General features: G+C 48.4%; 1 long non-coding RNA gene across 1 annotated transcript; it reads right to left on the reverse strand.

Annotated features, from left to right (window-relative positions):
* Positions 1 to 14,334: 14,334 nt before the first annotated feature.
* Positions 14,335 to 39,407, reverse strand: LOC127688381 (uncharacterized). Its single transcript, XR_007978688.1, has 3 exons — positions 39,278 to 39,407; positions 37,854 to 38,017; positions 14,335 to 16,622 (listed from the first exon to the last, which is right to left on the reverse strand). It is a non-coding gene; the product is annotated as an uncharacterized LOC127688381 (long non-coding RNA).
* Positions 39,408 to 71,896: the final 32,489 nt, after the last annotated feature.

Here is a 71,896-nt window from a genome sequence, read left to right on the forward strand (position 1 = left end):
TGTCCTTCCTGCTGCCCAGCAGAACCCACTCAGGGTAGAGAGATTAGAAGCCCACTCCTGCTTCCCGCCCAGTTACTCTTTGAAGTCTCTTTTCTGTGTTCTCAGGTGGCCCCAGAGCCCCTGTCATCTCTAATCTGACTGTCTGTCCTTCCCCATTGTCACTGGCCCCAAGTGTTCTTGATGGAAAATGTACTCCTTTGATAACCCCCACATGAGAAGGACCACAGGAGTGAAGGCTTGGGGGTGGGACGGTGACACATGCTCTACCAAGAGTGTCCCTGGGATCAAATGGCAGTTAGAAGGGCAGAACGGTAGTGTTTGCCTGCCTAACATACATGAGGTCACATGTTCCATTCCTAGCATCCCACAGGCTGAGGGCAGAGGTGCACAGCTGAGATCTGAGCAGTACAGAGGTGGAGGCAGGAAGATCAGGGGTTCAAGATCACCTTCTGCTACATAGAAGTTTGAATCTAGACTGATCTCAAATAACAAAGCCTGTCTCAAATAACAAAGCCTGTCTCAAATAACAAAGAGGGTGGAAGAGAGACAGAGACAGACAGATGCACAGACACACAGGAGAGAGGGGGGGAGAGGGTGAGGGAAAGGGAGAGAGTGGGGAGAAAGCATGTGAGAGAGGGAGGGAGGGAGGGAGGGAGGGAGGGAGGGAAGGAGGGAGGGAGGGAGGGAGAAAGTGTGCTTTATGAAGGGAGGGGGGCTTGGGAGTCTTCCCGCTCCCTGAGGGAGGATATTATTTATATAAGCAGTAAAAGTCTTCTATAGGGAGGAGGCTCTTCAGTAGTGTAGCTCTCAGGAGCTTTGGAGAAGCTGGGTGGGGCTTTGCAATGCCACAGCTATCCACGCTCCCTCCTGTGTTTCTGCAGGTGCCTGGGCTTAGACGGGGTGGCTTCTTTGTCTGGGGTGAATAGGCATCCTGAGGGGAAAGGCACACATGCTGTGTCATCAGAGAAGTGGCTGAAAGGCACACCTCAGAACTGCTGGCCCCGCCCTGGATGCCTTCCTGACTCCTTCACTTTCTCCCCAAGAGAGTATGAGCAGCAGCATCTTCTTGCCCTGAGTCAGGCAGAACCTCTCACTGGCAGAGCTCGCCAGTCTGGTCTACAGTGTATTCCTTCTCTTTCTTTCTGAAAAAAAAAAAAATGTTTATACTACTTTATTTATTTGGGGGGAGAGGCCCACCTTGTGGGCCCTGGGGATTGAATTCAGGTTGTCAGGCTTGGCAGCAAGCCCCTTTAAGCACTGAGCCATATCGCCAGCCCTTCCCCATTTTCTTCTATATCTTCCATTAGTACTGGAATCACTGCTTCCAAGTAGTCAAGATACTTTTTTTAAGTTTAAAAAAAGAAGCATTAAATGAAAAATAAAATCTGACACATGCAATAGTCTCATTCCTGAGACACAACTGGATTCTCACAGCAGTGTACGTAGGTCAAGATCTAGCCTCAATCCAAACACAAATGTTGTCAGAGCCTGAGCCATTGGCTACCATTCCGGAGAGGAAGTGGCTGGACATTTCCAGGGATTCCCTTGGTGAGTCCTGCAGAGGCACTGCCTGGAGGAGACTGACCCCAAATATAGCAGGTGCAGCTGGCCCCAGGCTGAAATGCAATCCACACCTGTTCCTCACCCCAGGCCAAGAGGGGCTCTGCCTGACTGTCCTCTTTTCTGCTTTCTGGACCATCAGGGTGACATATTCCAAATCATCTCTCCCACTTTGTTACAGAAAATTACCGAATGACCTCACTGTCCACCTCCCCTGACGACTGCCAAGGACACTTTGGGCTCTTTTTCCGTTAAGTCTGATCCATGCTAAATACACTAAAAATCCAAGCAGAGAGCTGCCGTCCCGAGAGCCTACCAATTAAAGTCTGTACTCAGGGCCTCTGAGGGTAACTGTCACGGAAGACCTCTGCTGCGCAGATGAAGAAGGACAGAGCGGGCCTCCGAGGATGCCCCTTCCGTCGCTTCCGCGGCGCCTTGGGCATGAACCTTAGTAAAGGAAGCAGCAAGAGCCCGCGGTCAGTCAGCCATCAACGTAGTTAGCATTGACGCATGCGCTGGAAGTTCAGACGTGAGGCCAGGGCCGTGCGTCAGGGGCTCCACGTGTGCGTCCTGCTTATCAGGCTTTCCTGAGAAATAGACAAAGATGGATCAGGTCCGGAAAGGATAATAGAGAGAAATGGCTTTGTATGTTCACATCACGAACCTAACTACAGAATTACAAAGACAGTCCCACCAAACACAGCATAGTCTGATTTAATAACAGCAACGACACTTCCTTGGATGGGCTTGGAGACATCACAGACACGGGTTCTATGTTTTCTTTTCTTTTTTTTCTTGTTTTTGTTTGTTTGTTTGTTTGTTTGTTTGTTTTTCTGTTTTTTAAGACAGGGTTTCTCTGTATAGCCCTGACTGTCCTGGAACTCACTCTGTAGACCAGGCTGGCCTTGAACTCAGAAATCTGCCTGCCTCTGCCTCCCAAGTGCTGGGATTAAAGGTGTGCACCACTACTGCCTGGCTCTGTTTTCTACCTACAAACAGATCTGACTGCCATTTGACGGAGTACTACTGGCTGTACAAAATTACCCACGACGTTTGGACGTAGCATGTGTGACTTTACCCTTGTGTGAGCCTTGCCCAGCTCTTTAATCTGATTTTCACGTTTCTTACAATATAGGATAAAATCACAGGAGATACTCAGCGTCTCACACAGCTGCCTGCTAAAATAAACACTTGAGCATATTGTCCAGCTCGAGCTGTGCTGTTTGGTGGCATGAATATATTCGATTAAATTTTAACATGAGGGCTAGAGAATCAGCTCAGCAGTTACAGCTTGCTGCCCTTGACAAGGACCTGAGTTCAGTTCCCAGCACCCACATCTGGCAGCTCAAAACCTGTAAATCCAGCTCCAGGGGATCTAACGCCCTCTTCTGTTTGCTTCAGGCACTGCACACATATATGGTATGTGCCAGTCAGTCTCAACATTCCTAACAATGCAACCCTTTAATACAGTTGCTTCTTTATAGCTGTAATGTAGCTGTTATGAACTGCAATGTTAATATCTGTTTTTTAGATGGTTTCACATGTGAAAAGGTCATTTGACCCCTCCCCCAAAGGGGTAGTGACACATAGGTTGAGAACCACCGGCTTATACAGGCTTATACAGGTGGGGGTGGGTGCGCGCGCACATACACATAAAATTAAAATAAATATTTAAGAAGAAAATTTCAACTTACAGTATTTCAAGTATAAAAGATGGTTGCTCAGAATGTAGCCCCCATTGAAAGCCAAAGAGCATCTTCAAAAGTCATGGACATTAAAATTAAAAGCAGCATTTTAAAGGAAGTGGCAGTGCACACCTTCTAGTCCCAGCAAAAAGAATGGAGAAGGCAGATCTCTGTGAGTTCAAGGCTAGCCTGGTTTACAGAGAGTTCTAGGACAGCCAGAGCTACACAGAGAAACCCCGTCTCAAAATAACACCAAACAAAACAAAGAAGAAAAAAAGCAGCATTTTAAATACCAAAGTGTAAAAATATTTTAGGTACCAATTATGCAAAATATATCCAGAATATGTATGCTAAAAACTACAAAACACCAATGTAATAAAGAATTCTAAATAAAAAGATATATCATGTCATGAACTGAGGCTGGGTTTAGTTTACACAAAAATTCTCTCCAAATTGATCTGTGCATACAATGCAATTCCAGCTGAGAAAATGATCTCAAACTGTATTTTTAAATGTAAGAGACCAGAAAAGCCAAAATTATTTGCAGAGGATTGAGACCTGTCAACCCGCCCCCCAGATCCCAGCGCCTCTGCAGCTCTGTTCTGCCACTGTGACAAAACACTCAGGCCACAAGCACGGAACAAAGGGACTTTTGTCAGCTCCACTCACAGCTCATCGCTGGGGGAAGCCATGGCAGGAACCTCAGACAGGAACCAGGAAGGAACTGAGTGCTGCCTCCCTCACAGACACCAGCTTCCCTGTAGAGCCCAGGACCACTGTCTAGGGACTGCAGGCACCAGAGTGGGCGGGGCCTTCCTGCCTCTACTAACTCACAATCAAGACAATACCCACAGACTGGCCTGCAGGCTGATGAGGGCAGTCCCTCAGCCGAGACTCCCTTCTCAGCAAACTTCGTGAAGCATCAAGTCGACAGGTAAAGCTAATTAGGACAAACTGTGATTAGGAAACCGATTACATTGTATGTTTGGGAATATATAAGCGTGAAGATAAGGGGAACAGAAATATATCCAAACATGATTTTCAACAAACTTAGCAGTCTTCTCAGCCAAGGATGTCGAACCATTGGGCGTTCCCCTCATAAGCAAACCATGAAAGCCTCCGAGCCACGCCCCACCCCACAAATGAAGGAACCTTCAATAGATCTCTGATCTCAACTGTAAAAGATAAAACTGAAGAAAAAAGTCCAGGCCCATCAAGTGCATGCAAATAAATCTATGCCCAGACATTTGGGGGGCAGGGAGGAGCATGTGGGCTAGACAAAAATACTTCTTAAATCCAAACCCAGCCCAGATCTGGAAAGACAAAGGATCGCACTGCTCTTGTGGAAAACCCGTGTTCTCCTTGGGCACCTGCACACACATGCATTCCTACATACAAACACATACATATATGCATAATTAAGAATTAAAATCCCATTTTTAAAGTGAGGGATAAAACAGGCGTGGAACAGGACACAGCACACTCGCTATAACAGTCACTCATCAAACAGGCATGCGGCTGGGATTTCATCAACTCTGCTCACACTAGAGTCACTTGAGAGGCAGGAACTTCTGCTGGGGAGCTGCCTCCGTCAGATGGGCCTGTAGCATGTCTGTGTGGTATTTTCTTGATTGTCAGTTGATGTGAAAGGGCTGAGTCCCACTGAGGGCTCTGCATGGGATGTGGGCACAGGTGTGTAAGCAAGCAGACTGAGCAAGCCATCGAGGAATGTTCTTCTACGACCGCTGTTTCTGTTCCTGCCGCCATGTTTCTGCCTTGAATTCCTGTCCTGACTCCCCTTTATGAAGGACTATAGCTGTAAGATGAAATAAACCTTTTCCTCCCAAGCTTCTTGTCATGATGCTTATCACGATAGAAACTAGGACACAGGATAAAAGGAATCCAGAGTGCCTATGGATACTACGGGGTAATTTGGCAAGATACACAAAACAAGCTTTTATGCGTTGTCTTAAAACAGGCAATTCTGTGTCTGGGAAGGTGTCTTGTGGGCACTCACCCAAGAGCACATACATAAAGGTAGTTGGGAGTTTGCAGATTGCTGTGGATGTCACATTTGCTGTGGATATTGGTGACAGACACCACAGGTGGCCTGGATGTCCTCTACTATGTGCACACCTGCCAGACCAGGTTTTCTCCAGCCTTAAATAAGATGCAGATTTCAAGTGTGGCCTCTATACTTGTCCCTCATTACGTCTGACTCTGAGTTTCTTATTGGGATTAAAAGTTCAGCTGGCAAGAATGGTGGTAAGCTTTATGACACAGGTATCATTCAGTACTTTCCAGTGGAATTTAGTTTCCATTATCAGCTTGATGGTCTTGGAATTACCTAGGAGACAGAAGGTGTTTCCAGCAAGATTTAACAAATTGGGCAGACTACTGGATGGCTCCTTCCAGCAGTTAGCTCCGAGACACGGAGGTCTAAAATCAACATGACCTTACTGGCGGGTTTTGTGTATCAACTTGACACAAACTAGAGTCATCAGAGAGGAAGGGGCCTCAGTTAAAATAAATGCCTCCGTGAAGTCCAGCCGTAAGGCATTTTCTCAATTTGTGATCAAAGGGGGAGGCCCAGCCCATTGTGGGCGGTGCTATCCCTGAGTTGGAGGTCGAGGGTTCTATAAGAAAGCGGGCTGAGCAAACTGTGGGAAGTCACTAAGCCACACCCCCCATGGCCTCTGCATCAGTTCCTGCCTCCCGGTTCCATCCCTGCTTGAGTTCCTGTCCTGACTTCCTTCAATGATGGATCTGGAAGTGTAAGCTGAACAAACCCTTTCCTCCCCAACTTGCTTTTGGTCATGGTGTTTCCTCGTAGCAATAGAAACATGACTAAGATGAGTTGGTATCAGTATAGTTGGGTATTGCTGGAACAGACCTGACCATGTTTTGGTTAAGATTGTAGTGCCACTGAGTGTTGAGACCTCAGTGTGATGTTCCGTAGGAGCTTTGAAGATAAGAATATTGTACAAGTAGTGCAGAAGACAGAGGCCTGGCTTGTGAAATTTCAGAGGGAAAATTGAAGACTTTATCAGGGATGTCGCTATTTTGATTTAAGGCTCTGTGGTTCTGATTTGCAGGGGCTGAACACTTCTGCTGTGATTGATAAGATACCAGAACTACTGAAGTGAAACCTTTACAGTACTGGCACATTTGATACTGGTTAGCTGGAGCTAAGAAATTAGCAGTGATTAAGAAGAAACCAAAATCACTGAGGTAAAATCTTCTGGGAAGTGTTTTCTGAAAGCACAAAGAGACTGTGTTCCAGAGGTGGCCAAGGTTGTACCTCAGGCTGGCAGCCGGACTTGGTAATGTGTAAGAGTCACCCAGGTGGTACTGGTTTTGAAGGCACAAAGGAGAGCAGCTGAGACTTGGCACTGTGAGAGGCCAGGCAAGGCCACAGGTGACGGTGCAGCCTCAGTTGTAGTTGACGGCCCAGGGCTGAACAAGACAAGGCCGAAGCTTAGCACCAGGAAGGGAGGCTATGAGAAGCTCTTGGAGAAAGTACCGCCAAGTTACAGCAGAAGACACCAGCAGTGTAGGAGATGCCAGTACTATGGGATGACCACCAACCAAGAACAGCAGGAGCAGGGAGTGGAGCCAGGCAGAACCTAGAAGTTGAACTGTGTGGTACAGACGGCAGAGCTGGAGAAGTGACCAAGCCCTTTGGAGGAGTCTGGAGGATCATGGGTGGATCCCCGAAACCAGACATTGAGTTATTTATACTATTGGGGTTTGGTTTTGCTTTGTTCAGATTTTGACTGCCCTGGTTCTTCCGACTTGAAGAAGGTATTTAATTCAATTTTGATTTTTCTTTTTTTACAAGTGCTCACAGCTGAAAGAACTTGAAGAGAGTTTGGATTTTTAGAAAGACTGTATATTTTAAAGAGATTGAAATTTTAATGTGTTTGAATTTGTAAAGACTTGAGACTTCTAAAGTTATGTGTGTTTTTAATGTGAGATCTTGGGGAGAAATAAGAAAGGAAGGGTTGCAGCTTGATTGTGATGTGTTTGTGCGTCAAATTGACAAGGGGTCTGTCATTGAAGAAGAAACCTCAGTTTCTTCTCAGTTGAAGAAAATAACTCTATAAGATCCAGCTGTAATGCATTTACTTAACTAGTGATCAGTAGTGGGGAGGGCCCAGCTCATTGGCGGTCCTAGTCTCTAGAAGAAAGTTAGCTGAGCAAGCCAAGAGGAGCCAGCCAGTAAGCAGAACCTCTCCATGGCCTCTGTGTCAGCTCCTGGCTCCAGGTTCCTTCTCTGCTTGAGTTCCTGTCCTGACTTCTTCCAATGATGAACAGCGATATGGAAGTGGAAGCTGAATAAACCCTTTTCTCCCCAACCTGTTTTTCGGTCATGGTATGTTATTGAAGTAATAGAAACACTAAGACAATTACTATGTCACTAAGGGTTTCTTTTGGCTCAATGAAACACCATGACCAAAAGCATGTTGGGGAGGAAAGGGTTTATTTGGCTTCCACTTCCATATTGCTGTTCATCATTAGGAGAAGTCAGGACAGGAATTCAAACAGGGCAGGAACCTGGAGGTAGGAGCTGATGTAGAGGCCATGGAGGGGCTCTGCCTACTAGACTGCTCAACTTAGCTTCTCAGTCTGTTTGCTTCCACACCTCATACCTACCTGTCCAAGGCTAGTCCCGTCCACAACGGGCCAAGCCCTCCTCCATCAGTTACTGCTTAAGAAAATGCCCCATAGCTGGATCTTACGAAGGTGTTTTCTCAGCTGCTCAGAGAACGAGCTTGTGTCAGTTTGACATGGTCATCAGCCCAGTCACCTGCTGGCCTTTACTTCTTCACCAAAAGTGTTGTTGCTACTGCTGTTGAAGCCACCATCCTTTCCTGATACCAGACTCTGATATCTTCATTCTTCCAATGTGGACCAAAGACCAGAGCCTCCCTGGGAAATGTTCAAGCCTTCCATGCCAGGTTGGGAATACAGAGGCATCCAGATTTGTGGACAGAGCAGCTACAGTATTCTTGTCACATCATGTGTATGCCCACTGTTGGACTGACTATCCCCTCTTGTATGAGCCAGTCTAGTAAATTCCCCTTAAATATATAATTATTAAATATAGAATATATATTCAAACACACACTACTGCTTCTGTTTGAGAGAACCTTCTCTAAGCCAATACTTCCTTCGCTGCTTGATTCTTTATTCCTGGGATTCTCTCTTTGATAAGGCAGCTTATAATTTGAGGCTCCATCATTGTAAGTCAAGGCAGGAACTTCAAAGAGCTAAAGCATCGGCTCCATAGTCGGGAACATGGCGTGCAATTGCTTGGATGTGCTCCGCTCAATTTCTCTGCCTTTATACAGTTCAAGACCCTCTTGCCTAGGGAATGGTGCTTCCCACAGTGGGCTGGATTTTCCCATATCCGTTAACTTAAAACAGCGTCCTACAGACACACTCATAGGCCAACTGAATGCAGACAATCCCTCATGTGAGGCTGTCTTTCCCAGGCGACCCTACATTGTGTCAAGATGACAAATCTACCACAGAACCATAGATGGGGGAAAATAATGATCAGGCATGTATGTGGAAGAGCAGGGTATAAGCAGGTCTTGCCACTGGGATCTCAATCATTGTCATAGAGTACCTACTCTGTCGACATGGCTGCTGGTTCTCACTGTCCCTGCCCTACATTAGATAAAGACCTGTCGGCTCTCCCAGGCACCAGCAGTCCTCGCTCCAGGATTGAAACTTCACATTGGAATCGCAGCTTATGAGCAACTGCCTCAGGTTGGAGATTAATAATTTGTGCCCATTCTAGGACCACAAAAAGAAACCAGAGGAATTGCTGCTTAGGTTGTGAATTTTAGAACATGGTGGGTCAATTTATCTTCTAGAGACACTTGGTCAGAGCAGCTGCTGTTTGCAACATGGAAGATAAGATTTTTTTTTTTCATAACCCATAGTAGACTTGGCTCTAAAGACACACCACAAGTTTTCAACATATGTACGTCTTGATTTCAAACCTTAGTCTTCCTAGACCCTGCGGGACTGGTTTAGCATGGGTTGTGGAGGTTCCTGAGTTAGAAGGGTATGGCAAGGTCAGTGTTGTAGGGACAGGTATTGGCTCAGGATACCCCCAGACTGAGTTCTCAACACAAAGATTTATTTGCTCCAGAGGAGCAAAGGGCAGAGAATAAGAGACAAAGAGAAGGGAGAAAGGGAAGGGAATGGGGAGGAATAGGGGTGAAGAGGTACTTGTCCTAGAGGACCAATGGCTGCCTCTGGATAGAGAGGAGACCAATGTAGCCCATAGGAAAATGGCAGTTTGTACAGGGAAAAGGGGAAACCCCATGTTAGGATGAGGCTTAATTTTAATTGGGCATGTTAATTAGCCAACTGGGCTTTTGATTACTAGACTCAATGCTTTGATAGCTGAACCTAGGTGGTCAGCCTCAGGAGGAGGAAGTGGCCAAATAAGGGAATAGACCTTGGTGGCTAGGATTAGGAAGGTAATCTAAAAGTTTCTTAGCAAGGCAGAGGGAATGGGGGAGAAAGTCAAGTCTTCCAGAGGCATGTTTGCAAAGTTCCAGCCTGCTAGAGTCCCTTCAAGTGTGGTCGTGGAAGACACTGAACAACCACTGTGTTGACACTGTGTCCTTACCACCAGCCACTTGTAGTGGAGAGGTCTGTCAGAGGTTGTCTATTAAAGGTGGACTTGTCCTAGTTGAATGGAATGTCACCAAACCACCTGCCGTGCCATCCCGTGGAACAATTAATGAATACTGTTAACCGTGTGGCTTGACACTAGAGGCTGTGAGGGCTGAAGGCAGCTGTCACAAGGTGGGGTGGGTGGCAGGCGCTTGTCTCAGACACTCAGTTTATTCATGAGCTTCAGTAACGAGTTGTCCTGAAGAATTAACTTGAAAGAGAAACTCTGATTATAGGAGATCATTTCTGTGACACATTGGCCCCATGTTACCCAGCTGTGGGCCACCTGATAACAAGCTCAGAGTTTGGAATAATTTTTGCAACATGTGTCTTGAAAGAGTCTTAGTCACGGGGCCACACACGTTTTTTTGCAGAATGAGTCCCTGTAGAACGCTGATCAATACAAATCTTGCACACGTATCAGTTGCTGTGGTTTGAGCACACACTCTCACTCATCCACATGTCAGAAACAATCTCAGAAGCAAGTGTGTTGGGGGTGGATGGGAGGGTATCTCTGACTGGCAGGTGGGGCCTCTGAGAGGTGCTTACCTCTCCTGGGCTCTGCCCACATGGACATATAAATGTCCGTGTTATGAAAATGAGTAGACACACGCACACACACCCCTGTGCACTGACATGCAGGGATACGTACCCCATAAGCCACCGGACTTTATCACCTTTGCATGGTGGGCTCTTCTACCCAGGCTGCTGCTCCCCAGGGTGTCTCACCTTCCCCACGGTGTGGGCCCTGTATTCCTTGACGGTTGTACCAGCTGCCTCTCTCAACAATCATAAAGCACTAGGAAGGTGGAAATTTACTTACTGACATTGTATCTTAACATATAGGGCCAGGCTTGGTACAGAGAGATATCTGCTCATGAAATTGTTGCTGGGTGGACGGATAAAGGCAGGCTGTCCACATCTATCATACACTGTGAGCAGATGAAGGGGCCACACCCTCACCCTCCTAGGGCTCTACCAGGCCAGGTAATGATATGGAGTTGCCTGAAATTGCCAGTGGGGCAAAGGGAGCAGCCAAAGCCTCTGGGAAACCCTTGCTGCCGAATGTGAGGGGAGATTTGCACTGAGAGAGCCTTGCTGGTCTCTCCCCAGCTGGTTCTCACCTCCTGAGATGGTGGCAGCCATGATGACAGAAGCACCCAGACCTTCGGCAGAGGGTCCCGGGCAGGTCTCCATTTCCAGAACTTTCCCCCTTTAGGATTGCCCTTCATTTACTCAGGGAAGAGCTGTTCAACTTTCACGGACTCTGTTTTTACCTGAGCAATATTTACATAGCTCCAGATACATAGGTACAGAAAACAGTATCAGTCAAACACTCACCAATACGAAGTCATAAATTTATCTCAAAGGAATTATTTAGTACATGTATCATCTTATCATTTATTAAAGATGAAACCAAATTTGCGTTCCAATGAGATGGATGAGCAAGGTTATTTTTACATAGGATTTAAATCTTGGCTGAATCTTGACCCTGCAGGATATAGTATATCTTCAGTGCTCCCTCGGAGTTAATCAATATTTTGATTTTATAACTGTCAAGGCCAAGAATGTTTGTTCACATAAACCCCATAGTACAAAATGTTTGAAGCATATTTAGGGTCATTTCAGAAACAGTTGGAAATTCGGTTGTCATCTCAAGTCAAGTTTCATTTAACATTTTTTTAAAAATAAAATCAAACTCAAATCATCAAACAAATTTGAACAGAAGATTTAAAAGTCAAACATTCTAATGCAACCCAATCCAAAACAGACTCATTTGATACATGCTGGGGATCGAAGCTGGGAAGATTAAAAGCCTTAGTTTTTTTGTATCTAATCATTGTGTTTCTGTAAGAGCAGAAAACTTTGTATGGTGAAAACGTTGCTGCTCGAGACCTGACGTAGTCTTGAGAATGAGGTTTTCCCAGCAGCCATCATCAGTACTGCAGGATGCGCGCTTTGTATGACGCATGCGTGTTCAGAACCAAGGCCGCAGTGAGGCAACACGGGTGACCACGGCCAGAAGCACTTTGTGTGCCTGATTCTGAGTTAGCTTTGGTCACTGCACATCTGGAAACCTTTTATGGTGCTACGTTTTCGTGAGTCCTGCATGTAGTCATCTGTGCGCTGTACCCCGTCGTTGAAGAATCTTGGATTTAGGAAGCCGTAGTGACCAGCAAGAACAGCAGCTTCAGCTAAGGTATCAAGAAGCTATTTGAATGTGAAGGTGGTTTGATGAGTTATTGGAGAATTTGGAAATGGAAATTATGCTTCTAATTATAAGCATAGGAAGCTGAAACCATCCGGAGCAAAAAGGCTCATCATGAAAAATGGAATCAGGGAGTGAAATAAAACTCTCTGCTCAACATGGAAAAAACACCATTGATATGGGGAAGGCCATAGAGAGCTAACTATGCGGTACGTGCTCATAAGCCAGGCACATTCGAGGCTGAGGCAGGGGGATAAGGATTTTGAGGTCAGTTTGAGCCACTTAGAGAAACCCTGTCTCAAAAAAATTTTTCTTTAAAAATGCACAAATTAACAAAGAAACAAAAAGAAAAAGGCACACGCTTAGAAATAGCCTGTCAAATTCAGATTATTTTTAAGAACAAGGGAAGAAATTGCAAGTCATTACATGGATAAAAATAAACAAAGTTGATCACAGCGACAGCTTGCTTTTTTTTTTTCCCTGAGACTCTAAGGATCAAAGGAAAATGGAACATGGTTACTGCTTCCAGGGAAGGTAAACGAAGAGATGAAGAGATGTTTCCAGAAAGACAAGGCTTTCTGAAGAATAGTTCCCACTTCTGTTCTTCATTCTGGTTTCTGAGACCTGCAGTCTCAGAACACCACAGTTAGATGTAGTGACTCACATCTGTATTCCCAGTACTTGGGAGCCTGAGGCAGGAGGGTTGCTAATCTTGGGTATAGAGTGAGACCCTGTCTCAGTCACTCAGGTCTACCCAGGGAGGAACAAAGGAAGGACAATCAAGGCCACCAGGGTACTTCCCTCCCATCCTGTTCTGTGCAATAAAGAGCCCTGGGTGGGAGGAGCCCTGGGTGGGAGGAGCCCTGGGTGGGAGGAGCCCTGGGTCGGAGGTTCCCCAAAGTGACACCAGGAGTGCTTGGGGAACCTGAAAAGGGCCTGTACCAGGTCCGGGGACACCTGTTCAAAGACAGAGCCACGACATCAGGAATGAGCAGGAGTGAACTTGCATGTGTTTGGGTGTGTCCTGAGGTCTCCACATCTGCACAGTCATTGTGTCACATCTACATGGGACACGGGTGTGTTTCCTTCAACCAGTGGTGACCATCAGCTATGTTCCAGGCATTTATAGCATATGCTTCAGATTGGGATTCTGTGTATTACATCTGTGTATGTGTGTATACATGTACAGAGTGTGTGTATGTGTGTGTGTGTGCACGCGTGCATTTACAGACAATAAACCACAATAGAATATATGTATGTATGAGTATATGTAGAGTGTATGTGCATGTACATACAAAGTGTATGTGTATGTGTGTGTACATACACACAATGTATATGTATGTGTACATAGATATCAACTGTTGAATAGCTTCACAATGATTACAGTCCCTCCACTCCTTGTAGCTCCTCCCAGATCCCTCTCACCTCCCTCCTTCCCCTCAACTTTCTGTCTTCATTTTCCCCATCAAGTCCAGTTTGTGCTGTCCATATCCCCCTGGGTGTGGTGCCATCCCTGGAGTGTGGCCACCTACACGGGACACACCCTAAGGAAAACTGATTCTCCCCCCCCCCCCAAAGCCATTGACTGTCCATAGCTCCTTTGTCAGGGTGCGGGCTCATGCGCCCCTCCCCCAGTTGGCCTAGAATGTGAACTGGCTTTACCTGTTCAGCTGCTGTGAGTTCACCAGTACAGGGCCCTGGCATGTGCAAAAGGCAGTTTCCACCCTGTGCCCCCCTCCCCAGCCTCTGGATCTCACAATCCTTCTGCTTCCTCTTTCTTGAGGGTCTCTGAGCCTTGGGTATGTGTGTGGTGGGTTTGAGGGTGGGGGTGTGGAGTGGAGGGTGAGGGGGTGTAGAGGGTAGGGATGGGTTAGAGGTAGGGAGGAGTGTAGGGGATGAGGGTTGGGGAATGTGGAGTAGAGGGTAGGGGGTTGGGGAGGGGAAGTGGGGTTGGAGTGTAGAAGGGTGGGGGTGGGAAGGAGTGGGTGAAGGGTGAGGGTGTGAGGAGGTGAGGGGTGGGAAGAGTGGGAGGGTAGGGGTGGGGGGATTAAGACTTCTTGAAGTTCTCCCACTGATGATGACATCTTTTCTCCCAAGAACTATGTGACCCCAGGTTAATATGTCCATGAAATAGATAGATATATAAATGAAACATTTACAGACAATAAACCACAAAGCGATTTATTTTAAAGCAACTTGTCATACATTTAATCTAACGTGTTGGAGAGGAAAGCAAACTTGCGTATTCATGAGACAGAGGGCCTGCTTGTCTAATACAATACAATCTAAAGATGTGCTTATGTGCTTAGGAATGACTGAAGATGCTGAAAGTCCTTGTTCTCCATATGCAAACCCTTCTGTGAGGGCAGAGAACTGTTGTGTGTAAGTGTACACCCCTTAGTTTACAACGCGCAATCTTCTAGGTGTCATGTGGTGTGCATGGTAAGGACTCCCCATGTCACATGTTCATGTCACCTGTTTGTGTCACGTGTTCAAGGCTGCTGTGACCTCAGCCTTGAGCTGGGGAGCAACACAGAATGAAGACCCGGTGCACTGTGGATTTGCACTATGTTTAGATTTTTGAATTAATGTTTGTTTATTGGACACTCTGAAGCCATTCACCGGGTGTGGCTCAGCTTCGTGACCCACCACGGACCTCACATAAACACGAGTGTAAGGGTTTGTGTCAGATCAAGAGTCATCAAACCTTTTCTACAGAGTCAGATAGGAGATATTTTGGCTTGTGGGCCATGCAGTCTGTTGTAGCTACAGAGTCCTGCTAGACCAAGAAGTTACAGAAGACATGTAAACAAGGAGGTGTGGCTGTGTCTCAATAAAACTTTATTTAAACAAGTGGTGACCTGGATTTGGCCCGTGCTCCATCCACTGTTTCAGCTGATTCGTATGTGCTGGAGACTCTGAAGGAGTTCACTTTCCAGGCTCCTACAGGGAACCTCCCATTACCCTCCACAATTCAAATTATCTTTTCTTATTTTCATTCAACGCCTGTAAGTTTTGTGGTGTGGATGCTGGTGTTTGGGGCCGGCACTCACACAGCTGGGGTTCAGCTTCCAGCAGTAGCAGTGCTGGCTGCAGACCGGACCTGTATCTTGAAGCCTGTGCCCACACATGCGCTTCACGGGACCACAGGCATCATGGCTCTCACAGGACCTTCTGCTAATGACAATCTTCTGCTACAGTGCTGGTGGGAATGTGCGCCGGGCTGCCTGACCACATTTCAGACATTCCCCAGGGAGTGAAGCTCCTGCAACCGGGCAGTAACACAAACACCAGCTCATTTAACACATTTCCTGTGCACACAACAGCCAGTTTCACATTGTGGGTGGGAAAGGAAGGCGCGGACAATTGGAGGAAAACAGCAAGGCATGAGGTTGGGAGGAATCCCACAGTAGAATAGCCTAATTATAGAGTCTCCTCTCCAGGCCTGAGAATCCACTGAGGCAGGAAGTTAGAGATGCCAGACTGGTTCTAGGGAAGAGCAGTGCACCCTTGCAGCAGGGTTCCCTAATATGGCCCCACTGAGGCTCCATTAACTGTGGAATCTCAGTGGGGCCAGAGATTCTGAGTTAGCCAGATTGCACTGTCTCGCCTAGCCTGAGGGACATGACAGACCACCGCCTACTGCAAAGCTCAGGCCCCTGGGGGGGTGGGGGGGTTAAGTCATGTGTTGCCACACACACACAGCTTCTTAGGCAAGCCTGGAGGATGCCTGGACCTCATGCTCACAGCAAGCACCTTAGCAACCGACTCCTCTGCCCAGTCCCTCCTGCTTGTCTGACATGGTGGTTGTCCTGAGACCGTGGAGACCAGGCAGCTGCTTTGGGCTACGAGGAGGTCTAGGGTTGTGGCAGGCTCTTCCCTTGGACACTTCATGTCATTGTGCTCTCAAGGAAATGCAGCAGACGTTTCCATTTCTGTTCCTCGGGTCCTGAGGTGGACTGCACTGGTGACCGTCTGTCACTGACACGGATGAGCGTTGGTAAGACGGACGTTGGTAAGGAGGAAAGGATGCAAAAGGCAGAGGGGAAGAGCCGTGGCATCAGAACAATCGTGGTTTGTTTTGGCTTTTTTCCCCCAATACTGAAAGAAAACAGCGGGATTTCGTCCTCTCACCCACTCTCCCTGCGTCCTCTGTTAGGCCAGCTCTGCTCTGGGAAGGATGTGGCCAGTCCTCCCATCTTCCTCACCCACGACTTCAGGCTGATGTAAGAATAGCTGTGCCCACTCAGGGCCCAAGTGTCTGGGGTTCAGGGTTTGTCTGCCCTTTTGGCCCGAGTGCCAGGGCTGGAAGCCTCCTGCACGTCTGTGTGTCCGCTGTTCTCCATTCCTCTAGCTTTTCTCTGGCCTAGTTTCCTGTTCACCTCTGTCCGGAGCTGTCTAGCAGGCTTGAGTCACAGGAAACCACAGCCAAGTCACCTGGTGGCCTGAGTCACTCTCCCGTGCAGCATCTTAAACAATAATAAAAGTCAAGTAAGGAGGGAGTTTTGCAATAGATGGAGTCAAGTATCTCTGTGCACAGTTGTTCTGGGAATTCCTGTGTGTGTCAGGTGACTGTGACACAAGCCAATTGCTTTATCTCCTGACAACTGCCTCCTCTCCCCCATTCCCTTTCCCTCACTCCTTTGTTTCTACAAATACTTGCTGGCTCCCAGACAGGACCTTTGACCCTGTGAATAAACTAAGCATATAGTTCTGTCCTGTGCAAGCTCCTCTGCACAGAAGGGCATAGCAAACAGATAAAAACAAGTCGGGCAAGCTTAGGGGATCTGGTAACCCAGGGAGGCACTGAACTCAGCTGGGGAAATGTCTTGCTGGCCTGTGAGTCAGGGGAGACCCACAGAAAAGATTCCAGTGAGATGAGGTGACCATTTGTAGTCATCTTCAATGTTCCTTGTGTGTGTGTGTGTGTGTGTGTGTGTGGTGAGTGTGGCTCTGTCTCTCTGTCTCTCTCTCTCTCTGCCTCTCTGTCTGTCTGTCTGTCTCTCTCTCTTTCTCTCTCTCTTTCTGTGTGTGTGTGTGTGTGTGTGTGTATGTGGTAGGTGTGTGTGTGTGTGGTGGATGTGTAGGTTCTTCTCTGTCACCTTCTGGTCAGCAAATCCAGTGATCCTCCTGTCTCTGCTACCCACAGTCCAGGCTAGCACTATGGGCCGGTGTGTATGAAACCAGGCCTGGCTTTTTATGTGGGTGCTAGGGATTGGAACTCAGGTTCTGGTGCTTCTGCAGCAAATGTTCTTACCCTCTGAGCTATCTCTGCAACTGTAATGTGGGCTAGGAGAAGTGCCTTCTTCTGGGTCATTTGAGGATACAAAGTATCCCTCAGCACAGGCCTCTGCAGAGGGAGGGGGTAGGCAGGCTAACAGGCTAGAAGGAAGATGGGAAGTGGTCCATTTCTAAAAGTCTCCATCCTCTGGCTTAGGCTGCATTGAGCAGATCATCCACCTGGGAGCACCACCCAGGAGCACCACCCGGGAGCACCACCCTAGGCAGGAGAGGGACAGAGGACTCAGAAGCACTACTTGCCAGTAGCTTTCCGCACCTGTAACAGAGTTGCTCACCCCTGACTTTGTTACATCTGTGGTTTGCACATTGGTCTAGTTCTCAAACACAAAGGCCCTTCCTTGACCTCAGTTTATTCTCCTTTCTGAAGCGAGAAGCTCACTCAGACACCCAGCCTCCATTCTCTGGATGGAATATTCTAGAAGACAAGAGCCAGAGGTTGGGATGGAGACAGGAGAAAGATGTCTAAGGCTAAATCAGTGAACTGTGGGAAGAGGGGGAGACCTGGATCAATATAAAATAAATAAGCAGAGGATGATACAGACTTTCGATGTTGACCTTTGACCTCCATGTGTACACATGTGTTTAGGGAGCCGTGGGAGGGGGGCTGTTTGGCAGGAATCTGACATTAGGCCACGACAAGAAATTAAGCTCAGGCAGGAATGACATTAGGGCCTGACAAGAAAGTAAGTTCAGGCAGGGATCTAATTTTAGGCAGGGAAGTCAGTTCAGGCAGGAATCTTTTTTTTTTTTTAAGATTTATTTATTTATTATATGTAAGTACCCTGTAGCTGTCTTCAGACACACCAGAAGAGGGCATCGGATCTCATTACGGATGGTTGTGAGCCACCATGTAGTTGCTAGGATTTTTGAACTCAGGACCTTTAGAAGAGCAATTGGTGCTCTTAACCCCTGAGCCATCTCCCCAACCCCCAGGCAGGAATCGTAATCTTGGGGTGGAACAAAAGAAGCAGGCTTCAGGCAAGAATGATTCTGGGCTTGGACGTGGAAGTGGCTCAGATATTTCAGTCCTTCTGTCTGGGGAGTGATCAGGGCACGCTGATCACCACCTTGCTTTTCTCACTGTGCTGTTCACCCTAATACTTGCATGTGATTAAAAGGGGGAAAAAATAAACCTGCCTTCAGTCTGAGGAGTGACTGGGGTCATGCTACAATGTTGTCTGTCTTTTTTCTTTTTAATCCTCACTCCTGTGCTGGATAACCTGTTGACTGACTGAGCTGATGAGCTGGCTTGGTCACACATGTGCACATGCTTCTGCACACACATGAACTTGCACATGCAGACACACACACACATAAATACTGATAATAATAATTCTCACTGCTTACCCCAAACCTGCAGCAAATCCTACTATCCACACATCGCTGTTCTTTAAGCAATGAGAACAGAAAAATCAACCACAGGCAGCTGCTGTGACAGCGGGGGTGGGGCAGGGCCATGAGGCCAGCAGAAGCAGAGGGGACTTGAGAGAGTTTGGAGGAAGAGGATGTGCTAACAATTCTCTGCTTTTAGAAATCCAGGAAGGGGACTGGGGCTCAGTGGTTAGGAGAACTGACTGCTCTTCCTGAGGTCCTGAGTTCAATTCCCAGCAACCACATGGTGGCTCACAACCATCTGTAATGGGATCTGATGCCCACTTCTGGGGTGTCTAAAAACAGTGACAGTACACTGACATACATAAATTAAATAAATAAATCTTTTAAAAAAGAAATCTGGGAAGAGGTCTTGAGATTTCAATTTTGTTTCTATGGGTCTGTGTTCCTGGATTTTATAAGACACCAACACTTAGCAAGGGTAGGAGCAACATGACATAGTAAGATACTAGATAGTTGGCAAGAAGAGTTCACAGACACGTCTGGAACTCACTGTGCTTTGAGCCAGCAAAGAGCCCACCAATTTGGGGAAGCTTTTTAATTCAAGTTTATCAGAGAAGTAGCAATTAAATTTTAAGTATTGCTCTTTTTTAAAAATCCATCACACTTTTTAAGATTTTTTAATTTTTGAAAAGAATAATTTTTAATTAAAAGTTAAAAATTATTTTTTAGGGGATAGAGAGATGGCTCAGCGGTTAAGAGCACTGACTGCTCTTCCGAAGGTCCTGAGTTCAAATCCCAGCAACCACATGGTGGCTCACAACCATCTGTAATGAGATCAGACTCCCTCTTCTGGAGTGTCTGAAGACAGCTACAGTGTACTTACATGTAATAAATAAATAAATCTTTAAAAAAAATTATTTTTTAAAGGTTTTTAGTTTATGTGTGTGTACAGGAGTGAATACCATGTGAATACAGAATCACAGGGATCAGAAAAGAGGACTGGGAGCCCTGGAGTTAGAGTTAAAAGCTACTGTGAGCCGTCATGTGGGTGCTGGGAACCAAACTCAGGTCCTCTGCAAGAGCAGCAAGTGGTCTTAATGGCTGAGCCCTCTCCTCTTTCATTGCTCTTAAAATGCAGAAGCTTCTGTAAATGAACATGTGAGTGGAAGCAAAATAGTGGAAGAGGGTGTCCCAGGATCAGACTCCATGTGACAGTTTGATAGTCATTCACAGACAAAGTGCTCTTGTGTCAACCTTGGGACTAAGGTCTGAGATTGTAAGGCACCTGGGAGACCAAGACAGAGATGGCAGGCCACTAGCCTACACACATACACACACACACACACACACACACACACACACACACACATATGCACACACATGCACACACGCATGTATACACACACATGCATACACACACATGCACACACATGTATACACGCATGTGCGCATGCACACACACATACACGCACACATGTACATACACACACTATTAAGGTCATTAATCATTAAGAAACTGCAAGCAGCCGGGCGGTGGTGGCACACGCCTTTAATCCCAGCACTTGGGAGGCAGAGGATTTCTGAGTTCGAGGCCAGCCTGGTCTACAGAGTGAATCCCAGGACAGCCAGGGCTACACAGAGAAACCCTGTCTCAGAAAAAAGAAAAAAGAAAAAGAAAAGAAACTGCATGCTACAAACAAGAGTCAGCTCTGTAGACATTAAAACAGCTCAAAGAAGAAGTAGTAAAAATACCAATGCCATCAAAGTTTGCTGATTTGTGAGAACAGCTGTTATACAGTGTTGTAGGAATGGAAACCAGAACTGTCGCTCTGGAAAATGTTTGGCTTTGTCATCCAAAACTAACCATGCACTTGCCACGTGGCCCCGAAATTGCATTTCCAGACTTGTCAAAACCAACACCCATCCCCCAAACGTCAGCGATATAGAATTCGTATAATCAATCATAGCAGAGGTATTTGTAAAGGCCCCAAATGGGAAACAGTGCCTCTCCACGTAGAAATAAACTAACGGCAGCCCTCCATCTACTGCAGTCTCAACCAATAAAAAGGAATCAAATATTAATTCACACAGCAGCCCAGATGGGCGCTCACTCAGGGTGTATATTGTGGGTGAAGGAAGCCAGACTCAAAACACCAAGTGTGGTTTGATTTCACGAACATCTCTGCCTTCAACTGAGTAAATACTGAAGGTGAAGCGGCTTAGAGTGGAAAGAGGGCAGACGGCAGGACGGGCGCAGGGGTCTACATATGTGACAGAAAGACACACTGAACCAAAGTTGCTTTCCTGGTCTTTTCCTTGCGATGGAATACGTGGCTGGAGGCCCTGGTGAAAATGGTTCCCTCTCTGCACTCTGCAGTTTCCTGTGACTATAATCAGTTCAAAATGATTGGTTTGGTTGAGCCCGGCGGTACCGGCTGTAATCCCTGAACTGTCTCTCTGGCTGAGAGGCTGAGACAGGACTGAAAGTTCAAGTGGGAGCGGGGGCAGGGGCCAGAGGGGGGAGTATAGCGGTTAAGACTCACCTAAGCAAATTATTTGAGACCTGTCTCAAGTTTTAAAGATACAAAAGGATTTGGTGCTTTTCCAGAAAGCAGGAGGGCTAAGCTCATCCCAGTTTGTGGTGGTTTGAGGGAGAAGTGTCCTCCACAGGCTCAGGGGTTCAACACTTGGTTCAGTTGCTGGCGCTAGTTGAGGAGTTGCTGTACCCTTGCTCTTGCTGGAGGAAGTACATCACCAGGGGTGGGCTTTGGGAGGTCATAGCCTCATTCCACTTCCGGTCCACACTCTCTGCTTCAAGCTTGCCCGCCTTTGAAAAGGCCATCTCTTTGCTTCCTGCAGCAGCCACCTGCCACCATTTCTTGGGGCTTTTAAGGACTCTGATCCCCTCTGAAACCATAAGCCCTAAGAAATCCTCTCTCCCTTAAGTGGCCTTTGGCTACAGTGTTGTATCACAGAGATAGAAAGTAACTATCTCCCTGACCTGCAAAAGAAAAGAAAGGGAGGAGGGGGTTGTTTGTTTTTTGTTTGGTGATAAGCCAAACTCACTAGGAGAATTGAAGAGAGAGCCTCAGAAATCACCTTAAGAGTTGTGGCTTAGGAGTCTCCACGCAGTGAGTCTCTGTACTGAGCAAGTACCGGGCCCCTAAGATTAAATACTTTGTTCGTGCTCCTTGGTCCCCAGACGTGTTTAGAGTGTCTGGATTCCACGGAAAATTCAAAGTTCAGCAAACTTCTGCTTAGAAATGGCACACCTGTGGCCAACACACACACACACACACACTCACAGGTCCGCAAGACACTGGCCTCCTGTGACACTCCTGGTCAGTAACACATGACCAGCGCTTGAGAAAACTCCCCACATTAGAGGAAAACAATTTCTCACAAATCAAAACTGAAGGAGGGGTCCGGGGTGATTGCGGCTTCCCCAGGGGGGAAGAGGTACTGCCCCCTCCCCACCAGCCATATCTCACTCTCCTTCCCCAGAGCCACTTGAACTTGCAAGCTGTTGAGATGCTGTTTCTCCTCTGGCTCCTGAAAGCCACAGTCTGAAATGTTATAGCCTCCAAACCTAGGGATTTGTGGCCATCCCCGAATGATCGGAGGGCTGGGCCAGGGAGGCAGCTTGCGGGCAGAGCACCCTTTACGATCTTGAACTGGAAGTGAGTGAGAAGCTGGTATTTATTTAGCCTGGTTCTCTTGACACTCAGTTATTGGGCCCAACTTATTCTCCACCCTGGCCATCCTGTGCAAGGCTTGCACTCTTTGTCCCTTCAAAGACTGTGTTGGGGAAAACAGACCTTAAATAAATAAATACACACAAACCTTTGCCTTCTAGAAGTTCCTGCCAAGGTACCAGTAGCAGAAAAACAAACATGGAAGCAGAAGGGGGCCAAGAAACTCCTGCAGGGTGGAGCCCAACAGACCAAATGCCAGGAAGGACAGCACTGAACAGGGTTGAAGCCACCCTTGGTGAGGTTGGGTGCGAGGAGGGACTTGGTGCTTTGAGGGTCAGAGGGCGCTGGTTCCCTGGAGCGGGAGCCTAGGGACGGTGCTGAGATTTGCCCGCTGCCTCCCAGCACAGCTCCAGTGAGCAGGCTGTTCACAGGCATCTGCACAGACCCCTCAGGCAGAGCCATATTTTGTGGGGGTGTGGCGTAATGTTTGAGCCCTGCCCATAGGGAATTCCCAAACCACAAATGAAAAGCACAGTGGACTTCAATGGGGAGTGCTGTTTTCAATCTCTGAAGGGGGGGGGGGGCTGCCGCTGGAAGAGCCGACTGGGGTCTGCAGCTGTGAGACATTAGTGGGGTCTGGGGGTCTATCCCTGAATGTCTCCCCTCTCCCTCTTCTTCTACCCACTCCTCCCCCTTCCTCCTCTCTCTTCTCACTCCCTTCCCCTTACTCTGCCCCCTCTCTTCACATTAAAACAGAGAGGAAACACACATACACACACACACACACACACACACACACAAAACCACCCTTAAAAACAATCTTGTTTACTCCCTGAGATTAGAGAGCTTGAACCGTCTTGGACAGCACGAGCAGATCTTTTAAATACTTTGTGGACAAAGTGCCTCTAATTGCTAAAATGTGAGGCGTGTTCTCTGTGATTCTGCACAGAGCAAGTGTTGTCTGGCTTTTCTTATTTATTTTCTCTGTTCGAGGTCAGATTTTTTACTTCTAAAACTATGGATTAAGACACATTCTCTAGCTCCACGCATGGCTCGGGCAGTGGTCTTAAACTTCCTTCCTGCAGCAGGCCGGTCCAGCGCCCAGCAGCATCTCTGTCATGGCAGGTTGCATGGTAGGAGACCTGGTGATTCCCAACCGGCCCTGGGTGGCAGGGCAAGATGAGCGAGTCTCGGGGACACAAACAGCCGAAGGGAGAGCTGGAAGCATCAGCTGTGCCTCTCTCTTCCGTTCACTGACATGCGCAGGTGTGTGTGTGTGTGTACACGCGTGCGCGCACGCATGCACAGGTGTTCTGTGTATGAATGTGCTTGAGCACATCTGTGCAGGTGCACATGCGTGTGTCTGTATGTGCATAAGGAAGCCAGATGCCAACATTCCACATCATTCTCTATCATTCCATGATAGAGAATAATGCTTTTATCTGGGGGAGGAGGGGAGGAATAGACACAGCCTCGCTAGGTAGATTTGACTAGATTTGAGCTTGTAGCTATCCTCCTGCCTCCACCTCCCATGATGGGGTTGTAGGTCTAGGCCATCATGCCTGGGTCATCTCTTCCTCCAATGTTAAGTTCTGAAGGCACTGCACAAACTCGCCTTCCATGCTGTGGCCATGACTTTTTGCAGTGTGGATCCTTGAGCTCTGGCTGGAAGTCAGGGACAGGGTGTGAGGGGAGAGAAGCCTGGCGGACATATGCTGTCTGCCCCGAGAGAGTCCAACATGTCGGCATTCATTCTCCAGCCCAGAGTCCTCATTGGTGGGTCCTAGCTCCCGATATATTTTCAGAAGTAACTCTCTTACACTGCATGCATTAAAAATGTATGCGTGAACAATGACCGTTCCCCGTCCCAGCCTCCTCCCATTCATCTCTAGAGGATCTGATGCTCCCTCCTGTCTCCTCTGTCACCTGCACACATACATTCACATACACACAAACACACACATGTGCACACATACATGCACACATGTGTATATACACACATGTACACACATACACATATACATGCACACACATGCATGCATGCATAAACATACACACACAGTTAAAAATAAAATCTTGATATTTATAATCCTAGGTTGAATTATAATATTTAAAATAACTACTTTTTTATTAATAAATTGATTTTGTCTTTTCAAGACATGGTCTGAAGCTGACTATGTAGCCCAGGTTGGCCTTATACCCATGGAAAACCTCCTGCCTCAGCCTCTCGTGTCCTGAAATTACAAGCATATACCATCCCTCCCATCTGAGATAACTTTAGGTTCAATGTATTTATAAATTTAATATTTTAAACAATGAAAATCATTGCTTCTCAGGAACGTTTTGTTTTTAAACTCAGAAAGTTTTTTATTTAAGTAGGAAACTAAATATGTTGCATATCAAATTAAGACTATCTGAGAATGTCCAATGAGTCCTATGCTGTTTGTAAATGGGACCAAACACAGCATCATTCCTAGGCCCTGTCTAAGATCCCGAGACTTGCAACAGGATCATAACATTTCTAAATCAACAGTATAAGGAGGAGATGGATGCACATAAGCCAGGACCAGGTGGTCCCACGCTGCGCAGAAGGGAGAAACTGAGCTGAGCCCCAGCCTTCCTCTCTCTGCTTCCTGGGGGCAGATCCAGCGTGACCAGCTGCCCCATGCCCTATGGCCATGCCTTTCCCAACATGATGGACTGACTGTACCTTCAGACTCTGAGCCAAATGGACTCCTCCTTAAGCTGCTTTTGGCAGGGATTTGGTCACAGCAATGAGGAACGTCACTAATACCATCAGGCTGGGTAGCGTTGGTTAGCCAAATGCTCTGGCTCCCGGCGGGTCACACATACACATCTTCCCACGAGCTCTTTGGATTCATGAATGAAAGACACACACACACACACACACACACGTGACTTGCTCAAAGGTCAAAGGCTGGGCACTCCTAAACCTTCCCCTGGTAGTAAAAAGGCCAGTGTCTACTTACCTGAATTCTTACATAGTTGGTTGGTTTTTTCTCTTGCAGTCCTTCAGTCTTATCCTTCTTCCCACCCTGCCCCATCCCCTAATCACAGTAATTCTCTGTCTTCCTTTTTCCCAGTTTCCCCCAAATCTAAAGGTCCCGCCTCAGTTTATCTGCCCAAACATTGGCCATAGGCTCTTTATTGATCGATCAAAAACCAATTGGGGACAAGGATCTTCAGAGTTCAGACGTGCAGATTCCTGATTTGGGAGCCCAGATTAACCAATCCCCAGCAAGGCTGCATTCTAGAAAAGAGATAAACCAGGAACTAATAGAAACCAGGAAAAAAAAAAGAAATGTGAAAGCATGTGCCTTCATCAGTGTCTGTGTGGAACTGTCTTAATAGTTAATGGATTCACGCCCACTGTGGGCGGCAGCACTCCCTGAGCAGGTAGTGCTGAACTGGGTAAGAAAGTGCACAGCAGGTGCTTGAGGAGGAGCCAGCCAGCAAACACAGGCCCTTCATGGTTTCTGCTTTGAGCTCCTGTCTTGGGTTCCTGCCCTCATTCTCACAGGTGATGGATTGTGACCTGGAAGTATAAACCAGATAACCCTTTTCTCTCCTAGTTGCTCTTGGTTGAGATGTTAATCACAGCAACTGAAAGGAAACCAGTACACTACTTAATCCAAGAATTACAAATGAGTTGCCTTTAAAACCAAGGCAAGAGACTCTAAGTAAACAAAATTTGCATCTGCATAAAGTTCAAACACACTCAAAACCAAATAGTGGCTAACTGTTGTTTCTGATGATGTTCATTCAAACATGCACCAGGGAAATAGAGGCAATTAAAAACCAAGGCAAATAAAGCATCACTTTAGAACTGAATTCAAGACCCAAGCTGTGAAATGAAGAAAAGACTGAGCAAAGGTAGTCTTTGGGGCTTAAAGCACAGCAGAGCAAAGGGGGAGCACTCAAAGGGGAGCACCAAAAAGGGGGAGTACTCAAAAGGGGAGCATTCAAAAAGGAGAGTACTCAAAATGGGAGCACACAAAAAGGTGAACACTCAAAAGGAGGAGCACTCAAAGGGGGAGTGCTCAAAAGGGGAAGTACTCAAAAGGGGAGCACTCAAAAGGAGGAACACTCAAAAGGGAGAAAGCTCAAAAAGGGGAGCACTCAAATCACAGCAGCTGCAGGTTCCTTAATCTTCCATCATCTGACGTCATCAAGGAGCTAAAAAGCTTTCATAGTGAAAAGGTTTCAACAATAGCTGGTTTAGTAGCTCTATGTGATTGTATTCTACCCTGAAAAACATGTCTCAAAATTAATATACAGTCTTGGTGTGTCAGCTCAGACAGTCAAGTGCTTCCTGAATAGCATTCAGTCTTGAGTTTTGTCCCTAGTTCTGGGCATGTGGCGTGGCCTGAAGGTGACACAGGAGGGTCCTTGGCCTGGAGGTGACACAGGAGGGTCCTTGGTGGCCTGGAGGTGACACAGGAGGGTCCCTGGTACTGGCTGGCCAGACAATCTAGTCTGAGCCATGAGCCTGAGTCTCAGGGAGAGAGCCTGTGTCAAAGAACATGGTAGATGACTCCTAAGAAACCACGCCCAACGGTGACCGCTGACCACCACAGGCATGTGTGTGCACATGCACATACACACATGAACACACATGCACACATTCCAGAATGTCAACATATGTGTTGTCTTAGGGTTCTACTGCAGGGAAGAGACACCATGGCCGAGGGCAGTGAATTGAGGGCTCACTTACAGTTTCAGAGGTGTAGTGCATTATCATAGTGGGTAGCGAGTGGCCCTGGAGAAGTAATTGAGAGCTCTGCACCCTGACCCTCAGGCAGCAGGCAGAGAGCCACTGGGGCTGGCATGAGCTTTGGAAACCTAAAGGCCCACCCTTAGTGCCACACTTCCCCCCCACCCCCGCAGGGTCACGCCTACTCCAATAAGGCCACACCTCCTAATCCTTCCCCGGCAGCCCATCAGCTGGGAACTAAACAGGCAAATATAAGAGCCTGTGGGAACTGCTACGCCTGTCCACAGGGAAACTCCCACAACTTAAGAGCTCCCCGATGCCGGGCCGCCACGTTCCTTGAAGACTGCAGCTGGCACTGTTCTCGCCCACCCCCTCTCCACGAATGAATAAATCAAGACTTGATGTGCGAGGAGGGCCAAGGAAGGGAGAAGAGATGGAATTGTTGTTACAGAATGGCTGCCATGTTCTGGAAGCTTCTGTGTGCTATCCACACATTCGGGACTTTTCCTTTCTCCACACTCAGCCCAGCCCCAGGCAGGGGTGGTCCCATCCCACTGGGCAAGGGCACAGGTCACTGGACTTCACATTTCCCCCAAAGCTCCAGCAAGCTCCATTCCTGTCTGTCCCAGGAACCACGGTACCTGCTGCCCTCCCATTCAAGGCCGAGTTCCACCTCCGGAAGGCTCTTGCCCACTGGGGTGTTGAGAGGAGGGCCACCACAGCCACACTGACCCACTTCCCAGCAGCGCTTCGAGATGACATGACTAATTACAAAGGCTAATAAAATATTTACAGAGCTTACGGCGCACTTTGGAAGTGTGAGGGCTTACTTAATGAAAGCGACGGCAGCGTTAGATCAACACGGCCCCGCAGCCCAGAGCCCCTCTGGAGAAGAGTAAACAGCTGGCCAGGGCAATTTCAAGCTCTATTAGATGCCTGCAGCAAATATCACTGTTCTCTAAGAGGAGACACAGTGTGTCATGTAGGAAACCCTTATGGAGGCCAGGCCCAGCCATGCGAAATGTTGCCATCTTATTAAGATGACTGGTGACCTTTCGTGCAGGTGCCACTCTCCACTGCTCTGTTCCAATCAGGAGGCAGAATGTGAGTTGGCTTGGTGACCTTGAGCTCACACTCCAGGGCACTGCTTGCTTTGTGAATAGTCTGCTCTCTAGGAATCTGAAGTCGAATCCCATTTGGGCTGGCCAGGCCCAAGGGAGGGCAGCCTTGGGACAAGTCTGTGGCCTTTTGGACCATTTGGAGTGGGGACCATAGAGTAATACAACCTGGGCATCAAAAGTGGTCCAAAGCACATGAGAGATTCAGGCAGGAAGCAGACCCTATGTCGGCTGTTCCAGACAGAAACTGGGGTACAGTAGAATGCTGTGCTGGTAGTCAGGAGGACCCCAAGATTGGTTAGGACTGGATGAGCAAAGGTGAGGGAGATAGAAATCTACCAACAAGGCACAAACACCACCAGAGAGCTCAGCTGACAGTGGCAGAGGTGGCTGCCCCCCACCTCTTCCCGAAGGCCTGTCTGCCCTGCCCTCCATTGGCCAAGCCTACACAGAAGCTGGCAGAGCAGGAGACCCAGGAAGTGCAGTGTGCACAGCTGCCATCTGTGACCCAGGGCAGAGCAGAAAAGAATTGAGGGACAGAGCCAGGTGCCCCACCCAAAGCAAAGAGTGAGCTCAGATGTCACCTGGGACACTAGATTCTTCCTGAGCACACAATAGGGTGCACTGACAGGTCTTTAAGCAGATTTCCCATTTCTCACAATCTGTAGAAACAGAAAGCTGGGACCTCTGGGCTCTGGTGCCCAGTCAGCTTGAGGCGCTCCTCTGCTGAGCGTGGTCTGAACTGCATCCCTTCCCCCAAGAGAACAAACCTACCCTCAAAGGATGTGGTTCTCAGACTATGGAAACTCCAGTGCTGGCCACACCTTGGGGTTATATTAACTTTTCCCCTGACTTAGAATTCTGACCTTTTAATGCTTCACAGGCCATGGGCTACCCATCTTAAACATGGGCTGCCTGGCTTAGACAGATCCTTGTACTATACAGGCATGAATCTCTAGTCAGAAATATGTACCTCTTCACCCAGCCCAAATCATCAATACCCAGTAAGTAGACTGAAAATATCAAAACATGTCAATCAGTAGGGTGACCCTAGAAAATTCCAGGGAAGACCTTAATTTAGGTTTTTTTCCCCCTCAAAAAGAATATTTAAGATGAAGACTCTTACCAATCCAGTGAGAGGGGTGGAGTTCATGGGGTGTCTTGGGTTATGGGGAGCTGGAGGAACTGTTTACATACTTGGTGTGATGTTTGCATATGCTCGTCCCAGGGAGTGGCACTATTAGAAGGTGTGGCCATATTGGAGGAAGTGTGTCACTGTGAGGGGGGGGCTTGGAGATCTTCCTCTTAGATGCCCAAGGATGCCCAGTCTGATCCTGGCTTCCTTTGAATAAAGATGTAGAACCCTCAGCTCCTGCACCATGCCTGCCTGGATGCTGCCATGCTTCTGCCTTGATGACAATGGACTGAACCTCTGAACCTGTAAGCCAGCCCCCATTAAATGTCTTTTATAAAACTTGCATTGGTCATGGTGTCTGTTCACAGCAGTAAAACCCTAAGACACTCAATTAATATAAAAAATAGAGACCAGAATCCAAGACTCCAGCCCAGGACCATGCCCATGTGACAGAATAAATTAAGAGTGCCATCTCCCCTCTGTGCTCTTAGACAGTGACCTGATGAGGAAGACCCTGTTCTGCAGAGTCTGCCCCAGGGGAGATGTAAACAAGACCCCAAGAACAAGCTAACGTGAGATTCCACAAAGTTCACCCCAGGAACCAAAGAGTCTATTAGCCTTCCCTACAGAGCACAGGGGCAGGATTATTCCCTGGAGCTCCAGTGACCCTACGGCCGCAGCCGCTGTGTGGAAATAGCATAGTTGACGGCTGGCTTCCCACTGCCTAGTAGATGGAGCTTCCTTGGCCTGTTAACTCTTGCACCTCGTGAGACCACAGGCAGCTAGGGAGCACCTGCATACAGCTGCCTGGGAGAGACGGCCACCCTCAGGCAAGGGTCCACTGGCCCTCCCCAACCCGCTTACTTGAGGGAACGCCCCTAGTCCTCAAGACCACTAGTGATGATCTTTTTGGTAGTGGGCACAGCTAATCGGAAGAAGACGGTGGCAGTTTGTCTAGGAGGATGGTCCTATACAGCAGGCATATATATGATCAAAGTGTACGTATGGAATCATCACAAGGAAAACACATCTGCCTAGTGTGGGTGCCGGGGATTGAACTCGGTTACTCGGCAAGTGCAGTAAGCGCCCTTAACTGCTGAGCCCTCGCTCTATTTGCCTCTTCTTTGGCCAAGCAAGTGACTGAAACTGCAGTCCTTTTACTGTGATCGGCAGCGCCTGAAGCACAGGCCCCTCCCTCATGTGGTTATTTTCCCACTTCCGCCTCTCCTGGGGACAGGATGCCAGGTGGCCTCAGTGTGTAAGAGATGAGGTTGAGAATGTCACTGTCCTTTCTCTTCTCCCAAGCTTGTGGAGGTACATCCCTGAGGGAACATGTCATGGTGATAAGTGACATTTTCTTTCTGGGTTATTTTTAATTCGTCTGTTTACAAATAACATATGTAAAATCTAGGCTGGGCAGATGTATCCCTCTAGCTCTAAATCAATGAATATTGGATTTCTGACATTTTAAATGAAGCAGTAGATATGGCCTTTTGTTTTTTTTTATTATTATTACTATTAATGTTGTTGTTTTGTTTTCATTTTATCTTATGTGCATTGATATTTTGTTTACATGTAGGTCTGTCTGAGCGAGTCAGATGCCCTGGAACTGGAATTGTGAGCTGCCATATGGGTGCTGGGATTTGAACCTGGGATGTCTGAAAGAGCAACCAGTGCTCTTAAAAACTGAGTCATCTCCAGAGCCTTGTTTTGTTTTGTTTTTGAGACAGGATCTCTCTTATGTAGCCCTGGCTGTCCTGGAACTCACTATATAGACCAGGTTGGCCCCGAACTCACAGAGATCCACCTGCTTCTGCCTTCCCTAAGTGCTGAGATTAAAGGCATGTGCCACCATGACTGGCTATAAAGGTTCTGTGTTTTAAATAAAGCCCATCTCATAGGCCAACTCATAGTATTCTAGGCTTCTCTCTCTCTCTCTCTCTCTCTCTCTCTCTCTCTCTCTCTCTCTCTCTCTCTCGCACATCCCGCCATCCCTGGATCTAGTCCTCTCTCCCTTTCTTTTAATTTACAGTCCAGCCATTGCCCCTCTCCCGTTCCCCTCCCACAGTTCCTCATCCCCTTCTTCCACCACGTCTCCTCCCTCCCTTAAAGTTGATTCTTTGAGTTTTAAGATGCTTCCATCAATGTCGTTTTTATTAAATGCAATTTATATAATATTTTATACTTTTGCTCTTAATGAAATGAGGGCTTTGATTTAATAACACAAAAACAGCAATTAATGCATACACTTATGCAATGGCTGATTTGAACAGATTATTGTAGTTTTCCTCTTTTATTAGATACTACTGTGGCATGTGGCATTACATTTTAAAGTATTCAATATCAATAATGTCATTGTAAATGCCATCTTTTTTTGGTTTTGTTTTGTTTTGTTGGTTTTTGGTTTTTCAAGACACCTTTAATTTCAAGTGCTGGAATTAAAGGTGTGCACCACCACTGCCCGGCAAATGCCATCATTTTTTAATGACAAATTTCCATCTATCTTGTTGCTTTGTATAATTATTTATAAACATCCTGAGTTTAAATTAAGTATTTAAGAATGATGTGGCTTGCCAGGCGGTGATGGCACACGCCTGTAATCCCAGCACTCTGGGAGGCAGAGGCAGGTGGATTTCTGAGTTAGAGGCAAGCCTGGTCTACAGAGTGAGTTCCAGGACAGCCAAGGCTACACAGAGAAGCCCTGTCTCAAAAAAACCAAAAAACCAAAAAAACCAAAAAAACAAACAAACAAAAAGAATGCTGTGGCTCTATAGCCTGTGGAATCAAGGCAGTTCTTATTCATGAAACAGTAATAACCACCTCCTAAAGCCAGATGGTTTTGTTTTTAAGTAAAATCTAGGTTAAAATGTACATAATACTCAAAAATAAAATCCTAAGAATTTATTTCAATAAATCTTATTTAAATTTTAATTTGAATGACACATGGTTGGGCGTTGTCCTCATGTGCGCCCGAACACTGGTAAAATCGGATTGCACTCTGCGTTTTCAAAACACAGGTGAATCTTTCTTTCTTTTTTTTTTTCTTTTTTTTTTTTTTTTTTTTTTTGGTTTTTTGGATTTTTTTTTTTTTTTTTTTCTGAGACAGGGTTTCTCTGTGTAGCCCTGGCTGTCCTAGAGCTCACTCTGTACACCAGGCTGGCCTTGAACTCAGAAATCCGCCTTTCTCTGCCTCCTAGAGTGCTGGGATTACAGGCGTGCGCCACCACCTGGCTCAGGTGAATGTTTCTAACCAATTGCTACTATTTGCTATTTGTGTATTTAGAGTTTTAGTGACCACCGGTCACAAAATACTAGTCCCCACACAGCATATGGGAACAGGTGGTCTCCCAGGATTCTGGGAGCCATGAACCTGAGTAAACCCTTCGATCACTGACTGCTCATAGACGCCTTATCACACAGCCCTTGTAAAAGGAACTAAGGTGCATAACCCACCTGTCTGAGTGTCTTCTCTGCTGCTCTGATTAAAAAAAAAAAAAAAAAGGCATCTTAGGAGGAAGGGGTTTATTGGCCTTAAGGCTTACAGACCATCATCCAGGGAAACCAAGGCAGGAAGCCGGAAGCTTGAACTGAAGGGGAGGCCGTGAGGGAACACTGCTTCCTGGCTCTCTCTCCAGGGCCTGCTCAGCAGCTATCTTCCCTAGACAGCCAGGCCCAGCAGACTGTCCACAGACCAAACCGACAGGCACTTCCTCAAGAGAGATCGATTCGTCCCAGGAGTGTCTAGGTTTGTGTCAAGCTGACAAAAACCTACCTATTCATGCTCACACACCTTGAAAGTGGCTCAGACAGGACATGACTGAATGAATGACAAAGCTGCCCGGGCCCTGACTTTAACTGTGTGTGCCCCCTGCTCCTTCCTTGGGGAAGAGAGTCTTGCCTTGCTGCTGTGTGTGGTAGGAGTGCGTTCTCATTCTTCTTCTTCTTCTTTGGCCGGGAGCTTGGGGTGGGGGCGGGTGCAGAACCCCACGCTGGTTTGCTGTGAAGGCTTGGAAGGCCAGTGAAGGTGATAGTTCCTTTCTCCAGTCCCTTTCATTGTCTGGGGCTCTGCACAAAGCAGCAGCTGTGCCCACTCCTCCCTACCCTGGAGACAGCCTTCCCTTTGTCATCCAAATCCCTTCTAAACAAGTTCCTCTGACAGAGCAGGCCCTGGTGTGCAGCCTTGAGCAGCTGTCTCTTCTGGCCTGGCCAGCCGGAAGTGTGCCCACAGTTGAGCGGCAACCGCTTTGGAACCGCGCACGTGGGCCTGTGTCCCAGCCACTCTTTCTGGGCTGGGCACCAGAGCAGACTGCCACCGCCTGTTGCCTCTGCAGCAGAAATCCCTCCGGTTCCATCCAAGCTGATTTATCCTGTAAGCTGTCTGCCAGTTTCTCTGTGTTCGCAAAAAACCTTCCCTTCATTTCAAGTACACAATAGGTGGTATCCATCAAGGAGGCAGAGAGGTAGATTAAATGTGTAGATTTGGATGTCATCTCTTTCCTGAACGGAAGAGATATGGTCCATGCTACTTGGGGGACTTCCAGAATATTGCTCTGAGGCCTCCTCAAAATGAATAAAACCAGATTCAATTGCTTTTTCCACAGACATGGGCGTGGAGAGAATTTAATTGACCACCATTTTCAAAATGGTAGATCTAAACAAAATGGCTTTGTCAAGGCAGATTGTGGTGACCTCCAGTAAGGGCCAGATTTTCATGATGTTTTATGAAGTGACAGTTAGAGATGCATTTGGGGATGAGGCAGAGATTCAAAAGTAACACGCTCACCCAAGCGCACGTGCTAGAGGTCCATAAAGCTAGAGTTTGAGCCAAGGTTCACATGATCCTAAAATCCATGCTATCTCCACTGAAAAGAGCCATTTAGAGATCACACGTGTGTACATCAGGACGTGTGTTGGCTACATGCAAATACTAGGATAGTTTACATAAGAGACTGAAGCATCTGAGGTTTGGGAACTGGCAGGGCATTAGCTAAGGGGTTCAAGAACCATTCCCAGGTGGCTGCAGAGGAGTGACTCTAAAGAGACCCCCCTTTCAGGAAAGGAAAGGTCTGGAGCCTGTAAACACAGCCTCCTGGGAGTGGGGGAAGGTCTGGAGCTGGCTTCCTGGGTGTGTGGGAGGTCTGGAGCAGGTAAACGGGTTCCACAGGATAAACTGATCAAACAGGCTGGGGGTAGGGGAGTTGCTATTTCTCCTTCAGGTGCAGGACGACCCCAACACACACTGGAATAATAAATTCTCTTGCTTTTTGCATCATCGATTCTCCACTCCATGTTGTTTACTCAGAGGGTCCCCCGAAAGCCAAAGCTCTCTGGAGTCTTACACCACCACACAGGAAAGTGGGCACCAGGGATGGCACCATGGGGAAAGTGCTTGTTGAGCAAGTATGGTTATCGGGGTCCTTAGCTCCCAGATAGCCTAGGGAGCGTACACCTGTAATCCCAGCGTTATGGAGAACAGGTTGGGAGGGCAGAGACAGAGGCTCTCTGCTTGCCAACCTAACTGAAAAAGGCAATCTCTGGTTCGGAGAGAGACCCTGTCCCATGCTGTTTCCTGTCCAGGGCCTGCACAAGATCAAGCCAGTTAAAAGTCTGCATGGAGTCAAAGCACAAGGCTTCTGAGGGGCTGTAGACAGCTAGTGTCTGCAGTAACAGAAAGGGTCACCGCTTTGTAAGGATTGGCTGCTAGTGGATGGCCCCACAGCCGTGCAAGTGTGCACAGCACTGAGCACACTCAATGGATCAGTAAGAGAACAGATAAGGTGAAACTGGAAAGGGGCTACAGTAGGCTGTTGGGCTGTGAGGAGCTGTGGGAGGTGGTAGGAGGCAGATACAAGGAAGGGATGTTGTTTGCATCGACAAAAGTTTCAAAGAATAAAAATACAAAATGATAAGATTAAAGAGGTAATTAAAGAAGACATCCTGAGGTCAACGTCTGCTCTCCACATGTGTGAGTGAACAAGCACACACACACACACACACACACACACACACACAGTAAAGACTAAATGACCTGTAAAGAATGATTTTTTGAATTGTTGCAATAGATGCAGCTAACTTACAGAAACACCAAGCTTATGTCTAAAAAGTGTGTGTGTGTGTGTGTGTATTCCACCCCTATTTAGAACACTTAACATCTGACCTGAGTTTGAAATAGCAAATTGTTAGCAAGCTTTAAGTTTTATTTTCGGAAGGTCCTGCCTTTAGGGAACTATTGCCACCTAACTTAATGGAAGGAAACACATGAGGAGGAGGACAGAGAGGACTAAGGGCGCTGCTGTTCCATTTAGCGTAAAATGTTTCTCTGACCGAATGCTACCAGCAGTAAGGTCATCAAGGAGACAAAATTAACCATTAACTTGGGATGAAAGTCAATAAGAACACATTCTTTGTGCCACCCTACCCACAGTCTAGCAAATATTAACAAATACAGTCAAGGACGCTTCCCTGTGGCTATACAGGTGTTCTCTCTCTCTCTCTCTCTCTCTCTCTCTCTCTCTCTATCTCCCCCCCCCTTTTCTCTGTGCCTCCTTCCCTCCCTCCATGTCTCTCCATGTTTTCCTTCCTTCCTTCCTTCCTTCCTTCCTTCCTTCCTTCCTTCCTTCCTTCCTTTCTTCTTTTCCTTCTTTTGTTTGAGACAGGGTTTCTCTGTGTAGGCATGGCTGTCTTGGAACTCACTATATAGACCAGGTTGACCTTGAACTCCAGCTTCAGAGACCCTCGTCTCTACCTCTGACTCCCAAGTGCTGTTTTGAAAACAGCAGCTCTGGAGACTTTCTCTAGTGCTAAGTCTTTCTGATACTGACGACCAGAAAAGTGACTTGTATAAAAACACCCAAGTTATCAGAACAGGGGCTTCGATGGGGTGTGGTTCCCAGAATGGTCATCATTTCATCCTGGGTAAACAATTATCTTAGTTGAATAAACTTGTGGTGTACACAGAGTGACTGCTTCTACTACTAAGAGAGACATACATGACCTTGGATTTAAAATAAAAAACAAATTCTTGAAGCCCAGTTTGAATCTTTTGTCTCCAAGGAAGGGGGTGACTGCTAAAGTCTTTGCTCTCTAGGTTTGGGTTTGTAATCAGTGTTCCTAGTAGCAATGCAGAGTGGTAGAGAGAAAGGGTCAGACAAAGCTAAGACTGTAAGTGAGCTCTTCCTGGGGACAATCTCTTCCCGGGTCTCACTCAGAAACAAACAGTTGATATCCAGTAACCCCCCTCAGATTCTGGGATGACTAACTACTTTTTTTCTTTTCTTTTGAGACAGAATTTCACTATGTAGCCCTGGCTGGCCTGGAACTCTCTGTGTAGACCTGACTGGCCTCAAACACCGTAGCTCCACCTGAGTCCTGGGACAAATCCCAACTAGGTGGTTGATCTCGTCAGTTTCACTAGATTTAGAATCACCTAGGAGACACACCTCTGGGCATGTCCCTGAAGGCATTACTAGAGATGCTGAGGTGGGAGACCCATCCTGGGTGTGGACAGTGTCCACTCTGCGAGCTGGGGTACTGGACTGAAGAGAAAGGAGCAAGTGAGCCAAGCGCCCGCGTTCATCTCCCTCTGCTTCCTGAAGACAGAAGCATGGCGGCCAACCACCCCGCAGCTCGAGCCACCCTTGATTCCGCATCTTCCCACCGTGATGGACTCCATCCCTAAACCATGATCCCAAATAATCCCATCCCTCCTGAAGTTCCTTTTGTCAGGCACTTTATGGCAAGAATAGATAACTAATACAGAAGATGTTTTCTGGAAACAGGTCATCTGAGAGGAAGAAACATCAATTGGGCAAATTCCTCCATCAGATACAGCTGTATGCAAGCTTGTGGCACACTGTGGGTGGGGCCACCCATGAGCTAGTAATCCTTGGAATCTATAAGACACCAGACTAAATACACCATAAGGAGCGAGCCAGCAAGCAGCCCCACTCTATGGCCTCCAGGTTCCTGCCTCTAGGTTCCTGCCCTGACTGAATTCTATCCTCATGTGGGAAGCACGGTGGCAGGCAGGCTGACATGCTGGAGGGGTATCTGAGAGTTCAACACCTGGATCCACAGGCGACAGAAAGAAAGAGATGCTGGGCCTGGCTGGAGCATTTGAAACCTCAAAGGCCACCCCTAGTGACATGCTTCCTGCAACAAGGCCACACCTCCTCGTAGCTCCCCTCCCTGTGAGCCTATGGGGCCATTTTCATTCAAACCAGCGTCTTTTCTCCCCACTTCGCCTTAGCCATGGTGTTTCATCACAGCAATGCTCATCCTAACTAGGACAGGACTAAGTGAGTCTTGTCGTTTCAGGCCCTGGGTTTGTGGGTCACTAAGTTATGTAGCCCTAGGTAGCAAATACATCCCCAAGACCTTACCTATGGCCTCTCCCCAGTGGTAGACACAGGGGACAGTGAAGCAGAGCTTCTGGCTTCCAGAACCTCAGTCAGTGGGAACGACACACTTGGGTAGGGTTTGCTTGCCCTGCAGCGCGATGAAGGTACACATTTCACAGGTAAGTCGGACTCATTCTATTGCTGGGCTACCATGAGGGCCCCAAAGAAGACAGAGGACTTGAGTTAATGGAATTGTGGGATTGAATTATTGGAATCTTAGTTCCCCAGGCAGGTCAGGGAAGGGTGGAAAGGCCAGGGATAGTGTAGGTAGAAAGGAAGGAGACACGCAGGTCTAATTTGCTGGGACAACAGGATGTGAACAGAGCCCCTGCAGAGGAGGCTACTGAGGCTCTGTTCTATACAGTACAAGTCTGCAAAAATGTCGCAGGGGTAGTCTACTGTCACAGATTGACAAGAGGCCATGAGACTAGCAGGCAGTATCCATGGGGACAAAGGGGGGCAGGATAGAATGACAGCCCTCATTTGTCTGGTGTTGCTCCATTGGGTAAGGGTGAGTGATGGATAGATGTGGGTGGGCGGAGTCAAGCCAGACAGCTCTGAGTGACTCAAACAGGAAGTGGTGTGGACCTGTACATGATGAGTATGGATGGTAACCCAGGAGGTTCAAACGACTGAACTCCCTGGGGTTGCAAACACCTTCCACACAGGAAAGGCCACATGTCAGTCTGTAGTAGCTCCAGATGTGTCCCACAGGGACAGGTACATGAGAGATAAATATACTGGGCAGCAGCCTCCTGGGGAGTGAACCATCCCTTTGCTGCCTAAATGCTGGGCATGTATATATATGCATGAGTGTATATGAGTGTATATGCATGTGTATGTATACATGTGTGTTTGTATGTATATATGTATCTGTGTGTGAGTGTGTGTATGTATGTACTTACATGTGTATGTATGTATGTGTGTGTGCATGTGTATGTAGCAGATGCATGTGCCAGAGGTTGCTCTTGAGTGTCATTCCTCAGGTACCATCTATTATTTTCTAAAGATAGTTTGGCCAAGAGGCTCAGCTGCTAGCAGCTTAAGCTGGCTACAGAGCCCCAGGCATTCACCTAGCTCTGCTTCTCCACAACTGAGGGCGCAATCATGTGCCATCATGCCCGGCTTTTGTGAATTGCAAAATTCTGGTATTGTGGGGATCAAGGTTGAGGCCTTGTGTTTGCAAGGCTAGCAGTGTGGTGACTGAGCCATCTCCCAGCCTAAAAAGAAGTTCCTCACCCAGACACCTCAGCAAGATTCCACCCTATTGAGCTAGGCAGTCAGGGATCACCTCTGCTGGCTTTGGGGAGCTTCTACAGAGTCTGTGTGTGTGTGTGTGTGTGTGTGTGTGTGAGAGAGAGAGAGAGAGAGAGAGAGAGAGAGAGAGAGAGCTCCCCAACACTTACCCTTCGTGCAGGCTTTGCTGTCTCAGTATCAGAATGCTCCCCTGAATGTTTACCCAGGAAAGTGTTGTGCATAGAGGGAAGGCCTTTGATAAGAGACCAAGAAGTGGAGCCTCCATTAGCTCGTAGCAGGATCCCCAACTGCTAGCACAGAGCTGCAGCCCTGTGATTTTGACCAGGAATAGCCTTATTTGCATGATCCTAATTTGCATGTTTCTGGTTGGCCTTGCTCCTGTTTGTAAGCACAGTACTTCACACTCTCCTCCTAGAACTCTACCCTGGCCGATCTGGGATACCTTTTTCACACCACATGAATGAAACACAGAAACCACCCACAAGGAAACTCACCCTAATCGCAAAAATCTCCCAAATGTGCATCTCACCTCCCGCACACTTTCATAGTGGTTCTCAGTTCTCAGTCAGTTGGCTTCCCTTGTATAGGTTCCCATCAGGATTTTTCTCCTCCTTCAAGCTAATGGGCGGATTCCGTTCTCAAGTGAACCATTACCTACAACCAAAGGTACCTATCACACAGCCAGCCTCTGCCTCAGTGTAGGGTTGACGAGTGAAGTCCTCTACAGGCTTGGGCATTTGAACACTCACTCCCCAGTGGGTGACAGTTTGGGGAGGCTATGGAACATTTGGGCAGTGGTTCCTTACAGGAAGGTGCCTGCTGTATATGATCCCTCTGCTTCCTGCTGCCACATTCTGCGCCACCATGAGGGAGCTAAACCCGTGGAACTGTAACCAAAAGTAACCTCTTGAAGTTACCTTTGGCCACATTGTTACATTGTAGCCTCAGGGAAGAAAAAAAAAAACAAATATCCCATTCTCTGTCCTTGGGCTGGAAGGCTGGTTGGGGCAGGCTTCCCGGAAGCCCGCAGGCTTCCCAGCTCCCGACCCTGCAGCCCCCGCCCACCCCCTCCTCCTCCGCCCCACCACCTGTGGAACCCAGGCGTGGAGTTTTCTTTCCTTTCCCAGAAGAGGAGTCTCCAGGTAAGCCACTGAACACAAGGGTCCTTGAAGAGTGTTTCTACTCCTCTGTAATCACTACAGAAAATCGGTTCTATTTTTATATATCTTGCATCAGAGCCCTTCGAGGCCAGGGTTTCCCTGGAGCTTGTTGAATAAGATGGTCCCCAAGGACCTCCGGAAGCGAGCCAGCCAGGCAGAGCTGGCCTGGGCCGATAGCACAGCCTCTAGTAGGGAACTTGCTTATAAACAGTGTGGCCACCAGCCTAGCCCAGTCCATGCTTCAGGAAGACCCGGAGAGGATGGCCCTGGGAAGAGCCACGACCCTTCAGTGCCACTGGATTTGGGTAGATGTTACAGTGGGGAGAGGCTATCCTCATTCTCTGTGTACCCATCCCTAATCATGGAGGTCTGGTGAACTGGGCTCTGCTCTCTGGGCAGGGTATACTAGTGTGCATTCCTACAAGGGCAGGAGGGACACCAAGGCCCCTAAGCTGGCCAGGACTCTCCTTCCCTCACAGCATCCTTTCAGGAGGTGAGCAGCGCTTCCTGCGCCATGGTCCTATTCAATCCCGCTCCTGTTGGCTGACACTTGATGAACTTCCCCAAGCAGGTTCCCTGGCGAGGAGGCCTCATCATGGTCACTGAATTCTCCGAAGCTCCTGGGATCATTTGCTTGTACCTGGAAAGGAGCTTCGTAATGGCTGAGAGCAGACCACTCTTGGCCATGTGGTAAGAGGCCATCTTTCCCCCCATCCTACCCCACCCCCTATCAGCCCAGCCCAGCCCATCCTACTCCATCCAATCCCCTCCATCCACCCAATCACCCTCAACCCATTTATCCCAACCCATTCAACATCATTTTATCACTTCTAATCTCAGTCCATCCAATTCTGTCCTACCTCACCCTTGCAATCTCACCCTCTCCCTCCACACCCCATCTGTGATGGTTTGTATATGCTCTGCCCAGGGAGTGGCACTATTAGGAGATGTGGCCTTGTTGTGTGTCACTGTGGTTGTGGGCTTTAAGACCCTCATCCTAGCTCCCTGGAAGTCAGTCTTCTCCTAGCAGCCTTCAGATGAAGATGTAGAACTCTCAGCTCCTCCTGCACCATGCCTGCCTGGATGCTGCCATGCTCCTGCCTTGATGATAATGGACTGAACCTCTGAACCTATAAGCCAACCCCAATTAAATGTTGTCCTTTATAAGATTTGCATTGGTCATGGTGTCTATTCATAGCAGTAAACCCTAACTAAAATACTATCTCTCCCTACCCTGTGCAGTTCTTCCCATTCCCACCCAGGGCATCCTGGCTAGCAGCTGTCCAAAGAGAAGCTTTAGTTGGAGCAAAGTCATGACATCAGCTTGAGCAGCTTGTGGCCTACAGCCATCTCCCAGAGGCTCCTGGTTGCCTGACCACAGCTGACTGTGGCTGGTAGCTGTCCCTTGGTCCTTTGTGAGGGGAGCTGTTTAGAGATCACACGTGTGTGCATCAGGACGTGTGTTGGCTACATGCAAACACTAGGAGAGTTTACATAAGGGGCTGAAGCATCTGAGGTTTGGGAACTGGCAGGGCATTAGCTAAGGGGTTCAGGAACCATCCATCCCAAGGTGGTTGCAGGGGAATGACCCTAAAGAGACCTCCCCTTCCAGAAAGGAAAGGTCTGGAGCCAGTAAACACAGCCTCCTAGGAGTAGGGGAAGGTCCAGAGTTCCGTAAACATGGCTTCCTGGGTGTGGGGGAGGTCTAGAGCAGGTAAACATTCCACAGGACAAACTGTATAAAGACTGATCAAACAGGCTTGGGGGAGTCGAGATTTCTCCTTCAGGTGCAGGAAGACCCCAACTCGAGTTGGAATAATAAATTCCTCTTGCATTTTGCATCAATTTTTGGCCCTGTCTTGTTTACTCAGGGGGTCCTTAGAAAGCCAAGGCTCTCTGGAGTCTTACAGTTGCATACTGGATACCCTCTCTTCTCTTTCTGCACTGGGGTTTCCATGAAAGACCCACATATACAGTGCCTGTCCTGAGAGCGTTGTTTCTGGTTTCATCTGGAGAACAGAATCCACAAACATTCTTTCTCTCACTTTCAAGAACCTCCGTACCACAGCTCCTCTGGGTGCCTAGAATTTCAAATCTGCTTTGGATCTGCAGATGTGTGCTATTTACCTAGAGATGAACGAGGGCTCCAAAAGACCGAGGGAGACATCAAGATGATCTTTCTTAGATTTGGAAGCCCATAGTGATACAGATTCTTACCCGGCAGTGGCCCATCTCCAGCAGGTAGGCCTTTCTCGGTCATTCTGGGGCTAGGTGTTCATGTAATGTTCACGCACAGGAGCAAAGCCTGTTTCTCAGCTTTACCTTTGGCTGTTTCTTAAATGCATCCCAGCTTGGCACAGAGCAGAATCCAGCTCTCAGCGAGGGTTTATTGCAACCTGGTTCCAAGCTGAGCCTTTGTGCTCCTGAGGCAGCTAGGAATCTGTGGGCTCACAACCATTTCCAATACAGTCCAGACAGGTTACTCTGCAAAATTAAGGATACCCCACTCTCCCCACACCATGAAGTCTGTGGAATTATGTCTAGTCATACTTCTCTGTGTAGTTGAAGTGGGGCTTTTATTTAAATGTGGAGTTTTGTTCTGTTTTGAGACAGGATCTCCAAACACACTCTGTAGCTAAGGATGGCCCTGAGTTTCCTCTGATCCCCTCGCTTCCACTTCCTGAGTGTGGGGTATGCATCCCACTGCACCCAGCTTATGCAGAGCTAGCAATGGAAGCAATGGGTCTACCTGCTCCCCCCCCCCCCTTGAGTGTGCTCTGCGGGAAGAAATCCCTATACCTAGGAAAAGGTACCCTGCTGGCATGCATGAAGGGGAGAGCAGAACTGAGGAGAAGGGAAGTGGGAAGGAAAGGGTAACAGAAACTGGGGGTCAGAAAACAAGACAGTCTAATAGGAGGGGCTGAAGCGACCAGGGAAAGGGTTTTTGGATGGACTAGCATATCGTCACCCAGCAGAACGCCCTGAGATGGAATAACCTCTGTTCTGCTCTAGAGAGACTGATGAGGAGTAGTTAGAGCACACTCCCCAGTGACTGACTGGGTTTTTCATGTTATTTGATTGTAACTAGTTTTTATTTAAATGACTGTCTAGGCGAGGAGACCATATTGGGCAGTGTGGGCTGAGAAGCTACTGTCCAGGGAGGGCTTAGAAACAGACAGATATTACGGCCATTGTGTTTTCCATGCAGATGAACAGTATAGAGGCTGAGTTATGAATGGGGGACCCACACACTCTCTAAAAAGCGCCTCCTCCTACTGTAAGAGAAGGGAGTGGTTTTGTTTTTTGTTTGTTTGTTTTTTTTTAATGAGAAAATTCTTCTGTGCATGGGTCTTTGGCCTGCGTTTATGTGTAAGTCTCTATGTGTGGCTATATACCACATGCAAGCCCTATGGAGGCCAGAAGTCATAGCATCCCCTGGAACTGGAGTTAAAGAGACAGTTGTAAGCTACCATGTGGATGCTAGAGATTGAACCAGGTCCCCTGGAAGAGCAGGCTTAACCCCAAGCTGTTTCTCCAGCCTCAGAGGGTCTTGAGCCAGCTTAGATCCAGGTACAGATGAACAGGGAACTGCTAACCACTGACTTACTAAGTCACCCCTCCTCCCCCTCCACAACCCAGACTAGAAGCTTAGAGCAGAAAATTGCTAACAGCCAACATTGCCACAAGGTCATGCTCCTGATAACAATGCAAAATGCAGATGAATGCAAGCATGGTTTTCTTGGTGGAAAAAAAAAAAATCTAAGCCAGGGCCCATTAATGAGGGAATCGGGGGAGGGCTTCTGGGCCAGCAACCAGCTTCTCAAGGTCATAACATAAACTGCCTCACTTGGCTTCTCAAGTCCCTAGTGCTCTTATTATGAAGTGGGGACCCTTGTTTTTCACAGGATGTTGCCCAACTCTGATGTGAGCCACCATCATTGAAGGTGAGGTAGGCACACCCTGAGAGAGGTTAGAGGACAGAGAGGCCTGGCTTTGTGGGCAGCAAGCTGGGCACTTTCTGGCCCTCCCCACCCATCCCAGGTCTGGGAAGGAATTATTTTATTTAGAGTTGATTTCAGTCTGGGGCTGGAGACCGTTGCGTTCTCTGAAGACAGGTGGGGAAGACCTATCTAGTCAGCCTTCTTCAGTGGAAAGCTCCTCTGTGCTAGGTACAGGATCAATCGTGGCAAGTGAGAGGCAGAGAGGGAGCCATCTGCGCCTGGCCTCTCATTCATGACCACATTGACCTACGGGTGGTAGGTCACAACCTACAAGGGCTCAGCTCAGGAGTTCTCAGCTCAGGGATGAAGTGGCAGCCATGCACTTCAGTGTCCAGGGTCAGCCCTGTGACCTTGTGATCCGATTCTCTGTCACACTGCCCAGCAGTGAGCAACAACTCCCAACCAGTCATGTGACCATGAGAGGACGATACCAGAACTCTACAGTGCTCTGTCTCTGTAAGTCATTATGCTTAGAAGGTTAAAGCTACTAAACACACTGTGTACATGTGTGTGTGTGTATGTGTGTGTGAGTCTATATGTGTGTGTGAGTGTGTGTGCATGTGTGTGAATGTGCATGTGTGAGTATGTGTACATGTGTATGTGCCTGTGTGTGTGAGTGTGTGTAAGTGTGTGTGTGTGCCTATAGAGGCCAGCTCTCTGCATTAGGTGTCTTTATTAATCAATCTCCCTTTTGAGACCTTCCTTTTTGAGACAGGGTCTCTCATTGACTAGGGCTCACCAGTTAGTTTAGGCTGAGTGGGCAGTGCGCTCCAGGAACCCTCCCTCCTCTCTCCAGCTCCCTGGGTTTAGATTCCTGGCCTGCATCCCCACATCCTGTTTCTGGTTGGCTCTGAGAATCAGACTCCTTCCTCACATATGCACCATAAGCAACTCTACAGACTACCTTGTCTCACCAAATGCATTTTGACTTATGATCTTTACAACTTAAAATCAGTTTATCAGAACTTATCAAAAGCCAAGGAATATCTACCACATGTAAATTGAATGTGTACATTTGTATGCATATCCTTGTGTGTAACACAAGAAGTTAGTCTTGGCTAACATGTAACTTTTAACATAAGTTGTCTTATGTGTAAATGTGGAAGTTCTGTTGGGAATGGCACATTTCCATAGCTGTTTATTTTTAGACTAGTATACCCTGGAATTACACAAACACACTGGGGAGCCTCAATTGGGCCTTTCTTTGGTCTTGGCCTGGTTCAGCTCATCTTGGCTCTCATGATCTTGTGGTCAGCTAGGAGGCTGATGGCAGCTGGCTTTGCCCATCGTGGCTGGGGCCTCTGCTGGAATAACTGGGCTGACTCTGCCCATCCTTTGGCTCAGTGTCAGTCACATTTTTCTGGACTTGTTGGCACAGCAGAAACATGAGTGCGAATGATGAAAGCATGTACGGCTTGGGGAGGGGCATAGACGGATGAGGAAGGGGCATGTACGGCTTGGGGAGGGGCATAGACGGACGAGGGAGGGGCATAGATAAGCTGGGGAGAGGCACAAACTCGTGTGTATTTGTCTGGTTTTTTTGTTACAATGTCTTAAGCTGGGTAACTATAAAGAACAAGAGTTTATTTAGCTAATAGTTCTGGAGGCTGAAAATCCAGGAGTGGGGTGGCTCCCCTAGTTCTGATATTAGTGATGTTCTTCTGGATGATGGCACTGTGGCAGGACCGTGGGCAGGAACAGGGATCAGAAGGTAAGACACAAGTTGGCATAGGAGGAGCCAGACATGCTCCATGCAAGTCTCTCCCCAAGAGCATCAACACATAACCTCCAACCAGGCCATAGCCTTTCTTTAAAAAAGAAGAAGAAGACACATATACTTATCATTTACTTTTATGCAAAACAATAGACTCCTGTTACATCACCTGCCTACGGCATCCGTTGATCATTTATGCCTCACTGTGTGTCTCCTCCCCTCCTCCCATCTTCTCAATCAAGTGATGCTTTTCTGAGAATGACTTACTGCACTCAGTGGGGGTGGAGTGGGTGTTGGTTATTTAAGACAGGTCTTCTCTGCATCACAGCCCTGACTCACCTGGCAATTGCCCTGTAGATCAGGCTGGCCTGGAGCTCACAGACATCTGCCTGCCTCTGCCTCCCAAGTACAGAATTTCTCTGAGGTGCAGAAGAAAAGAGGCAAGGGGTAGGGGGTGTGAGGTGCTGGGGGCAGGAGTTCAGTCTGCTCTGTTTCGTGAAGCATTATCCTCAGCAGTTCCATCCATTTCCTGGCAAGTGGCAGGTTGTTCTTTATGGCTGAATAATAGTTCCACTGTGGATATACACCATGTTTAAAAACCCATCCACCCTTTGCTGGGCCCCCAGCTGATTCCATGCATGGGCTATTGTGATGGGTAGACTGATTTTGTCTGTTTTCCCACAATGGGCAGAGTAGCACAGTCGATGCTGAGAAGTGGGGCCTTGCCAGGATAACTCTGACTGTGCTGTTCGTGGGTTTTTTGAAACCAGTTTCCACGAAGAACATGGGAAAGGTTGGAACTAACCATATGTTTTTCTTTATTTCTCTTGACCACATGCTGACTGGCATAGGGTCACCATATTTGTTTGTTTCAGTCACTTTAGTCTTCGCTCATTGGTTCTCTTTCGTTATGAACTGCTCAGTAGTGAGCAGCTTAAAGCGGTGCCTATAAACTTGGATAGCAGAGTGAGCTCCCCAGTCATTCATTGCTGGGGCCTTGGTCCCCAGTACAGAGAAAGTGGAACCTTTTCACTGCAGGGGGAGGGAACTGGAACACAGGAGAGCCGTCCTCATGACTAGATTAACACTGTCGTGGGGAGGAGAGAGGGTCCGGCTATCATGAGACTGAATTAGTACTGAAGAGTAGGTCGCTCTACAGCAACGCCACCCTTGCCTCCTTCTGCAGGAGCTGTGTCCTATTCTGTTTCTCCAGTATGGTAAAAATTGTCCAGCCTCGGGTATTATGTTATAGAAACATAAAATAGACTGAAACAGTAGACATGCTACAGGGAGGTAATGGTGGGTGGCTGTAATCGGAGATGGTGTCACGTAGAATTTTGTAAGAGATGGCAGCTCTCTATGATCACCATAAGAAACGTTCCTCCAGGACTATGGTGCATGCTTCACTGCAGCTTTCTGGTTTCCTTACCCAGGCTGGGATGGCGGCCCTTTGCATGCTTGGCTCAAGGCCCGTCTCTTGAACTTCTTCCTCAGGAACACCTACAAACATGGGTTCTTTGAGTGAGACACCTCAGCAAAAGCAGGAAGGATCATCCCTCAGTGACCCCTGGGTTTTGAATGACATCAGCTCCTACGGCAATTACCCGGGACCGGCAGAAGCATTTCCTGTGCAGACTCAATAATGGGAATTTATTTAGAAAGATCCAGGAAACACAGTTTGAAGACACGGGGCTTATCTCATCTGCTGCTGTCAAACTGGAATCTTTCACAGAGTGAGAAATGCAGTCAAGAATTGGGGCAAAGTACAAACCGTTCTGAGAGCAGGTTCTCTGAGGCACAGAAGAAAAGAGGAAAAGAGGCAAGAGGTAGGGGGTGTGAGGTGCTGGGGGCAGGAGTTCAGTTGGTGAAGTGCTCACCATGCAAGCCGTGGAGCTCATCCAGTCCTCAGAGCACACAGGGAACCTGTGCTGATAATCCCAGTGCTGCCCAGGTGGAGGCAGGCAGGTCCCTAGGCCTCGCTGTCTTGGTGAACCCCAGGCCAGTGAGATGCCCTGTCTCAAAACACTAGATGAAGAGTGCCTGAGGAATGACCTTGACGTTGACCTTGGGCCTCCACACACAAGCACACACAGATCACATCACACACACACACACACACACACACACACACACACACGCACCCACACCTGCCCATACAAACACACACATACATGCACATCACCCACTCCCATCCATACACACACACACATGCACTCATACCCACCCATACAGACACACACACAAAGGAACTGGAACAGCAGAATCAAAGGACCCTCTCTGCACACTCCTTCCCATGTTGTCTTTGGACCTGAGCCTCCACAGTGTCAAGGGGAAGCCTTCTTTCTCTACTGTGATACCTGAAACCATTTTGTTGTTCTATCAGTGGGATATCTGCTTTTCACTGTTAGCCTTAACTGATAGCATTGATGTCCCCTTGGGAAAGACCTTGCTAATAGAAGGGTCTCACTTCTGAGTCAGAATCTGCCTTTCACTGAGGCAGTGGTAACGAACAGGCACACTAAAGTTTGCAAGCCCTAGGTAGCTTTAATGATCAACTGACCATTTCCTTGAGTCACCTGAGAAGGAAGTCTCCATTGATGCGTAAGGGAAAGTGTTGATACCAGAGAGCTCAGCCCACTATGGGCGGCACTGGGTAAGTGGTCCTGGTCTATATAAGAAAATTATCTGAGCTTGAGAGGGAGGGAGCCAGCCAACAGCATCTCTCCAAGGTTCCTGCTTCAAGTTCCTGCCCTGACTTCTCTCCAATAATGGTCTATAACCTGAAAGTGTAAACCAAATAAACCCTTTCCTCCCCAAGTTGCTTTTGATCAGAAGATTTGATCACAGCATCAGAAAGCGAGACACCATCCTGGTCAGAGTTGAGTCTCAGGACTACTGCTCACCAATCTATAACTTTGGGTGCTTTTCCTTGTCCCAGACTCTGAACAGTTGAATGTCTTGGGACTCGGGGGCTAGCCCCTCCCTTTAAAGAACTTAAAAAATATATATTATAAGTAAATGTTTTGCCTGAATGAATATGTGCATCACCTGTGTACCTGGTGCCTGACACCAGAAGGTGGCATTGGATCCCTGGGGACTGGAGTTAAAGGTGATTGTGAGTCACATGTGGGCACTGGAAACCAGGCCAAAGTATTCCACAAGAGTAACCAGTGCTCTTAACCGCTGAGCCACCTTTCCAGAACAACAAGAGAACAGGGCACTGAAAATCAGTTTGATGAGGGGGCTGGGGAGGAGCCAGGTTCAATTCCCAGCATCCACATGGTGGCTCACAGCTCTGTAACCCTGGGGTGAGCCCTACACACAGATATACATGCAGGCAAAGTGCTAACAAAAGGAAGGAAGGAAAGAAGGAAGAGAAAAAAAAATTAAATACTATTATAAATTGAATACATTTTATAATAGTAAAATCTATGTAGAAGGCTGGAGAGACGGCACAAGGTTAGGGCACCTACAGCTCTTCCAGAGGATTTGGGTTTGGTTCCCAGCATGGACATCAAGTAACCTTACCTCTGAGGACACCACATGCAGGTGGTATGCATATTCTCATGCAGGGATACACACAAATAAATCAATCTTTTAAAGTCATGTGCAACAGGAAACCAGCTTTTACATACTGCCTAGCCTCTGCCAGCAGAAAAGAGTTCAGATTTCTGACCAGATACTATTCCCCTAAATGGCCGCACCCTTATCTTGCTACATTGTTTCTGTGGCTTCCTGAGGTCCACCTGATGTGTGGGCGGGCAGACACAGTGAGTCAAACAGAGGCCATACTGGAAGGCTGGATTCCTGGTTGCACTTAGCCTCTACCTAGGGAAAAAATAAAGTTGACCTCGGAAAAATAGTGACCTCCTTTGAATTCACCACAAATTGAGTCAGGTCGCTGGAACTGAGGTAGTTCAACTTTGTGATGACCCTAAGGGAAAAATTTGCTAGCTAAACAAATAGATTGGACACAAAAGGGAGGGTACACTTAGGTATTTCAGGGTGTCAATTTTCAAGCCCTTTAATGAAAGCAACGTGAATGTACAATCAAGTAACTATTAATCAAAGCAATTCGTTTTCTTTTTTCTTATTTTCTCTGTGTGTGTGTGTACGTGTGTGTGTGTGTGTATACATGTGTGTGCTCAGTTTCATGTATGTATGCATATGTATACATGAATGCCAGAGGCCAGCACCCCAGATGTCTTTCTCAACTGATATCTGTCTTTACTTTTTGAGACAAAATCTCTCTTTGAACTGGAAGTTCTTCAGTTTCAGCAAGACTGGCTGGCCAGGAGGGTCCTGGAATCCTCCTGTGTTGGCCCCTCCCCTCCAGCACCAGGAATTACAGATGTTCACCTCCATGCCTGACCTCTGTCTAGCACTGGGATTACAGATGTTCATCTCCACACCTGATCTCCAGCACTGGGATTACAGATGTTCACCTCTATGCCTGGTATTTGAAGGGAGGCTGAACTCAGATCTTCAGGCTTGCACAGGAAATACTTAACTGATGTCTCCCACACACTCAGGCCTAATTAGGAGCTGAGAATCTGGAGCCAGCAAGGAAATGGGGCCACTGGGTAGTGGGACAGAATGTCTGTCCTGTTTACTGTAGACAGGGTCCCACCTGACCAGAACTTTGCTTTGACTGGAAGTCCTCTTGTGACTTCAGGGAGAGGCTGAACCCAGATCAAAGTTCTAAGAGAAGGAGGTATGGACACACAATCCGTTGATTCGATCCCAAGTGGGGTTTGAAAGCTCTGCCCCAGGTACAGGTCCAGGCTATCTCCCAATGGGGGAGGGGGTTCCCTGCACGTATCAGAAGGGTTATAGCAGTCTGGTAGTCTGCTTCTGGTGAAGGGGATGATTGCAGATGCAGAAAGGAAGAGTTTTTACACTTTCTTCACAGTTCCCTGAGCCCTGGGGCCCTGGTCCTCCACAGAGCAAAGTTTTATTTACCTTTTGGTTTCATGATGGAGAAAACACCCCCAGTGCCAGCCCCCCACCTTACAGACCCAGCCAAACTGCGGTGGTGGGAAATCTCTGGGGAAGCTGGTTTTGCAGCTGTGAAGGAACGCCTTTGTGAGAGGATCCTGCCCTGTGCAGGCCAAAGGGGCTGCAGCGTGGAATTTTCTCTCTTCCCCTTTCTGGCAGGCAGACAGACCCTGTCTTCAAAGTTCGCAGGAAAGGTATGTTTTGACAAGCACACACGTACTGCAAAGGCAACGCCTTTGCTGCCCCAGAACGCACTGCCTTCCAGCCAGGAGGTGAAGCCCTTTCAGAAGCCACACAATGTAAGCCGAGCCTGTGCTTGCTTGTGCTCTTTCCCCAAAAGTACATAACTTCCATTCTGTGGTTCCACACAGCAAATTCGCCCTCCTCACAAACGCAAACGTTGGCAGGGCTGTTTGTCCAGCCAGCCCGGGACTGGCAGGGAACGCGAAGTTTGGCAGGACTCACGAGGCGTCTTTCTGTAGGGCTTTGGTTTCCTGGTCAGTTGGAGCCAGTCCAGTTATTGTCCCAGTGTTCTGCCAGATAAAACATGGGGGAAGGGGGCTTTTCTAGGAGGCTGGCCTTGTGACTGTGGGATGTGGAGAGGGATCATGAGCTGAGCAGGGAAGTAGGAACTCAGGCCAAGGCCCAGAAGTTCTCTTCTCCAGCAAGGCCTCTGACTCTGCTCTGTGGAATGTGGATCTATGCTGGGCTGGTGCTGGAGCCACCATCACCCTCGCACAAGCCTGGACCCCAACAGTCGTCCCTCTCTGGGATATAGGGGCTAGCATTTTCAGCAAACGAATCCCACCTGTAATACAAAGTGATCTAGCACGCTTGGAGCCCTGGGTTCGAGTTTCAGCAATGCGTAAACTGTGTGTGGTGGCTCATGTCTGTAGTCCTAGCCCGTGGGAGGCAGAGGCAAAAGGATCAGGAATTCAAGGCTATCCTTAGCTATGTAGCATGTTCAAGGGCAGCCTGGGTGCGTGAGACCTGACCAGAACCAAATAAATGAAAGAACAGGTGAGGTCCAGATCAAGGACGACCCTGTCCCCTCCCAGCAGGTCCCCTCCCAGCAGGTCCCCTCCCAGCAGGTCCCCTCCCAGCAGGTCCCCTCCCAGCAGGTCCCCTCCCAGCAGGTCCCCTGCTCTGCCTTTCCACAGCTCTGCCTTATAGCTGCTGGTTAAGAGTCACTGAAACATTGTTTCCAGAGAGTTTTCTTTAAACACACGTTGTAAATTCTCAGTTAAATCCTAGTTAAAACATACTATATACAAGCAAGTTTGAAACTCTGTGGAGTCTGAGCTGATGGGGGTCCAGTGGCCACCCCTGGCTTCCCTATCCACCACCGTGTCTCTGACAGGGGAAGTCAGGGCGGGTCTCTGCTTTGGGATCTCTCCTGGAGTGAAGGACTTCGTCCCCTCCTAGATTGACCACTACGCTCTCATTGCCGAGCGGGGTTGCTGACCACTGAAGCTGTTGGTGTCTGATACTTAAAGTTCGGAGACTGTCTCCGTGGGCGCTGCAGTAGCTATTGGGTATGGGCTCCCAGCACCCGAGTGTGGTTTTGTAGATGTGAGGAATGTTGGAAGCTCAGGGCTCATCAGACATCAGTGCACAATATTGCTGGGCCTTTTCCTGTTGCTGCTGTTTTAGACAATGTCTTTGAAAACCTCATACAAAAATACCTGTATTCAGCCCCTGCAGAGGTTGTAGGCAGGAGGGGACTTGGTTTCCTTGGAAAGAGCTACCCGCTATGGACATGACAGGTCCTCCAGTCTGCCCCAGCATCTACAGTCTGACCTAGCCAAGCTGCTCCCAACCAACCTTTTCTCTCCCCGCCATGTGGCTTTGAAATCATTCCCAGCTTTCCCCAAGGACACACACACCATTGGCCTCCTGCCTAGAAACTCCTCCCCTCTTTGAGAAATCTTCTGGCCTCTTATCTGTACAGCTCAGGTGGCTGACTGAACTAAGCACTGAGAGGTCACTCTCTATGAATAGATTATGTGGTCCAGTTTTGGGCAGATCGAAGCTCCTTTGTAATGGGCTACCCTGCCACGCCCATCCAAGTTACAACAGTAGTATTTGGATGCACTGAATATTCCTGAGCATATAAGCCTGTGCAGGCCAACTTGGTACACACGTATAGTTGTGGATACACATGTATGTGTGTATATATACCACAGAAAGCCACAGTAGTGCCACCCCATTATTTTTGTTTTATTTTTCATTTGCTTGATTTTTTTCGACAAGACTTTTCTGTGTAGCCCTGGCTGTCCTATGTGTCCCTCTGTAGACCAAACTGGTCTCGAACTCAGAGATCTGCCTGCTTCTGCCTCCAGAATGCTGGCATTAAAGGCCTGGGCCACCACTGCCACCACCACAGCCTGAGTCAATGCTACCCGATTCATATTATGGTTGCCTGAGGTCATCCATGTGCAGATTCAAATTCAATGATTCTCATCCTTATTAGACAGGTTCTTGAACCAATCACAAAGCAGCTTCTTCCTGGATGCTTCCCCCCACCCCCCATGTAGTATTTCTCAGATGGTTTCCCCTTAAAAACAAACAAGGCAAGACCAGGCTGCCTTGGGAGGCCTTTTCCTGCTACCACACTGTGTTAACTGCTTTTCTCCTGGCTGAGACCAAACTCCTGAAAATCATCAGAAGAGAGGAAGGGTTTACTCTGTCCCACCATTTGAGGAAATATAGTCATCTAGGTGGTCTGGCTGGCCACATTGTGTCCACAGTCAGTAGGCAGACAGGACAGGAAGCAGGGCCAGGCTAAGAATCCTTAACACTTCCCAGTGACCCACTTCCTCCTTCAAGGTCCTACATCCTAAAAACTCAGCTACCTTCCAAAATAACACACAGACCCATGGGGGACAGTTCACATTCAAAGCACACACGGTGTTTCCCATTTCCTGAAGTGACTTCTTTCCTTGGTCTTGGGGTATAGCTCTTTCTGTCTCTGTAAGGATTATGCCCATAATGCATGACCTCAGAATACAGTTGCTCTGACAATAAGCATCTCCTCACCGTGTGTCTGAATCTTGGCAGCATAGGCCAAGTAGTGTAACAGTTGCATCTCAGGCCTCACGTCTATAGGTGTTAGTTATCTAACAGTTGGCTGGTTTGGGCTGGGACAATCCAGCTGACTTAACTCTGCTTCTGGGTCCAGGGTCCTACCCTCCAGCAGGCTAGCCTGGCCAGGTTGTCATAGAGATAAGCGGAGCAGAAATATGACATCTCTCAGAATCCCTGGGGTCCTGGTGGTCTCTGGAGCATCCTGGTGGTGTGAGTGGAGTCCTGGTGGTGTGGGTGGGGTCCTGTTGTTCTCTGGAGTATCCTGGTGCTGTGATGGGGTCCTGGTGGTGTCTGGAGTATCCTGATGGTGTGGGTGGGGTCCTGGTGGTGTCTGGAGTATCCTGATGGTGTGGGTGGGGTCCTTGGTGTCTGGAGCATCCTGGTGGTGTGGGGGGGGGGCCCTGGTGTTGAAACCCAAAGCTGTCGAACCTAAGCATCAGACCCACCTAAACATGACACTCTCTACAGATTAGCACCTCTGGGTTGTATTGCTTCTCCCTGGCTGCAAGGAGAAAGTCTTTTCTCTCTTCTGGAATGAAAACAGGAGCAGTGAAGGAAGCTATTGCAAGCAATGGACAGCAGATATGGGCTAACTAGGTCTTCAGCATGACTCGGTAGGGCCTGCTGCCACATCCCACTGCAAATGTACTCGGTTCACCTACTGATGGCCGGTCCTCTGAGGGAAGGGAAGGGGGGTAGTTGAGGGGGTGTCATGCCACAAGCAAGCCGGCTGTCATTTGGAGCCTTTTCAAGGTTCCTTCTCTCCTTCTCTCCCTGCCCTCTCTACTGCTGCTGTCACCAGGATACCAGCGTCCAAATTTGCACAGGCCCCAACCCAAGCAAGCAACAACTGCCTTGACAGCCCGGTGAGTGACCCACCCTGGGGACCCACTGTGGGACCCTCAGCTGTCACTTTCCTATGGCCTTCCACTTTCCCCAGTGACAGAAAGTAGGAAACAGCAGCGGGTCCCCTGTTTACAAGGCCAGGTAAACACAGGGAGACGGACAGCTCTCCATCTGCCCTTGGACTCCCATGTCTTAGCCCCAAGCCAGGGACCTCTAAATCCAGCCACAAGTACAATCCCAGGATGGAGGGCGGCAAGCCTGGAAACCAGCATCATCCCCCGTGAAGGACGCGGAGTTAAATTGGAAGGGAATTTGAATGACAAGCTGGCGTGATGTCCGTCTTCCTAATGATGGGAGAAGTCACTGGGAAGGCAAAATCTGCCAGGCCCAGATCTGGGTTAAAAAGCCTCCTCGTGGTTTCGAGTCACCAGCTTAGCTCAACATCTAAAACAAAGAGAATGAATTATGGAACAGAACGAGGGGGCCTTGTTAATTTTCCTACTGATCCCTCTGAAGTGAAGGGAGCTTTATTCTAAGGGTGATGTCTCTCCCTGTTCTCTCTGGAGAGACACTGACACCCACGCATCCTACTGTTTCCCGACTCACATAGACAAATGTGCATTCCGTGCTACGTCTATAGGAACTGTCTGTGGTTCTTCGCAGGGTCTCCCTGACCATAAAGGTTTGTACTGGCTGGTTTCTCGCAGGGTCTCCCTGACCATAAAGGTTTGTACTGGCTGGTTTCGTGTGTCAACTTGACACAGGCTGGAGTTACCACAGAGAAAGGAGCTTTAGTTGAGGAAGTACCTCCATGAGATCCAGCTGTGGGGCATTTTCTCAATTAGTAATCAAGGTGGGAGGGCCCCTTGTGGGTGGTGCCATCCCTGGGCTGGTGGTCCTGGGTTCCATAAAGAAGCAAGCTGAGCAAGCCAGGGGAAACAAGCCAGTAAGAAACATCCCTCCATGGCCTCTGCATCAGCTCCTGCTTCCCAACCTGCTTGAGTTCCAGTCCTGACTTCCTTTAGTGATGAACTGCAACGTGGAAGTGTAAGCTCAATAAACCCTTTCCTCCCCAACTTGCTTCTTGGTCGTGATATTTGTGCAGGAATAGAAACCCTTAGGTCACTTAGGTGGCGAGACTGACCAGCACATACCAGAGTGTTAGACTGTGACTGTCCTGTCTGTGAGTTATAGAGCCATCCACATGGGGCATCCACTTGGCCATCTGGGAGAGCTCCGGTCCAGCTCTGTCCGGAACCCGGTGAAACAATCATCCTAATTTCACGTTTCTGTATCACCTTTCATCAGAGAAGATGAAAGGACTTCACAAACCCAGGCGCCCTCTTTGATCTAAGCCCCTGTCTAGTGCACTCATGTCCATTGTAAATTCTGCATTCGCCCTGCAGATGGCCCTCCCTTATGCAGAGCAGCAGACACCCTCCTGCCAGCAGCTGCAAGGAGGGCCAGGAAGCTCTGGGAGGACCCTGGGTGGCAGTTCTGGAGAAGCTGCTGGGAGCGGGCATCAGGTGGGTGTGGCTGTGGCCTGAGGCTCTGACTTTGCTCCCTTCTGGGCACGCCCAGTGCTTTGGGTCTCAGCTCTATGGGAAAGACTCTGAAATCTGTATCCCAGGCTCAGATTCTCTCTTGCGTCCAGCCAGGCCTCCCAGCTGTCTCCCAGGCATTCGCAGCCTCATGTTTCAGTGAATACAGGCTCAGCTTCCAGCAAATGTCGAGTGGGACCGGCTTCTGTGCCGGCTAACCCTCTCAGATAGCTCCCGCCCCTGGCGAACTCCCATTCTGCTTGTTAGTGACAGCTGTGGGGAAGGTGTCAGGGGCTGTGTGCTCTCAGGGGCTGTGTGCTCTCAGGAGACCTGAATTTCAGAAAGGCTATGGCCGGGTGCCCTCAGCAGGAGGAGATCTTTGGGGGGGGGGTGCATGGTTAGGCAGTGACAGCACAGGTCTGTGGGTCTCCTTGGACAGCGGATCAATGATGGCTTCCTAGAGAAGAGGGTGAGAACAGCAGCCTCTGCGTTAGCAATGAGGCTTGCTTGTGGAGCAGACAAGCGCCAAGCTGCTGGTGTTCCTGGACCTGTGAGCCCGGGCCTCAGCAGCCATGACAAGCTAGCCACCTGTCCTCAGCAGGCCAATTTATACCATCTCCATAACCAGTGGTAAAGAGTGAGAAGGAAGATTTGCTCAGTGTGACGACATTGGGGAGAGGAACAGAGAAGTCCAGGGATCCCCCAAGTCCATTTGTGGGGTCTCGACCTGAGGTTTAGGCTTAAATGGAGCAAATGAGGCAGGGCAGTGAGCCAATCCTGTCAGGTCTGACCCATGATGTGGACTCCTGCAAGGTGTCCTGACGCGCTGCCGGGCCTGTGACATCTTCCTGAGGTACAAAGCACTCCTCTAGCTGGAAGCAGGCTTCAGTCTGTTCCTTGGTCAAACATGAGATTCTTGAGGGGGAAATTCCACTTTCTTGTCTCAATAGTCTGATAGCCAAAAGAAAGGACACAGATGTCTTTAGAATATCCTCGCTGCTGCCTGGATAGTCACACTGGGGGGGGGGGGGTAAGGAGTCACACAGAATCCACACAGTAACACAAATGCCATCTAACCCAAGGAAGGGCTTTCAGTTTGGTGCTTATGGGAGCTGGTGTCCATCACTGGCTTCCTTGGGGCGGTGTGCCCCGCTCCCCTCCCCCCATGTCCTCTCTCCCCCCACAGAGCCAGGGCCCCGGCAGGGAACGGAAGCGGAGTTTGGGCAGGGAAGCAAGGTTTCCCTCCATCTAGGGTCCTCAACAGAGTCCTCTGTGTTCAAAAAGAAGACAAAGAGTCCTTCTGCGATCACTGGGAAAGCACCGCGGAGCCTGGGGCCTGGGAGCTGGGTTGGGCTAGCGCTCCAGATCTTCCTTCTTGGAGAATTTCAATCTTGGGGCACACCTGCTCAGGCACGCTCGCTGAGGTGGGGGGGTGAGGGTGGGTGGTCTAATGGAGACTGCTGCCCGCCTGCGCTGCTCCCTGCTGAGTGCTGGGCACCGGGCAGGCCCTTTCCTAGGCTGTGAAGCTCACGCGCCTCCCCCATCGCGGGCAGCCGGTAACACGCGGCTAAGTGGGGGCGGAGGGGAGCCTCGGTCGGAGATCAAGCTGTGCCCTACTCTCACAGACTCCATAAAGGAGTGTTTTTTCCGTCTGTGCCTTGCTTGCCTCAGGAGACTCCATTTTACAGGCGGCTTTTGGCTTGTTTTGAGAAGGGAGGCCTGCAGGCCCTGCGTGAAGCCGGAAACTGCATATCTATCTGTCCATACACATAGCCATCTCAGACTGATTCACGGCTTATTCTGGAAAAGGGAGCCACCCTTTAAGTTTATTGGAGTGAATTGGGGATCTAGGGGCACATGGCTGTGCTAGAATCAGATCAAAAACACTCAAGACTTTATCAGACATGATAAAACAAACAAACAAAAAACGGTATCACTCCTTCATCTGGAGCCCTGTGGGCCACTGTGGGGAAAGGAGGAGGGAAGCCAGGAGGGGAGGTGTAGGATGCAGATAGGGGGCCGTGTGCTCCCTAGGAGCCCTTGATGGGCTACTCCTCTAAACATTTAGTATTTTAACTCTTGCTCTTTCCAGTCTCCCAGGACCTCCCAGGAAGGTCCTCCCGCCCACAGGGACGGGGCTTCCTCCCAGGAGACTCCCGCCAGGATTTAAACCACTCAGCCCGCACTCTCTTAATGGGCTCAGCATCAGCAGGGGTGCCAGGAGCTAAGTCTGTGACATCATTGGACCCTAGCTTCTTATGGGCGGTGTCCTGCCAAGGGGTTCTTCTTACCCTAGGACTCAGGCATGCAGTTGCTGGCCAGCCTATTAGGTGGGGTGGTAGGCGCTGGGAATGTGAGGTGGGCGGGGGCGAGGTGGGCGGAGGCGCTGGCTGCCAAACCTGTCTTCCTGAGTTCCCTCCCTGGTCACCTGCATGATGGAAGGAGCCTACCAGGTCCAGAAATTATCCTTGGACACATTGCTACACACACTAGTAAAAAATACATAAATCGATGTTAGAGATATGTGTGCCTCTAACTCCCCAGGATTATTCCTTTCCCCAATGTCCCGGCACTCTAGCCTGGGTCACAAAACAAATCCCAACTCTTTGAAATTTGGGGAACTAAAATATCTCGAAAAGATCTCTGGGTGTGCTATCAAAGAGTGAATTTCTAAAAATACCTGTTCCTTTACAGTTTCATTCTGAGGGGATGGTGGGAGCCCTCTGCCCCCCACAGCCAGGTCCACCACATTAGAGCAAATGAAAACGCAAGCCAATGATAGATAGAAGTCAGTCTTCCCGCAGCCTTTGTATTATCACAGCTCTGCCCCGTGGCTGCTGGTTCATATAAATCAAGAGGTTCCACCAAGCCAGGAGGAACAGCTATAATGGGATGAGGCAGCTCATCATCCCGGGCCCAGAGCTCAAGTCCTCATGTGGAATCGAAACCAGAGAAGACGCTCAGGCTAAACAGGTCCGATGACCAGAGAAGTCTCTGAAATAATCTTCTAGGAACAGTATATATGGAATACTCCAAGCCAAGAATCCATCTGAATTGAGGGCATCTCTATTAGAAATTATACCTTTATGTGGATGTCTGTGGTCTGTGCTGCTGCCTGAAGCCATGCTGATGTCACGGGGCCGTGCTGCCACCATGGGCCACGTTGGTGTCTGTGACCTGCGCTGCCACTGAGGTCCATGATAGCATCCATGATCTGTACTGCCATTGGAGGCCATGCAAAGTTCTGAAGTGGAAACTTCTGGTTTCTTGGGAAAGTCAATTGTGTCAAATGTTTTGCTGGGGCACACAGCTGAAAGGATGTTTTGCTATAGCAGACATGTGAAAGGACACATGAGGTTTAGAAGGAATATAAATATGACCCCACAGACAGTGGGAGCTGGAGCATTGGTTTGCTTCGCTCCACCTCGATATTCTTCAGTAACAACTCACATGCATTAGTTCGTCTTTCATTGCATTGCTGAGCTCTGTTTGTGGTCACACCTTAGCGAGAAGCTCACCAAAGGACTTCTCGTGAGGTTCCTGCGACTTTTTGCCGCTTCCACAGACCCTGGCCGGTTGGCAAGTGTTGGGGCTTCTTCTGGATTGAACTGCCCTTGCTGGTTTGTGTGTGGACTGGACTGTAGCGGCTGATTCATATTTGGTGTTTGTTACTGGACTGAACTGCTGACATCCTGACAATGAAAAGTGCACTTGCCCTCAAAGAACCATTTCTAGGCAGGTCTCCTTCCCGTGTCCTAATAACTTTCCTTTTCTGCTACTTCTGGTGGGAAGTGGGATAGAGGAAAGGTTGGAACCTTATTAGATTGGGAAAAACATATGCCTACAAAGTCCCATGGCCCATGCTGCTGCCAGACTAGAAGCAGCAAGGAAGTTTCTTGTCAGGGCATCGATGACTGCAGCCTCACTGTTGAGGAGAGACCTCGAAGGCCTCTGTGACAGCCTCTCCCCACCCCCAAAAAATAAACAGTCTAGACAGGAAGCCATTGAAGAGAATTCTTTTAAAAGGTGATAGGTGTTGGGCATGGTGGTGCATGCCCTTAATCCCAGCACCTGGGAGGCAGAGGCAGGTGAATCTCTGAGTTCCAGGCCAGCCTGGTCTACAAAGCTAGTCCAGGACAGCCTGGGCTCTGTTACAAAGAGGCAGCCTGTTTCAAAAATCAAATCAAAACAAAATAACAGTAACAGCAAATGATAGCTGAAGTCTAGCTTTCCACTTCATTGATGGCTTCTGGGGAAGGTAGGGTTGGGGAAGGACTCAGTTCTCATAAGGGACTGGCCTCTGTGAATTCGACCATGCTCCAATGAGTGCATGGGCAACACAAATTGAACTTGCTGTGGTCTTCTTCTTCTTCTTCTTCTTCTTCTTCTTCTTCTTCTTCTTCTTCTTCTTCTTCTTCTTCTTCTTCTTCTTCTTCCTCCTCCTCCTCCTCCTCCTCCTCCTTCTTCTTCCTCCTCCTCCTTCTCTTCTTCTTCTTCCTCCTCCTCCTTCTCTTCTTCTTCTTCCTCCTCCTCCTCCTTCTTCCTCCTCCTCCTTCTCCTCCTTCTTCTCCTCCTTCTTCCTTCTTCTTCTTCTTTCTTCTTCTTCTTCCTCCTCCTCCTCCTTCTCCTCCTTCTTCCTTCTTCTTTCTTCTTCTTCTTCCTAATTCTTCTTTCTTTCTTTCTTCTTCTTCTTCTTCTTCTTCTTCTTCTTCTTCTTCTTCTTCTTCTTCTTCTTCTTCTTCTTCTTCCTAATTCTTCTTCTTCTTCTTCTTCTTCTTCTTCTTCTTCTTCTTCTTCTTCTTCTTCTTCTTCTTCTTCTTCCTAATTCTTCTTCTTCTTCTTCCTCCTCCTCCTCCTCCTCCTCCTCCTCTCCCTCCTCCTCCTCTTCCTCCTCCTCCTTCTTCTTCATCACAAGGGTGGGAGGTGGACCTGGGAGGACTGGGAAGTGAGTGTGATTGTGGTGTGTTTTGTGCTGGAAAGCAAAGAAAGAAAATCATGGCCTTGGGCTTGGGTGGCCAGGGGCTCAGGTGAGAAAGCACTTACCTTTCCAGTGTAAGGGTCAGAGTTCAACCCTCAGAGCTCATGCAAAATGTCAAGAGTGACAGTGCATGCTCCTTACCCTGGTGATGGGGAGGCAGAGAGGGGTGGTCGGGTTCAAAGTGGTGAGCTCCAGGCCCATTCAAAGCTGGTGGCCAGTGCTCCTGAGGATGACCCCAGGGGCTGTCCTCTGTCCTCACATGCGTGTGCAAACACACACAAAAGGAAAACCTGGCCTTTATCCTTTTCTCTGTACAGACTGGAGATGTCATCCTACAGGTTGGTACTATAAGACTTTCCTCATCTCCAGACACATGTGAGCTTCAGCCTGGCCTGTCCCAGCAGTGGACTCAGAGACAAGGATTTGAATGGGAATGGTTTATTTGTAAGGGGGGTATCCTAGGAATACTGCTTGGGTGGAGAGGGCAACCAGTTAGAATAAGACATCAAAGGAAAAAACAGAGAAAGGTACATTCACAAGAAGCTAACTCCGTGAGGGACCAGAAGCTCCTTTGTTAGGTCCCAGAGGTGGGGCAGGGTGCTGGGATTTAGGTGTCCATTTGTTTTTAATTTTATCTGAATTTGTTTTGCCTGTGTGTATACATATATGTGCATCATATGTATCTGTGTGTAGTGCCTGTGGAGGCCAGAAGGGGGCATTAGAGTCCCTGGAGCTGGAGTTATAGGCAGCAGTGAGCTTCCACGAAGGTGCAAGAGCAGCAAAAGCTCTTAACCACTGAGCATCTCCTTAGGCCAGTGCTGGACAGTCATGGCCATCTGGGTCCTCCCACCGTGTGTGTGTGTGTGTGTGTGTGTGTGTGTGTGTATCTGTGTAGACAGCCCAGCCATCAGAGAGCTCCAACACCAAGCCTTGCACATGCTAGGTGCTGGAGATGGGACAATAGTCTAGTTTAAATGTCACCGCAGGCCTTGTGATGGAAGGAAGGAGGGATGTCCCTGGAGGAGAGCTTGTGGCAGGGTCCCTGAGGCAGAGCATCTAAATTCATGATGTGTTTGAGGTCCTAAGAAAATGTTTCACCAGCTCTGGTCATGCAGCCCCATAGGATATGCTAAAGACACAGAAGCAGGGGGATGAGGAGTTCAAGGCCAGCCTGGGATGATTTAAACTGGGCACAGTGGTGGTGGTGGTGCACATTTTTAATCCCAGAACTCAGAAGGACAGGCAGAAGCAGGAAGATCTCCGTGAGTTCTAATCCAGCCTGATCTACATAGTCCCAGGATAGCCAGAGCTACATAGTGAAACCTGTTTCACAAAATAAAACAAAACAAAAGCAAACAAAAACCCCCACACACATATAAACAAACGTTTCAATTTTAGTTTTAATTAGGATCAAAAGAGAGGTTAGACAGATTCCAGGTAAATTTTATGAAAGGCCATTTTTTTAGATTATTTTTTATTATTTAGTTAGTTAGTTAGTTAGTTTTTCAAGACAGGGTTTCTCTGTGTAGCCCTGGATGTCCTGGAACTCACTCTGTAGACCAGGTTGACCTTGAACTCAGAAATCTGCCTGCCTCTGCCTCCCAAGTGCTGGGATTAAAGGCGTGCACCATGACTGCCTGGCTAGATTATTTTTTTAAATAATTAGTTCTTAAACTAAGAATTTATTTATTTATTTGTTTATTTCATGCATGTGAGTATACTGTAGCTGTCTTCAGACACACCAGAAGAGGGCATTAGATCCCATTACAGATGGTTGTGAGCCACCATGTGGTTGCTGGGAATTGAACTCAGGACCTCTGGAATAGCAATTGGTGCTCTTAACCACTGAGCCATCTCTCCAGCCCCTATATTGATAATCTTCAGTTAAACAAGAGACGAAACTATGGACTGACCACGAAGGAAGAGACTCTATAATGATACTCAAACTTATGAACTCTGGTGCTGGAGCGAGGGCTCTGTGGCCTGGTGAAGAGGACCTTGGTTTATTCTGTGCCAGCACCCACTTGGTGGCTTGCAAGCATCTGTGACTCGGGCTCCAGGCGATCCTTGTCCCCTTCTGGCCTCTGCAGTCGCTGCACTCACATCACATGTGTACACATAATAAAGGAATAAAACCAACCTTTTTTTTTTTTTTGGATTTTTGGGTTTTTGGCTTTGTTTTTTTTTTTTTTCCAAGACAGGGTTTCTCTGTGTAGCCCTCACAGTTCTTCCTCCATGATGTCCTCATCTTTGATGGGCTACATTCTCACATTGTGAGACATGAGACAAATATTCTCTCCTCCCTCTCTCCGTCCCTCCCTCCTCCTTCCCTTCTCCCTCCCTCCTTCCCCCCTCCTCCTGCTCTCCTTCCCTCTCTCTTCCCTCCCTTCTCCCTCCCCCTCCCTCTTCCCTCCCTCCTCTCTCCTTCCCTCCCTCCTCCCTTCTTTCCCTCCCCCCCTCTCCTTTCCCTCCCCTGTCCTCCTTTCTTCCCTCCTCCCTACCTCCAACTTCCCTTCCTCCTTCCCTTCCTTCCTCTTTCCCTTTCTCCCTCCTGCCATCCCTCCTTTCTTTCCCCCTCCTCCTGCTCCCCTTCCCTCTCTCTTTTCTCCCTCCTCCCTCCCTCCCTCCCTCCATCCTCCCTGCCTCCTCTCTCCCACTCTAGTGCTTTTCTCAGGTTTTCTCTCACAGCAATGAGAAGAGGAACTGACACACAGAGTTGGGGGTCAGGTGCAGGTTGATCAGGCTTGGCAGTACCTGCACAGGGTAAAGCGCACACAGGGTTGCAGCAGACAGGGATGCACTGAAGAGGACCTTGAAGGGCTTCTTCAGGAACAGCTCTAGGCAGATGGAGCTGAATGGGCCCCAAAGGCCGTGTGTGAAGAGCTCAGTGCTGGTGTGTGTGTGTGGGGGGGGGGGGGGGTGAGAGGAAGGGAGGGAAAGAATTAGTAGAAGAGGAGGAGGAGGGAAAGAGAATTTAAGAAGTTAGCTTATGTGATTTTGGAGGCTTGGCAAAACCAAAGCTAAGGACCCCACAGGCCAGAAGCATAGAGAAGAGTTCCTGTTAAACCTCAAAGGCTGGTAGAATTCCATCCTCCTTCAGGTTCAAGACTTGACTGGCCAGACGGAGCCCACACATTATGGAAGGTAACCTGCTGTGCTCAAAGTCCATACGTTCAAATATTAATCCTCCCCAGACATCCTCCACAGAACCATCCAGCAGAATGTTTGACCAAATACCTGGGTGCCATGGCCCAGCTGGGGTGACAGACACACAGGCCTCACCATCAGGATTCAAGTGACCCTGGGACATCTGAGGAGCTGACTGTGCAAGAGCCTCGGTCACGGCCTGGCACCTGAACACGCCATCTCTTTACCCTTTTCTGACACTGTCTGCTTTCAGGACGGAGTTTCCGAGTTCCATTTTGGATGACCTAATTCTCAGGACTCGGCCGGCCATTTGGAAGCCTCTTCCAGCTCTCACCTGACATTCTTGAGCGAAACAGCTCTTTAGCGATAGGCTGAGATGACAGAGCTGGTGGTGGTGTGTCCCTCACAGCTCTCAGACCCCGTGATGCAGTGATGAGTCTTAGCACCCACGCTTCACACATCTTCACTTGATGTGTGAACAGAAATCTGACTTAAAGATGGGAGAGCTCAGAGACTGAATGCAGTCTGAGGAGCTGATGTAGGTGCCAAGTGAATGCCTGCTCTAAGCAAGTGTGGCTGTGGACGGCTATGGAACCCATTCCAGACTGGCACCCCCACAGTGTCAGAGAGGGGCCTAGAGGCTAAATCTCGATGTTGTATTGGTACCATGGCGATGGTAGAGACCACAGGTGGCAGCCAGTCAGAGTCAGTGCTGTCCTTAGAACATTCAGGGCCTTTTCCTTCAAAACTGATGGAACCAGGAAGAAGCCAAGTGTGGTAGTGAGGTGTCTGTATGTCCCATCTTTATTTCTGTTGCTAGGATTTTTAAAAAAAGAAGCTGGGGGGCTGGAAAGATGGCTCAGCAGTTAAGAGCACTGACTGCTCTTCCAGAGGTCCTGAGTTCAACTCCCAACAACCACATAGTGGCTCACAACCATGTGTAATGGGATCCGCTGGACTCTTCTAGTGTGTGAAGACAACTGCAGTGTACTCATATAAATAGAAATAAATAAGTCCTTAACAAAAAAAGAAAATGGAAAGCTGCTTCCAAGACAAAGGATTGTCCTGTTCCTCATCTCAAGTTATAATCCATCATTGTGGGGAGGTCAAGGCAGACATTGGAAGCGACTGGCCAGAAACACAGTCAAGAGCAGAGAGAGAATGAATGAATGAGTGTTTGTCCGTGCCAGGATCATTCTACATGTATGATTCAGGGCTCAAACCCAGAGAATGGTGTCAGCCCCTTCTAAGAGGGGTCTTTCCTCATCAGCTAACAATTAAGACTCTCTCCCCTAGGACTTCCCACAGGCCAACCAGATCTGGACAAGTTCTCCCTGAGATTCCCCTCAAAGGAGAGTCTAGACTGTGCCAAGTTGACAATTGTCACATTCCGGAACAGCATTTATCCATTCTTTCTGAGTCTGTAGGTGACAACACTTGAAGGGATCAGCCCATTTTGCTTCCCTGATCCCCTCCTGAAAGTCCTACAGCTTCCCAAAGAATTCCTTCCCATGCTGAAGATTAAATGATCTGGACATAAGAGAAAGGTGTGGGAAGATCTTAAATATATTAAATGAACTTCACTATAAGAAACTTATTTCGCTTATTGCACATCCAAAAGCCAAGTTCAATGAACTACTCCTGAGATTATTTTTTTGTTTTTTTTAATAGAATAGAGTTTATTCAGGGCAAAGGATGGGAGTTAGGCAGAGAGAGACAAGGAGAGAGAGAGAGAGGGAAAGAGAGAGAGAGAGAGAGAAAAGAGAAGAGAATAGAGAATTGGAGGCCGGCCATGACCATGTGGAGAGGGAGAGAAGAGCCCAAGAGGGGCAGAGAGGTGAGAGTGCCAAGAGGAGAGAGCGATGAGAGAGCTACTCCTGAGATTTTTACACATACACACGCACACACATATATGTATGCATGTGTGTAAGTAAAATATATATTATATAAATATATTATATATAACATATATAAATATATAACATATGTATTCATAGATTCATAAGTAACACATATATTCATAGGTACATGGGTTTCCTTCTGTTTTGTTTTTCTTCTGTTTGAGACAGGGTCTCACTATGTAGCCCTGGATGGCCTAGAATTCACTATATAGACCAGGCTAGCCTCAAACCCACAGATCCACCTGCCCCTGCCTCCCAGTCATCTGTCTTGAGCTGCTGCGATGCTTAATCCTGATTATCCTCTCAGCCAACAGAAAGGCTTTGTGCTCTGCTCTGTGCAAATTTGGAATTTAAGATACAGATTTCAAAATCACTTTTCTTAACCACAAGCCCAAACCCAAAGCCTTGCTGGGATTTCCGGCTGGTGCCGCTTTGCTTCTCGCGGGCAAACGGTGCCTTGGGAGGGTTGTCTATGGAAAGACGATCCCGGAAGACCAAGATCCAACGCTGCCAGCCAGAGTGGCCACGGCTTCTCCCTTGCCAAGCCAGGCAAGCCCCCTCTGCCCTTGAACAGTTGACAGCATGGGGTGCGGAGGGGGAAGAGGACACAGTCACCCTTTTAAGGGAGCCCGCTTTGGCTGTGAGAACTGAGGGCTATGAAGATCAGAGCAAGCCCAAATTCCAAGTCTTCAATGGACCAGGTCCTTTGAACATGAAAGCCCTAACTCAGGCTCCCTAAGGCACGCCATCCCTGAAGTGATGGTCACCCTGGGCTAAGGTCCAGCTGGGAAGAAAGACAAAGCTTCAAGGCTCAAATCTTTGTAAGAGTGGGACATTTAACTACGCCATGAATATCCAAAAATATGCGCAAGGCAGGAAGTGGGAGGAGAACCCAGCTTTGGTTTCCCTTCAGACACCACCTCAGGCTAGCCCAGAGCCCCGCCTCCCTTTTCCTTTTCTACTTCAGGACCGAGTGAGTCGGGTCACTCGTAGGCAGTGGGCTCCAGTCCTTAGATCTCTCTAACTGTTATTTCTCAAGTTCTTAAAGAGTATGTTTTGGGAGGTAATCTGCTCTTGCATCAACTCCTGTGTCTTTCTCCCTCCCTCCTCTCAGCTCCCCTCCCCTCCCTTTGGAATGGGTGGGCCCTGGGTGCAATGCTTGGAAGAAGGGACCCATCTGCCCTCCCCTTGCCTAAACTCAGACACCACTGATGCAGCTCACAGCCAAGTCCTGACTCTGGAATCTATCATCTCTGAGTCTTGCAGTAATTAGTGGAGTTTGAGGAAAGGACTTCTCCCCACACAAGATGTGTGTGGCTACATAGCTCATGCTTTGTCCTGTGTAACCCTTTAGGCCTATTTTACAGCCCTTTCTGATGATCCATATCTTCCTGTACACACACACACACACACCTACACACACACACACACACACACACGCCTACACACACACACATACACACACATACACGCTTATACACACACACACACATACACTCTGGATACTCTGTCCTCTTGGTACTGTCAAGACTGTGCATTGCAAGGCTGGAGAACTGACTCAGCAGTTTAGGACGTGTGCTGCTCTTGGGGAAGAGCCTTGTTCAGCTCTCAGTGCCCATGTCAGGTGGCTCACAACCCAATGCCCACTTCCAGCCTCCGAGGACACTGTATTCAGGTGCATACACCTATCTCTTCCTAAGATTGTGTTTTGCTTCTTTGGGGGCCTTTGTTACTGGCTGCCAGCCTGGGGATATATCTCCAGTAGCTAAGAAGTCTCAATAGTTTGTCTCTGCAGGACCTTGGTGTCTAACCAGGTGACTGGGGACATAGATCTTTGGCCACTGTGAGGCTTAATTTTGAACTTGGTGGTATTACCATGGAAACCAGCCTCTGGTCATATCTATGAGGGAGTTTCTAGATTCAGTTAACTGAGGTGGAAGACGCACTCTATCTGGGGTTAGTGACAGGACTTGATTCTGAAATAAAATTGGATAAAAGGAGAAAGCCAGAGGAACATCTGTCCATCCCTGTGCTGGTCTGGGTTCTCCAGAGGAGCAGGACTGACAGAATGCATCTATGTACGGTAAAAGGGGATTTATCAGAATAGCTTACTGGCTGTGGTCAGGCTAGCCCATCAATGGCTGCCTTGACAGAAAGGCCAGCAGTTGTTCAGTCCTCGAGGCTGGGTGTCTCGGCTGGTCTTTGGTCTGCGTTGGATCCTGGAGAAGTCTGTTCCACTGTCAATGAAGGAAGCCCTCAGCAGGAGGATAGATGGGCTGGCCAGGGAGAGTGAAGGCAAGCAGGCAAAAAGCAAAGGCTCCTTCTACCAGGTCCATTGAAAGCTGCTGCCACCAGAAGGTGTGGCCCAGACTCAGGGTGGGCCTTCGAACCTCCAGTGAGCCAGTCAAGAAATATTGCTCACAGGCATGCCAGCTGTTTGGATTTTACTGAATTCTCCATGTGAACGAGTTGACAAGCTAGATTAACCATCACAATCACTCTGTGCTTCCTGTGGATGCCATGTAACACACCCCCTTCCCCCACTGCCACAAAACCTTCCCTGCTATGGCAGATTGCACCCTCAAACTGTGAGTCAAAATAAATCCTTGTCAGCCATTTTGTCTTAGCCATGAGAACAGTAGCTAACAGAGCCCACTTGGCACTGAAACTGCGATACGGCATAAGGCTCAGACTCAAGTTCAAGTTATAAGATTTAGACCATTGTGGTGGTTTGAAAGGAAATGGTCCCTATAGGCTCACAGGGAGTGGTACTGTAAGGAGGTGTGGCCTTGTTGGAGGAAGTGTGTCACTGGGGATGGGCTTTGAGGTCTCAAATGCTCAAGCCAGGCCCAGTGTGGCACCCTCTTCCTGCTGCCTACCGATTCAGATACAGACCTCTCAGCTACCTCTCTAGCACCATGTCTGCCTGCATGCCACCATGCATTCTGGCAGGATGAGACTGGCCCTAACCTCTGACCTGTACGCCAGCCCCAGTTAGGTGTTTTCCATAAGAGTTGCCATAGCTGTGGTGTCTCTCCACAGCAGTAGAACATGAACTAAGACAACTAATATATTCTGGGCCACTCTGATCCAATCTCTCCATTCCAAGGGCCTTATCTCTGTCAGAACTGACAGATGAGGACCCTAAAGACCCTTCAAGTTGTAAGAGCCCCCAAAACCAAGGGTGCCCCAGCATCCCATGCCTTGGAAGGCGACACCCAAATCACTCGCGAGAAACGGTCTCGATGCAATAACACAAGGACTTCTTTATTCCAGAATTCTGGGTTCCACAGCTGTACACCGCGCAGGGTTAGAGGACTGTGGACCGGAGTGTCGAATTGCGACAGCTTTTATAAGTTTACAACAAAGCCCGTGAATCACAAACCAATCATTTCTTAGCATGGAGAGCTCGCAAAATGCGAGCTAATCGATTTGTACCACTCCATAGTTTTAGGCCAATCAGTTTAAATTATCAGAGCCCGTGTTCAGTGGACCAATTAGTTTCCTATTTTCTTGAATGTCTATAGCTGCGTGAACTCCTGGATAGGGGTAATGGCATAAGCAGTTTACAGAAGCAAGATAAGCTTAGCCCATTTCCAGTTATCCTACGGGGCCAGGATCACCTATTCAAGGCCTCTCTGCTAGCTCCAAACAAAGGGCGGGCTCTGGAATGTGACCTTTTATCTAGTTTCTAACAAAGAGCACAAAGAGTGGGCTCTGGAATATGAAGTGTTTGGGGCTCCTTAGAAGGCTGGAGTTAGGCTGTATTTTCTATTCTTTCAAAGTCAGAAGCGTCTCATCCCATGTGCATGTTGTCTGATGAGGTTTTACTTAACAGGTATGAGTATACATGCTTGTGTGTGTGTGTATGTGTGTGTGTTGTGCACACACGTGTGTGTGGATGCCCATGTGCCTGTGTGGGGAGGTTAGAGAAAGACAGTGCATGTCCACCTTTGTCAGTCTCTGCCTCATTCCACTGAGGCAGGGTCACTCCATGCGCCTGGAGCCAGGCCAGCAGCCAGCAAGCCCCAGGACGCTCTGCTTCTGCTCTCACAAGGCGAGGTTACAGGTGAGTATAGGCGGAGTGCTGCCAAGATCCTTCATGTGTGCTGGCATCTAAACTCGGGCCCTCACACTTGTGTGGCAAGGGCTGTCATCCACGAGCTGTCTCCCTAGCCCTCACGGCTGGCTCATCTTGTGCAGCCTTAGAGGAGATGGTAACTGCCCTTCTACGGTAACCAACCTTCTCCATGTGCAGAGGAGCATGCCAGCTGGGGAGTCCTATACGGTCGTGGAGCTGAGAATCCTGGCTCCACATGCTCTGTTAACACGGCGGGTGACTTCATAGCTCCAGCAACATCGCCAGCTTCTCATAAGCTCCAGTATCTGAGGCTTCCAGGAACCTCTGCGAGGTAGGGAGACTGTTGGCAGGGATGCTTCTGCTCGCTTGTTATTACTTTGCTTTAAGCAAAATTCCATCAGCGAGATTTTGCTCTCCCATGTCTCTAGCAGCTCAAACAGCATGTGTCGGTAACAAGTTGTTTCTTCCTCTCCTGAATATTGTAATGAGAACCGTTCTTCCAGGGAGCCAGATATTGCAATTACTTAGCAAAAAAAGGGGGGGGGGGCAGCCATGTGTCTGATGACTAAACCAGCTTTACCTATGTGTCTGCCTTTCTATTCTGGGAATGGACCAGTGCGTGCTGTGTGTGGAAAACAAAGTCTACATGTGCTCGCAAAATGCATCCCCGCGTGGCTGTTCCCAGGACTACACAGCAGAAGGAGTCTTTAAGAGATGGAAGGAAGGCAGAGCTATGGCTCAGTGGTTAAGGGAACTCGGTACTCTTCTGGAGGGCCCAGATTCAATTCTCAGCACCCAGATGGTGGCTCACAACCATTTGTAACTCTAGTTCCAAGAGATCTAAAGCCCTCTTCTGGCCTCCATAGTACACATGTGGGCAAAACACCCAGAGAGCTGGAAGGAGAGATTTTTCTTTCCTAATGACTGTCTGCTGGCTAGCCTTAGGATGTGAAGGGTATAAGAGCCCCCTTACAACCTCCTCTACAGCCTCCTTGTACTGAGAGCAAACAGAGGTGGGAGGTAGGGTGGAGAGAAGGGGCAGGGGTAGACACAACCTCTGGGTTTGTCATATCTCCCCTTCTAAGACAGAAACAAAAGCATCGGCCATACATCACCAAAGTGCCTGTGCCTGCGGTGGACAGAGTCCAAGACTCAGTATCCCTGAGTGGTAGGGATACCAGGCAGGAAGGCAAACCAAGAGACAGAGACTGAGATGGGGGGGGGGGGTTGGGAGGAGAGAAAGAGAGGGGGGAAGAAAGAAGAGATTGGCTTGTTTTACTGACAGTGGCAGGCTATGTTTGTTCTGTGTGCATG

This window comes from Apodemus sylvaticus, chromosome 7 (assembly GCF_947179515.1).
Source record: "Apodemus sylvaticus chromosome 7, mApoSyl1.1, whole genome shotgun sequence".
Lineage (NCBI taxonomy): Eukaryota > Metazoa > Chordata > Mammalia > Rodentia > Muridae > Apodemus > Apodemus sylvaticus.